Below are 72,089 nucleotides of genomic sequence, written 5' to 3'. Positions count from 1 at the left end.
AACCAGCAAATATAAAGCAACTGTTGTGAAGTTAATAGACTTAACACTAGTACAAAAGAAACCTAACACCTCTTTGTACTGGAAACAAACTGACAAGCAGGTTTATGCCCATCAAACACCAGAAAAAAAACAAACCCTCAGTGACTCAATTTCTCACTGCTCTGTTCACACCAACATTTTAAGCTATCAGCACTGTAATACCTTAAAAATGCTTTCTTATTTAGCAGCCTTATTAAACCCTGGAGACTGATTTAAGCTCCTAGTTTGTTACATTATTAAGCTTGTCATTCATTATGAGATCAATCTGAGTTTATTGTAGCTCTGAGCTGCAGACTATTAAATGCCAAAATCGGCATTTACATAACATTAAGACAGCACAGGCCAACAGAAAGTTGGGGGAGGCAAAGCGTAAGCTGGCAATTCATCATTCATGTCCACTGAAGGGGAAGAAGCTGGCTAACAAGAATTACAGTGACAGAGCCTGGTTCCTCATGGCCTTGCTCCCACAAGGAAGAGCTATAATACAGTATCTACCTCCATGGTGATGGATGAGGTTGTATTTGCAGGCTTGGGGGACTCCAGGTCTTGGAGGAGGTAATGGCCACAGAGCAGCTGGGCTGTCCGACAGGGAGCTGGGGCAGTTTCTGTCCTCTTGGCAGGAGCAGCTTCATCCCATTTTTCTAAGGGAGCTCCCTGTCTGGCTCTCATCTGATGGTGTTTCAGATCCCAGCCTTGTGATACAAAGTAAATTATGTCAGCGGAGCCAAATTACACTTTCAAGGCGAAGCTTAACAAGTCTTTCAATCAGGGTGGTGGTATCTTCTGAGCAGACAGGAGGTGTCCATACCAACAGCCAGCTCTCATTTTGTGCTTTGCAGGGTCTGGTATGCAGATGCTGTGGGTGCAGAGCACCCGTTTGCCCAGGCCCCCATCCAGCTGGATCTGCAGGACTGCACATTGCTTATTGCCTGCGAGGCATCCCCAGCCTGGAAATGAGAGCATCTCTAAAGTGTGTCTGTGAGAGCAGCTCACCCACTAGCAGTGACCAGGTGTGCAAAGTACACAAGCTTTTTTTTCTCAATGGTAGTGAATAAATGGGCTCTCAGGACAAATTCAGATCAACCCTCATGCTCAGCCCACTCCCTGCGGAACTTTGCTCCTGCTGCAGGAAACAAGCCGTGGCATATGCAAGGAGGGGGAGCAAAGCAGACAACCACTGTTGTTGGAGGCATTTAGAAGGAGAGATCTTACATTGCCTCTCTGCTAATGGACTTTACCACATTTTAAATGGTTACTTGATTTGCAGACAAAGAATCGTTCCACATTTGATTTTTTCTTACATATCTTCAAGTTTCTATAAAAGTAAGAGCGATTTCTGGCCATCTCTTGAAATACTGCTTCTCTAGGGTACACCTTCTACTTTTAATTACTAGTTGCTTTACTTCTCCCCCTGCAATTCTAAATTCTCTGATGTATTTTTTAAAAGGACCCTGCAAAAACTGAAATCCCCCTTTTTAAAAGAGATTTATGTAACTGAGTATGGGTCTTCTCTACAGAACACACCTTTGGTCTGCTATCCATTTAATTTCCTTGCCATAACAAGGGTCTTCTATTTGATGCTAATAACAGATATTCTCCAATTCTTTTCCTAAACTGTTCTTCTTTACTGTTTATCAGGATCAAAGAGCAAACATTCCACCTTCTGATCAAACATGGGCTGATTCTGTGGCTCTCAACTTCTCCTTTAATTATCTGGCCATTAAGAGAACATGTCTAATGTGCTCCTGGTGGGGTTATCAGCTGCTTCATCCTCCTGTTCGGTCCCTCTGGTCATGTTATTGTCCTTCTCTTTAATTCCTCTAATGAACTAAGAAAGAGAAAAATTATGTGGATAAATTAATGTGTGAGGGAAGGTTTCGCATAGTGAGTAGGAAGTCAAGGAAGTTCAAAAGTCTGGTAAGCATATACAGCAGTGAATCAGCATCTGAATGAACACATGGGCATCAAAACCACCTTTTGCTCAGCCACTCAGCAGCTCATCCACAGTCACAACAGCTTTTTCTTGCAGAAGTTCCCAACACAGCATCGTGTTGGCTGTAGATGGCATCTAAAGGTCAAGTCCCTGTTTATGAGCACTGCTTCATCTGTATCTCAGGGGATGGGACCTGAGCTTTCACTCATCCTACCCAACCCTACTGTGGTACTGACAGTGATGAAGATTGTGTGGCCACATGTTTATCACTGATAATTTATCAACAGGTGGTATTGGAGGCTCCAGCATTTGTATTCAGAAACTCTCTCATCAGCCTTTGTGCTCAGCATTTTCAGGTTAGCACCGAATTAACCCCCCAGTGTTTTATTTGGTATCTTCTCAGTCTTTATTCCCAGATTGGTCTGAAGAGAGACAAGGCTGTACCAGAAGAAAGAATGAGCCAGGCTCACATCTCCCTTTCACTAGGTACCAGGACTTTTGGACAGGGAGCAAATCCATGATATAAAGTTGAGATACATTTGAGAAGAGTGACTTTAATTACAAAATCAAAGCTGGGCCCATGTGGAGCTTCTCAAGAAACATCCCATGTTTCAACAAGACAGTTGCTAACTAGAAGGGTTTCCAGGTTTAAAGCCGTATCCCAAGGGCACTAGACATTTTGCTAACACCCAAATGACCTACGTTCTCATCCATCATGCATCTCAACATGGATGACAACAATGTTGTTGTAGCTGTCAGCTTTGGAGATTGCTGCTTTATTTCATTGCTGAAGTACAGTCTGTGTACCTGAGAGGTTTTTTGGTTTTCACCATCTTTTTCACTTGGTCTATCTGAAGGGGCCTATAGGGATGCTGGGGAGGGACTCTTCATCTGGAACTGTGGTGACAGGACAAGGGGTAACGGGTTAAAACTTAAACAGGGGAAGTTTAGATTGGATATAAGGAGGAAATTCTTTCCTGTTAGGGTGGTGAGGCACTGGAATCGGTTGCCCAGAGAAGTTGTGAATGCTCCACCCCTGGCGGTGTTCAAGGCCAGGTTGGATGAAGCCTTGGGTGGGATGGTTTAGTGTGAGGTGTCCCTGCCCATGGCAGGGGGGTTGGAACTTGATGATCTTGAGGTCCTTTCCAACCCTAGCTATTCTATGATTCTAACGTGCCTTGTCGTAAAGGTTTGAAAGGCCTTAGATTCATTATGACAGAGAACAGCCCAACCCTGTTGTGAAATGTCATACACCCCTTCCAGCTTTCTCTGTCAAAAACAGGAGTTCTTAAAAACACTCACGAGCAGTTTATTAACATAACTGCAGCTGAGGCAGCTTGCTTGGTAACAAAGACACTCTCCTCCGTGTAATTGTCTGACACAACACACTTTCCTCCTTCAGTGTTTCAGCCCACAGTGGAACTTTCTCAACAAGTAATTCTGGGTATTTAACACTCCTTTGTGTATCTTCTGTTCAGTAGAAAGGAACCACAGAAAAACTGTGATAGACCATCAGGCAAAGAGGAGGGTTCAACAAATACGAGCCCGTTAAATACATCCTGAGTGCTGTCCTTACTTGGAGTAACTTTAATTTTGCTAATGAGCTGTTTAAACCTGAGTGTTTATGAATTCTTACTGTCAGTGCCTCTAGCAACTCCTGCCACTAGAGCCAATTTAAAAATTTAGCATTTGAGGTCTTAGAGCTATGCTTAGAGTTTGAGCATTCAAAATCTCAGTACATAAAACCTAGGAGAATTACAGAAATATTAACTTTCAACGGAAAAATCAGCGTTATTGCTGTGGTAAATTGGTTGTGTGGCAGAAGAACAGCAGGTCCGACCCACGAAAACTTAAATCGTTTCTTTTCTGACTGATATCCGAATAATAAAATCTCCTTTAATTTTATAATATTCTCCGTATTCCCAAGTTGAAGCTGTTTAGGTGAATGGCCATATCCACTTCAGCTTCAAGGTGGGCATCCAATTATTTTTGCCTACTTTACTGATACTTTTCTACTTGGAAATTCTATAGGCAAAAGCATCAAAAATTGAAAGATACCAATAGAAAAGAAAAAAGGCTGAAAATATGTCTCAGATAATTAAACAACGCTATTAATTTATTTTCCCAACTGGCTCTCCACATCACGCTGACACATTGCTCTGGGCATTTTCCCCTTGCCTGTTCCTCTCAAGAGCACGACTTTCAGAATCTTCCTAATTCGAATCACATCCTGTAACAAAGCTCCAAATAGGAAATTAAAAGCACTACAAGAGACATTGTCACTGAACAGTGACAGGCTCAGAAGACCTTGCTCTGAAATTCAGGAGACATAACGGCTGATGTCACCAAGGCAGTGGAGTTCTTTCACATCCAGCTTATGATTGATTATCAGTGAAACTGGACAAGCAACACTTGGCCCCAGATCTTCATGTGCATCCTTATGGACTTCACAGAGGTAAATATTCTCTGAACTACTTCCTAATCCAAGCCGGAGACTGTGGGTACTCGGAGTCTCTCAGGCTGCTCCATGTCACTTCCACAGGACCTCGTGCCACTGCATAAGTGGGCTTCTACCTTGAGTGATTTCAGAGCAGCTGCTTTAGGACCTTCAGTTTCTCCAGTATTCAGCATCAGAGGTGGATGATCCCAAAGAACACATAGGCTGGCAGTGTGGATATGCTCCCAAGAGCCATATAACACTACATGTGTCATGGTTATCTCCACCTTTCCCTTGGGTGACAAGCACTGTACGGCTGCAGTGATGGGTTTCTTCCATGATATCTCTACCCCCCAAAAAAGCAGAAACCCGTACCACCTGCTCCTGCATGATGCAGCAGTCTGAATATGAAATATTAGCATGGTTGTATAACAGAACACATTCTTTGTTGCTGGCTATCTCATGAGGCAAGCAGCGGGAATTATGCACACAGATGTGTAGTGGAAAGATGTCAAGAAGTGTTTCTGGGAGGAGACCTTGACTGTGCTGGGTGAAGGGCTAGAGCCGTGCAGGGCCACCACATCATGAGGCCAGGGGTGGAGGCAAAGAATGGAAACATGAAGCTGGAGCTAGGTTTTTCATTGCTGTTGGTAGGTCCATCACTAGAGGGAGACCAAGATCTACCCTATGGCTGGTGGGCATTCGCCTCACCTCTGACTGAAATACAGGAAAGATAAGTTTTGACTTAGTATTTTCTTTCTTTCCCAAAAAATGTTTGGGGTCCAGTTCAGGGGGATAGGTTGGTGTGATTACTACTACCATGCATCATCATCTGCAGGGATGGTGCATCAAACCCTCAGGATGTCCTCCCAGTTTAATGCTATGGATGTGGTTCAGACTTTCTAAGCACTACCATTTTCCTGAGTTTATTATATGACTTAGAGAAGAGTATTTGGTCTTGGGGGATAAATGTCTACATCTGAAGTATATCCATTAGGCTTCAAATACCAGCTGGAGCTTTGCTATGAGGAAATTATGCTATTGCTATGCTTTAAACAAAGCCTTAAACAGTAGTTTTATATATAAAAGCTTTATACATTGGGCTTGGAGTTTTCCTCTGTTTCACATGATGGTCAAGATGAGATTTGCACTGAAGGTTTATCTTGCTTTTGTGCCAGCAGCATGATGGAACGAACGTTGCTGAAACACGCTAGAGGTGTTGGCCAGGGTGGGGGGGCACAGCCAATGCCCTGCACCTCTGCACCTTCAGCTGGTGCTTTGTGGTGGTCCCAGGGGATACAGGAGAGGGCCTGTGCCAGGGCTGTTCCCCCATCATAACCCTAACCATCACACCCAAAGAAGAGGTGGCCATGCAACCACTAATGTCCATTTTAACCACAATAGGATAACCGCACCTGCACAACAGGTAATGCAAGCTATTTGCTTCATGAGTAACAAGCAAGTGGGAACAGATCTCAGACAAAATCTCATGCCAGCTGGTCAGTTTCCTTTCCTAAGTGAGGTGCTGTTTTTTGTAAGAAGACTGGTAGATGCACTGCCTAGTTTGAAACCTATACGTCTATTCTAACTTCCAAGATATTCTGATGGCTGAAGTTGCTTGTCAAAGTCCTGGAGCACATGTGTGAACTGAAATTTGCTTGCAGCTTGTCTTTGCTGGGTGACAGTGACCTCTCCACCATGTCACTCCTCCAGGAGCAGCTGCTGCAGAAGTATTTGCATTGCAACCTGATGAGGCTCATAAAATGCTATAAGTGTAAACACGATCAGATTCATAAAGCAGTATGTGTCCAGCAGCTACTAGAGGCTGTTATCGAAGGAGACAGTGACAGCCACCATTTGTCATCTGGTAAAAGGGCATAGCTCATGTCTCAGTCCAACCTTCATTCTTATGCAGCCAGTGGGATGTCTGTCCTGCTGGGATGCAGCCAAAGATGCAAGGGACAGAGCCTGCTGGAGAGACGCCATCAAGCTATGCTCATCTTGATGTAGGCAGTAGTAGAGGATGGTGTGGGGCTGGCAGCAGGAAAACACTGCCTTGGCCCTGTCTTCACTCCAGTGTGCCAGCCACTGGTGGAGAAAGTTATTGATTTATTAGCTTTTGCATCAGATTTCATTGCTGCAGCTGGTCTCTGCTCCTGTGCTGCCGAAGGTCCGTCCTCCCATGCACTCAGCTCCCTGGCAGAGAACTGCTGAATGTCTGTGTCCCTCACTTGTTCATACTTTGGCTGTTTTGTCATTTATTTATCTGCTAGATGAGATTTACAGGCCCATGACCCTGCCTGACAGGTAGAGAGTGCTCGAGGACTTCTGTACACACACTGCACCAATGAACTTGTCTCCTGCTTAATGTAAGAGGGAAACCAACCCAATGCTACCCTTTCTATGATCACTGCATAAAAATAAAGTGTTGCGCTGTTAATCAGTTCACTGTGCAGTCCTCAGGAGAGGTTTTCAAGGGAAAGAGTAGAGAATTAAGGGTTTAAAACTGCATTGGGATTCCTGCACATAATTCCTTGCACTGTGTTTGTAAAATGCACCCTTCAAATCACACTCTTTCTGGCTCCTGACAAAATCTAGTCAGTAGTTAATCTTGTCGCAAGATAAATTCATCAGCCAAAGCAACTTGTGATGGATTCATTTAGCCACAGTATTAGTGCATCAAAACGCAGCCTCACTGCCCACTAGTCTCCTCCCTAGCCCCAAGAGGAATCATGCAGGGAATAAGCCACCTCCTTCCTGTCCCAGTGGGGTTTTGGAAATACCTATTGTCCATGAGAGATTAAACTTGACAGCAACCATCAAGTCCAGCCACGTACGTACCTCACCTGTCTGCCCTGGACTGAACATCCCCACTGAGACAACAGCACATAATACTGGGAAGGTTTAAAATAGCTGCCTCATTTAATCTGGTTCTTTCATGTGCGCTGCACCTGAGCACCCCTGAGGGGTTTTGAGTGTTGGCAAATATATTGGTCATGGCTGCTGATCTGGACTTTGCAAGCTAGAGGTGCTCCTGACGCCATCTCTTCCACATCAGTCGTGTCACCCAGCAGGGCTCCTTCCCCTTTGACTGGTCCTGAGGGCCCTGATCTCCGTGGAGATCCTTACAAGCCTTGCAGAAAACTAAGGCCCATCTGGACAAGCCCTGAAGTGACAGCACACTGTAAATGATTGGTTGCTTTTAGGGCTGCAAGGATCTTTTCAGTCCCTCACTTCAGGGCCAGTAACGCCAAAGCCATGTCTATGAATCTGGAGGAAGCACAGGGTTTTTCTTGGTCTCAGCCTGAGACTTATCTGCTGAACCAGGGAGGGGTTTCCTTGCTCTGAAAAGCAAAACCTTCCTAAACCAAAGTATTGGATAGAAGCAGGGAGGTGTGAAAAAGCAGACCTGAAAACTAGAGATATTTTTCAATGAATCATAAGGCTTATGAAAGACCTGAGTGAAGGAAGCAACACCATGAGGAACAAGTCGTGGTGAGATGTGACCAAGCTCACAGGTCAGCTTGTCTGCTGCAGCGCACCAGGCAAAATTCATTTCCTGTCTCCATTTGTATTCAGGTCGGGTAAGTCACATTACAGCCTGGCTTTTCTGGATGTTTAAAGGCGCCCAAGGAGCATCGTGCCACTTGTTTCAGAAGAGCACTTGGTAGTTCAGTGTTAGTCTAGATCAAATCACTGGCATGTGTGGACAAAACTTCCCTGGAAATATAATTCATTGCTTAAATAAATAACAGTTTGTTTTATTATTGCTTAGAGTAGAGAGTCAGAGGGCTCTCCACAGATTTAGATTAGCAATAATTCCCATGGAAGTCCAGCATTGTGCGGCTTCAACTGGGAATAGTCCCTTTAATATAAGCTGGCATGTTGTTAACTGCAGCAAAATTGCAGGACCTGCTGATGGAGCAGTTCTGTACTACTGTCAGACAAAATGAGAGCTCTGTAACAATCGAACTTACCTATCAAAGCTACCCAAATACTGCAGTGCTGCCATAAGAATGGTCCAAAAGAGTACATTTTCCTGTCTGTCTTGAAATAAACATATACTCCACCAACATTACTTGCTGTAATTTTAAATCTACACAGACTGCTACTTTATCTAATAGGCAGGTGAGAACAAAGAACAACGGGCAGAAACCAACATAGCAACAATGCTCTTCACTTGTTTCCCAAGCATGCTTGAGAAGAAGCTGTCAACAGCAGCCAATTGCACTTGAATGTCATGCCAGGGAAATGAAGTCCTTTAACAATGTCTTGTTACCAGAAAGCCATTCTGCAAGGTCTCCTTAGGAACATTTGCTCATATACAGGGTCCACGTCAAGTTCATCTTTAGCCTCGTAAACCACAAGTGCTGTCCTTGCCCTGCTTTCACACCATGGTGCTCACTACAAAACCACCCTTACTGCTGTCAGAGGTGCTGCCAGCACCCATTACAGTACCTTGTTGGCCATGCTAAGTAGAATCCCTCAAGGAATCCCCCTCTGGTGTGATTACCTCTCTCTGTGTGCATCATAGAGAGACAAGAGGGTTTTCAAGGTCAGAGTAGGACTCACACTGCAGAGTAAGCCACTAAAGTTTATGTGTCAGTACTGCTTCAGGTAAGAACAGTTTGTGTGTCAGTACCGCCTTCCACTCTTTGATGACTCTCCTCAACTCAGGAGAGCTTTTCAATACACTCTGGAGCACATAAACACTTACATTTGGTCTAGTGACTTATTCCATGGATGGAAGTGGGAGGTGAGACACTTACCTCTCATGGAAACACCTACATGGTGACACCTCAGTGTAGGTGGTGTGTTTGGGAAGTTAACTCCCTCCCTGGAGGGAGAAGCAGGGATCTGTGGGATTTCAACCCTTGGAATTCCCACCAAGGAAGGAAGGGTCAGTTCACAGCACACCACAGGAGGAGATATGACCTCAGAGCCATGCAGTGATCACTGTCACAACAGGTAGCAGCCAAGAGCACTGAGCATTGACATTTTCAGGACAGACAACTATGGAGTCTGGGCTTGAGGTCGGCATAACCATTTATATGGTCTATTGTGAGGTGTCCCTGCCCATGACAGAGGGTTTGGAACTAGGTGATCTTAAGATCCTTTCCAACCCTAACTATTCCATGATTCTACTGCATAAAGATCAACCCAAAATTTAGCTGGGATGGAAAAGAAAGACAGGAATTTGCTGTAAGTGACCACTAGTGCAACATGCTGTGGAAAAACTCAAGTTTTTCTGGAATCGTGGTTCCAGATCCTTGCCTGGCTGCAGTCTCATGCATCCACCATCCAGTTATAGCCTCAGATCACAGGCAGCAGGGTTTGAAGATTAATGACCAGACAGGTCGGCAAAGGGGAAGGCTGATCCGGCTGGGTACTGCATGGAGGTCAGCAGCTCAATGTCAGAAGCAAACCCATGGCAAACAGGCCATGGCAAACCCCATCGTGCCAAAGTCAGTGCTTTGGGAAGGAGTCAGGGTGGAGTTGGTAGATGATGCCTGTGGGAAGGAATGTGAGGAGTTGCAGTTTGGCTTGGAAAAAGCAGAGGAATTGAAAGGCAACAGGGAAATGGAGGTGGATGTAGAGGAACCCAATGTTTTGTCCTGCCATTTGGGGAAGATGGTAGTGCTGCAGGTGGGAGATGTGGCCATTGAAGCAGCATGGAGGCAGGGGATGAGAAGGCAGAAGTTAGCACATCATCTTCCTGGGTGCCTCTGAGCTGTGGTCTGGCTGGGCTTCATCCAAGCATGGTGAGCTATGCATTGTCCTGGGGGAAATGCTGCACTTCCGTATTTCAGCTATAAAATTGCATGTCAAAGCTATCATCACCTTATGTTGACTTGTTTTGAGCAAGTCATGTGCCGCACCAGAACACTGTCAGTAGGCAACTTCAGCTGGCTTTGTAAGTGAAGTGCCATGGAGGACTCGCCTACAAATGAAAGAGAACAGTACTTGTAAGTAGGCTCTGGTTCTCTGCTTCCACCTCACTGTTTGCTAAAACTGATTATTCATATTTTCTCATCTGCATGTCAAATTTTCCTTACTCTTAAACCACAAGCTGTTGGCAAATTTCACCAACTCTGTGTATTCAGCAGCAAGAAGTACAAAGTCCATGTGTTTGACTGAGGCTCCCAGGTACCTTGATAATTATAAAAGTAAATAACAATAAGATGACTAATTAACCTCTGCATATTTTATATGTGAATGCACAGCTATCTGCCATAGGCTCAAAAGAACAAAACCTGTGAAATTAATGTCTTCTTGCTATCCATTAATTACTTCAACACCTTGTTGGTAAGACCAGGCTGGCTCCTGAGTCATGGTGTCAAAAAAGAGGAATTGCCCTAAATGATGTTTTTAACTCTACCAATATTTATGTCATCATTTCACATTGAAAAATTAACCTTTGATGTAGAAGAGTAACTCATACAAATGCTCCACTTCCCCCCGTTCTGTCCAGAGATGGGAACTGCTCTCTGTTTCTTATTCTGGGAGACAAAAGCCTGTGTATCAAGAGGAGCTCTGAAGAAGTCCTATGGGATATGACATCCTTCTTGCAGCCTTGAGTCTGAATGTGGGAAAGAATCAATTCACCACCAATGAGCAAGAAGCTTGTTGATTTGTCCGCAAGAAATAGGAAAAGCTACAGCCCAAAATCATGAGGTTTAGCAAAACTAACACCTTATAAAATCATTCCAGCACTGCTGAAGGACACGTTCCATGAAGCCAGTGATCTGCATATCAGCCATCTGAAGATCATCAGAAGCACTATATGCGCTTAAGCTACTTAAACTTGCCCACATGGAGGACAATCCCCTTCCCTGACATCCAGCACCTGATGCAAGGCCCACAGGGCTAAACTCAAGTTCCACAGCCTGAGCATCACCCTGAAGGAAAGCATGTTTGGCCTTCAAGAAGCAAGCAAGTTGCCCCTTCTGAGGGGCAAGAAGGTTGTCCCTTCTTATAAAACACAACAGGCTACAGTGAGGCAACACCCTACATAATGTAAATGCTTGGAACACTTTGTCAAAGGGCTGGGATAGGAAGTAAATTAGGCTGCTCCATATTCTGCTCCACTCAGCAAGCAACAAGATGTTGCACAATTTCTGCTGCCTTTTCCCAGCCATATTTCAAAATAAATCAATTACTGCTGATTTTGCACAGAGCCGCATAGAGTTAGATGTTCCCTGAGGGTTAGGGATGCTCAGGGAGCACTGTGTGAGGGAACTCCTTGTGAAGGAACATGTCTGAAGCCCAGCACTGGATTGCAGAAGACATCAGGCAGAAGAGGGAAGGCAGAGGTCTGTATGAGCGGCACATGGAACAAAAGCAATTCTTCCCATGTAAGAACTTGTATGAAACAAGTCACGGCAGGCTACAAGGAGGTTGTTATTTATGCAGCAAGTCATTAAGCTGTGGTTGGACACAGGATGTGGTAGGTACCAGCAGTTTCCAGGGCAAACAGACATAAGCATGACAGGAGAGCCCTGTATACATCAGCAGACACAAAGATACTCCTTCTGGCTTAGGAAGGTTGCAAATCACAGATCACTTCAAAGTGGGAAGTATTGTGGGGAAGTATCACAGGAAGTATCTCTGCTGGAGATGGGATACAGGCCTGCATGATTCTTTGCCTGACACATCATTCTTCTATTTTCAACTTAGGACAGTCATCCTTTGAGTAAAAAAGTAAAGAACTCTAGAAGTTACCAAAATGCTATTTACATAAATGCTGAGGAGGAAAGTTAGAATTGCAGTTTTGGACTTGAGCACCTAAATTCTTTCTGTGTCTCACCTGAAGCATTTACACTGCTTGATTCACTGAGGACTTCACTAATTCTGTTACATTTTTGGGACCTGTCTTTTCCAGGATACAGTCCTTCATCTTCTCACCGTAGTATATACGTTCATTAATCCTAAAATGATGAGTTTACTTTTACTGCCTTAAAAGGTCTTAATTATGTGCATGCTATTGAGTGATTAAGGTCATGCTATATAAATGGTAAGTCTGCCCTATCATTATGCCCACAATCACTGTGTCATCTGGATATTTTTCTCCAATCACATATTTTCCCCTCAATTTATGATAGCTCCACGATCCTATGATAAATACACAGCATACATCTTTGGCAAAGGAATAATGCCTGAAAGGAAAAATTGGCTGATAATTCCTAGCTAAAATATAGTAATTTACTTTTTGAGACTAGCCAGGCAGTTTTTAATCCATTTAATGTGTCATACCACTTTTCATGCAAACTTTTAACAAAGCTAGAGCTTACCATGTGATGATAACACTCAAAAAAGCATAACTACAGTGCATTCAGTTGACCTCTATCAGCTAAGCTCATTAGCTCACCGAAGAACAGTATCAAAGTAATTTAAGAAAGAACTATTCTCCATGAAAGCCTCTTGATTGTTGCCAGTATTTTTCAGTTCATAAATTCAAATGATATTCAGGAAAGACATGAAGGGTGGCTGCTGGTGGAGAGAAATCACAGAGAAATACAACAGCAGCAGCACTCGCAATAGCAGGTAGATGTGTCAGGATTTCTTGGCATCTGTACGTGTGTATATAAAACCTGCTTTATATAAATGCAAATAAACAAAATAAAACTAAATGCATAAAGATTGTACCACAGCTATCTGGGAAAATCTGAAGAATAAGTGACTGCGCATTGTAAAACGGTAACCCTGACAATAATTTATAAGCCGCAATGAAGAAATAGCTCAACATTACATTTTCAACAGCGTGGAAAAAAATACCCACAAACGGGTGGAAAAAGGAGACCAGGGAGGTAATTTTTACCTGATTGGTGGGATTAGGTAAGCAAACTAAAATACTGAATGCAGCTTTCACTGGCAACATTTTTGAATGGATGTTTGACGATGAGAGAGGTTTTAGTAAGAAACCACAGAAAGATCTGAGAAGTGATAAAGTTGCCTAACTAGTACAAGAACCAAGAAGCTCCATCTGTTTGATTTCATCTAAAAGAAGATCAAAAGTTGGTTTGATCACAGATCATAATTACATTTAACAGAAGGAAATCCTTAGAAGAAGGGGACATGAAACCAGAACCGGTGGCTGAAAGTTACAGCCAGAGGATTACCACTGAATTCCAGAACACAGTTTTTTTCATGGTGATTAACCACCAAGGCAAACTAAAGAAGGAAGGGTTCATACCTTGGTTGTTTTCTGAGGAGTGAAAAGCATGGCCACCATTTCCTGCTGCTAATGTGATAACCAGTAAACATGGATCCCAGTCCAGCAACTCGTTTCTTCTACCCCTGATCTATTCTGGATCAAAGACCCATCTGCGCCTTCTCTCTAGAAAGTGATGAAGAAACATCTTGACTTCCTGGCCACAGCTGACACTGCTAAAGGAAATCTGCCTCCCCTGGCACCCTCTTATAAAGGAGATGGAGTTTGCAGCCATTGACCACAGAGCAATGCCAGCGCTGGGCTGCTGCAGAAGGGGCTCATCAGCAAGTGAGGCTCTAGAAGACACTTATCAGGAACCCAGGCAGGACCCTGCCTGCAGTCTGCAGTAAGACTCTGCAAAAACGTCTCCACAGATAAAAACGGAACACTTCAGGCTCAACAAACCAGTGTTGCCTTTTGTAACATTATTTTGGATCTCGCCAAGCAGCCGTAGCAAGCAGTGCAAGTGACAGGTCACTGGACCTGCGCACAACGTGATAAATGATTGATGCACCTGCAAGTGAGAGGCACCACTGATGGCTTTTATTAGTTCCACTGAGCCATAATCCCTCATCACACTCTTTCCCTTGTACCTGGGAATTCACATCTCACCCTGCCCTTTTTCCGTAACAACAACTGTTATTATTTGGGGTACAAAGCAAAAATATACTGTGCTTCTGGAGATGCCTACGCTATGACTTCGCAGCTGTCAAATCCACTGTCTGCAAAGCAGGTGTTATTTTTACCACATGCGCTCAAGGAAACAGCTTACTCTGGCTGTGGTTTTCAAGAACGCAGCCATAATATTTCAGCTATGTGTACTATCATCATGACAAGTCTGTCAGTCAGTCTGTCTTGGGAGCAGCTTTATTTTCCCTGCATTAGCTGTACTGTGATCAGACCCATGAGCCTCAACGTGGCAGACACTGCATAAAAAAAGCAGCGAAAACCCAGTTCCTGCCAAGGCTCTTTGCATTCATTGCAGATCCTTTGGAAAGGCTGCTGGAGAAGAGAAGCTCTCACAAGAAGTCTGTTGTGGTGGTTAGAGAAGCTTCATTGCTGTGGTACCTGTGGCCTAAGATCTTCAATGGGTAAACAAGTGAATAAAAGGCTTTTTGCATGGATGGGATGAGACGTGCATACAGGGCCAGGAAACGTATGGGGATAAAACATCAGCCTGCCTGGTGAAGTTGTCTATGTCCATGCCAAGAAAATACAAGCTGCTCCTGAATGAAAGTGCTGATATTTTACACCTGTTTATGCCTGTGGCAATTCAAAGCCTGGTATGGGGGACAGCAAGACCCATTTCCCACTGTAGTGTGACCTGGGAGCCTGCAGCAGTCAGGGCTTTCCTCCCCTCTGCTATGCCATGAGGGAAAGTATCCAGCCTGCAAACTGATGGGAAACCAGCAAGAAAGTTTTTACCTACCTTCCAGCCTGCCCCCCCCTATTCATCAGGAGCCCCTATCACACAGCAAGAGCTAAAACCTAGCAGAGATCAATAGATTTCTTTTCCATGCTGGCACGTTTAATGAAAGATTCTGCTTGAAAATGCCTAAAAAATAGTTTATAACTTCAGATTCTGGGAAATTGGCACAGACGCTGTTCAGAACTGAAATGCACTGAATAAGCCTGTTGCTGTTCCCACCTCTCCCCTGATAAATGTAGAATGCAGTACTCCATTAATTCCACTCATCTCCAGTGTTTGTATCCAAAATTAATAATCCTTGCCATTCTCTGTCCAGCATCACCCCAGTATAACTCAAATAGAGCCATTCATCATTTACAGCATTGTAACCACTCGGGCAAGGATGCAGAAGTGATATAGCTTTAGTTCATAGCACAAACACATTCACATTGACATGAGAAAAAGCTATGTTCCTGCTACACAGTCTCCACATGGAGAGGGATGGGTGGGCAGGGAGTATCTTTGCTGCTTGCATATAGAGCACGTGCTATGTTACACAGTGTACAGTCAGTCAGTCACAAATTATGACGCTCACTGGTACAGACCGTGTGGCTGACAAAACTGGCATCGTCAAAGCCTGGTGCATTAAAAACCAGAATGATGACCCAGCTTGCCTTTGTTTTTGGGACACACAGCCAAGCCAAAGGCATGGGGACCAAACACCGAGCCACCCAATTTGGTTCCCACCAAGGGTTCATTTCTCTTGATTCCAAGGTTGCCTGCCTCTGCTTCTTGCCCAGGTCTCTCTGGCTGGCGGCAAAATTACATTATGTTTTTTGACTCCATGCAAGACTGGCCACAAGCAGTAAACAAAGACAAAATACAAACTATGACGCTAGGCTGTAAAAGACACACAATTCTAGACAAAGACCATCAAGCAGAATACGACAATGCGGTACTGGAAAAAATGAAGAGCTAAAGAGCCCTTGCAAATGAGAGTTGGTGAGGACAGAGGGAGGAGGTTGTAAAGAGTAATCACGTTTTTATTCCTTCTGCGGAGATACAGTTTGTCACATAATAATACAGTCAATAGCTTTATCTACCTTCTGCAGCTGGCAGGCAGTGTATGTGTAGCAACATTACCCCCTACAGTTCAACACTAGGTTCCCACTTTCTTTGAGCTTTCAGTACAGCTCTGGATTTTGCTCATCTTTAAACCACTAAGGAAACTTCTTATTTTAGTTTAAATCTACCAAACTGACGTGTGTGTGTAAAACACTCGGAGGAGGCAAAAGGAACAGGCAAGTTGGCAGCCTGCAAAGACTAATCACTGCAAATGACTGAAAAAACCCCAACACTCTAAGGTACCCTAAGTAACTTTCCATTAGCACTTTCTCCTTATTTACAGCTTTTTGGTCACAAGTTTTCATTTGACTGAGAAAAATGGTGATTTTTCCACTTTCCCTAACATTTTCATTTACTATTTGAGAAGAACATAGAACATTTTACAAGATGGAAAAAATTACCTGACATTTCAGATTTGGGAAATTTATTTGGGGAAAAAAGGTACATTTTTAAACAAAAAGGTGTCTTACACATTTTTTTTTCCTTAGGTGCAATGTTTAAAAGATAAAACAGTTACCACAGTATTGCTGGCTGCTTGAGGGGATGTCCCATGGGCTCCTCCAGCTCTCAGGGATCCCATCCCTGTGGCACCCACAGGGCTTGAGGTATTTCAGTCCAGCCTCAGCGGCTGTTACCTTTCTCTATTTTCTTTTTCTCCATTCTCTTAAACATGGAAATGAAAAGGGGAAACACAATAAAGCTTGCTCTAAAATAACGTAAGCCTTGTGAAAGACAAAGCACCTTTGAAAGGGGATGAAAATATCTTTAGGGGTTAAATGTCCATGGGTATTAAATTTAAGGCAACACTTCAGGGAGCAGCACCTTAAAATGCAGCTGGTGCAGCACAGACACCCGACTGTAAAAGCTGAAATTGGCTTTTTGGAGCTCATTTGCACTTCTGGTAGAGTCACAGTGAGCACTGATGGCCAGGACACACACAGTTACCTTTGCATTTATCACAGGTTATCGCTTACGGCTGTAAAATGCCTGAGCTTGTTTAGTATCTAAGAAATATTACAGGGGATTTTCTAAGGCTCAGTGCTCTGCCACAAGTGCAGGAGCGACACAAAGATGCACAGCAGGAGGAAGATGCTGAGCCACCAGCCACTGCTCCCAAAGCCCACCGCTGTACTCCAGTGGTGTGCAGCATGGTGCAATCCTGCCCACATAGAAACCTGCATCAGCAAAGCCGCCTTCCTTCTTATCCCGAGCAGGCAAGCGATTTCATCTCCTCACCCATGGTGATGGAGAGGAGAAGCCACCTCTGTATGAATACCCCTACTGTGTTGTAGCATCATCAGAGAGGAGCCAGTATTGCATTTTGCAGCGTATCATGCAAATTACAGCTCATACAAATAGCAGGCGAAAGACTTCCTCAGCCAAGTGTGACAACTTCATATATACCTCAGATAAGAACAGCAGTATGGAGAATGATTAAAACAGAAACCCTAACACTGCAATCACAAATCTGAATGGATTCTGGGTTAAGAGTAATAAATTTAGCACTGATCAGTCTGTGGCTTTGCCTTCGCTACTATTAAAAGAGCATGAAGAATCCAGAAAAAAACAGTTTCCAGAATAATTCCTTGTGTCCTGCCCCCATTATCATACTTAGATTTTATCAGTACAGACCAGACATGTGTGAGTATTTCCTTGCTGGGAGTGGAAAGCTACAGGCAAAGCCTCTGCAGACAGAGCTTTTAATGGATCTTGTTAGATCACTGCAACCCTCTGCTCGGGGCTATCTGGATTTTGGTTTGAAAGCACCTTATCTTGACTTAGCAGTGAGGAATCAATTCTGACTGCAGGTTGTTTTCAGCCAAGGGGTCAAACTCTGTGGTATTTGGTTTGGAAAGAAGGATATACTTGTCCAAAATAGGAACCTGTTTTCTACAGGATGCTGCATTTGGGAGCTTAAAGGGCAGATAATAGCAGTCCCGCCTGCACTGTGCAAAAAGCATTCTATAAGCCAAGTGCCGCTTTTCCCCAGCAAATTTAGGGAATAGATCGGAATTCAAGAAGTTGTACAAACTCATCTCGGTTTCTCTTCCTTTAGAGAATGCCTGAGAGCAATGCCCAGTTGCAATTAACCTGAACATATGGTTGCAAGGATCCCTCAGTTCTCCATCACACCTCTAACTTCCTCGGAGAGCGGAGCTTGAAGGAGAAGCACAGAGTTAAGAACTCTGTAACCACATCTGTGCATTCATAGATTAATCCTTTAAGAAAATCTCAAGGCCAAGTAAGCCAAACGCTGCATCAGAAACAGGGATTTCCAGCCCCAGCACTGGCTCTGTGACTCAGGCTGCAGCTGTCCCACTGCCTGACTTCGGACAAGCTTCAAGATACGCAGATCTCAGGAACAGCAGAAGAAACCTGGGAACACTTTTAAATTGAGCTGTTTGGTTTTTTCCCCTGGGTTTGATGTTACTATTGCTGTTATCCTGTTTACATCTCCTTTTCCATCTAACTTGCCATTATTCTGATTTTTGCCAAATGAAGGTTGAAACGGCAGCATCCCCCAGCGCTGACACTGAGATTTTCAAGCAGCTGGATACCCGCACAGGGCTCTTCTGGCACAGTACTAAGGACCAGCATTCAGAAAAATCTGGCTGTAGCCCTGGGTGGCTTCATACCCTCCCAACACATCAGTGGGAAGTGCGCAGCTGGTCCTCAAGTTACTCCAGTCACCAATCTACTTTCTTCCCTGTGTGAAGCATGCAGAGCAATAGAGCAATGATTTCCAAGCAGTGCTAAAGCATCCCAAACATCGAAGATGCATGCTATATATCAACACTAAAATTAAGGCTAAAAAAATGAGGTCTCCAGACAGCAATGACAGTGAGAAATGTGTCCTGCCACAAACCCTCACCAAAGGAATTTGAAACTCCACTTTTTGAAGAAAGCAAAACCTCAAAGCCCTGAACTCCTGTGCAGCTTCGCAACAAGACCTGCATCAAAAGAGCAATCAGAGCTCTCATCAAAACCAATTTCATATGCTAAAGTGAAGCCAAGTAATTATTGTAAGACACTGTGGTACAGCTGCCTCAAGTTCCTGTGTGATCAGCATATTTTAAGGAGAGTTTTGCAGTGCTGCTCCTGGATGTTGCAATCACACAAGTGCCTTGGGGAGCCACAGCACACAGCCTGCCATGGTTGGGCTCCACCTCCTTCTGGAGGTGGGAGTCCACCATTAGCAGCAGCCTCTGGGATCCTTCAGGATCTGTTCCATGCCTATTCCCACTCTACCTGACACTGAGGACCCCACTGTGGGGGTTATTCTGTGAGATATGGGCAAATAGGATCATATCCTTCTCCTGTTTGTGCTGCAGTTTACTCAGCCAAGTGGCTGCCCAAATGCAATGCTGCTGTCATGTGAATCAACTGCTTTGCTACAACCAGCTTCAGTGGAGCCTGAAGGCATCTGCTCAGAAGCACAGCACAGAAGTCAGCTGTCAAAGAGTGAGGACGTAGACCCCTTTGAGAGGACCTAGGGTTTCCAAGACATTTTCCTAGGGCTTTTTCATGGGACTCTACAGGAGACCTACAACTTTCTGGAAGCTGGGCAAGATACCTGTCATCGTTTAATCCCAGCCAGCAACTAAGCACCACACAGTCACTCACTCACTCCCCCCCTGCCGTGGTATGGGGGGAGAATCAGAAAAGTAACAGTGAGAAAACTCATGGGATAAGATAAAGAGAATTTAATAGGTAAAACTAAAGCTGCTCTCACAAGCAAAGCAGAACAAGGAATTTGTTCACCATTTCCCATGGGCAGGCAGGTGTTCAGCCATCTCCAGGACAGCTGGGCTCCATCAGGTGTAACAGCCACTTGGGAAGACAAATGCCATCACTGCCAACATCCCCCCTTCCTCCTTCTTCCCCCAACTTTACATGCTGACCATATTATCACATAGTATGGAATATCCCTTTAGTCAGTTGGGGTCAGCTGTGTCTCGTCCCAACTCTTCATGCACCCCCAGCCTGCTCCCTGGTGGGGTGGGATAAGAAAAGGCCTTGGCTCTGTGTAAGCACTGCTCACCAGTAACAAAAACATCCCTGTGTTATCAACACTGTTTTCAGCTCAAATCCAAAACAGAGCCCATACTAGCTACTGTGAGGAAAATTAACTCTATTCCAGAAAAAAACACATTCTCCACCCCTTATTCCACACCATTTATGTCATGTTCAGGTTCCACACTATCTAATACGTCCTCATCCTTTGATATAATACACAGATATCATTCCCTTAGTCCACGGACCACTGCTGTAAAATGTTCATAAGATGTTCAGAAATGTCCACAGATATGCACACTGAGTTAATTTAGTCCCTGACTTTGAGCCCCATCTCCTATGGTGGTCATTCAGAACAGGAGAAGTGATGCGTTGTGTGGAGTTACTAGGCGTCAAAGCCAGCTCAGGTCAGGACACTGCTGTACTTGCACTGCTTCTTGTATGGCTTGTATTCCACTGGTTCAGGTGGTTCTTGTTATAGTAATTCCTATAACAATCAACTCAAATCCCAGGTTGTAACAGTTTAAAGGTAATTCCATTACCATCCCCACTTCTGGTCCCTTTGGGCTAGGTTATAGGGTTTAACATTGCCATGAACTCCACCCCTGTACTGCAGCGGCTTGTACTTATCCACAGGTTGCAGTCCCTTAGGGGTGTACCTGTTCTAGGAGAGCTTTATCTGTGAGCCACAGTCTCTTCAAGGGTATATCAGGTGTGGCACAGACTTATCCACAGCCACAGTAACTCTGAAGCGCACCTGCTTCAGCATGGCTTTACCCATGGGCCACAGTGCCTTTAGAAATACACCTGCTGCAGCACGGCCTTATCCACAGCCACAGTCCCTTCAGAGTAAATGTGCTCCAACATGTCTTTGCCCATCGCTATAGCCCCTCCAGGGGTATACCTGCTCTGTGAGCTTATCCATGGCCCATGCTTTGAGGTGCTCCGGCATGACCTCATGAACAGCTTCAAATCCTTAAAGATGTACCTTCATGGTACAGACACATATTCATGGCCACAGACACTCTGGGTGTCCTGCTCTCATGTGGACTCAAACACAGGTCACAGTGTCTTTGACCCAGTTCACACTGGAGTTCCGGCCTGTCCAGTGCAGCAGTGCAGAAACAGCTGTGATGCCCCAGCCATGTGCCAACCCAGGCACATCGCCATTGCTGTTATCAGAATGTTCAGGCACAGCAGAGTCAGATGATAAGCTGTACAGCACTACAGCAAGCAGCAAAAGCAAAAAGCAGCCACTAACAAGCAGTAGACTCTAACATTCAGTAAGTCAAGCAAGCCCCATGGCAGCACAGGAACCTGCCAACTAATAGCTGAACAGCAATAACAGCTACAAATTCAATCTGGCACATCCCAGTCAAACCTGTCATTATCTCAAACCCCTCAAGCACCATGTTGGGCACCAAAAAGGACAGTTGTGGTTTAACTCCAGCCGACAACTAAGTACCACACAGCTGCTCACTCCCACACACTGCATCCCCAGTGGGATGGGGACAAGAATCAGAAAAAAACCCCATAAAACTCACAGAATAAGAACAGCTTCATTATTGAAACAAAAATTATTAATAATAAAAATAATAGTAATAATAATAGACATACATAAAACCAAAGGGGAAAAAAAGAAGTGATGCACAATACAATTGCTCACCACCTGCCGGCTGATACCCAGCCCGACCCGAGCAGTGATCTGGGCCTTTAGGGTAACTGCCCCCGGTTTATATACTGGGCACGACGTGCTGTGGTACGGAATAGCCCTTTGGCTAGTTTGGGCCAGGTGTCCTGTCTCTGCTTCCTCCTGGCTTCCCGTGCCCCTCCTCGCTGGTACAACATGAGACTGAAAAGTCTTTGATTTAGAGTAAACATGACTGAGCAACAACTAAAACATTGGTGTGTTATCCGTGTCGTTCCTGTACTAAATCCAAAACACAGCACTGTATCAAGAAGAAAACAAACCCTCTATTCCAGCTGAAACCTGGACAGTAACTTAAGGCCTCTCAGGTGAATATCCAAGTTTAGCTGACTGAATGAAGAATCCTTCCTGCATCCTTTCTGCATGAAGGATGAGATTCAACTTGAAAACTAAGACACCTATGTCAGGGGCTTGATCCAATTGCCCAAATGCAGGGATCTGGTATACTCTGTAATGCTGCAAGGTATCTCTTCTGGACTACAGCTGACACTCCAGAAGCTCATGGCTTTCACATGGAATTACAGAATCATAGAATAATAGATTCATAGAAACATAGAATGGTTTGGGTTGGAAGAGACCTTAAAGATCATCTAGTTCCAACCCCCTGCCACAGGCAGGGACACCTTCCACTAGAGCAGGTTGCTTGCACAGATTATATGCGGATGTCTCAGATATCCTATGATATATTAGATGGCAAGAGATGGAGACGCCAAATTGAACCCTGGATCCTCATCGTCTGTAATAGCAACTCAGCATTTTCCTCATAGGCATATACATAACCACACATAAACATAATTAAACATAATTAATTTGTGAGACACATCCTGTCTGTAGCTTGTTTGATGTTCTGTAGATCACAAGAAATACACCTTCACTGCTCATGTTACTGCTTGTGATATTATTTCCGCATACTTACAAGCATACAACAGGCTGGATCCCAGCCTGGTGGAGATTCCACACTGACGTTAATAGGATCAGACACATGGTCTACACAAAGATCAAATATAAGCCTCTCACCTCAGCTTCTAGAGGCAAAATAGCATTAGGCACTTCAGAAATGCAGATAAATTCTATACTGATACAAGTACGTCAAGAAAACAACAGACACAGAGATAGTTTTGTTGCCTGTTGTTTTGAATTTATAGATGTCGCACAGACCATCAGAAAACATTAACAATTGATCACATCTAAAATATGTGCTGATAATTTTTTCAGAATCTACCTAAATACAAGAACAAAAGGCTTTTCTTCCTCAAAACAAACAGAAAATGCTATCTAGTGTTGGCTCTTTGCTACTGCACTCTCACATAACTTTTTGAATTAAGCAAAATGAGCTGTGAAGCATCAAAGTGCAGAGGGCAGCGTGCCCAGCAGCACTGCACACTCAGGATTCGGGAGCCTTGTCCTACTTCAAAGTTTATTCTGAATTTCAAAGTTGATATAATGCTGGATTCCTACCCTGCAGAGGAAAACTGGAATGGGGAAGAAAGGCTGGGAAGAGAAGATGTGGCATAAAAGGTTTAACCAGCTGCTGACCCAGGCACCAGCACTGGCTTAGCTGTAGTCTCTCCCTTGGCTTAACGCAGCACAGGATCCTCTCTAGCTAGAAAATATATATAATTTTAATATATATATATTAAAGATTATATGTGCGTGCTGTAACATTGAATTATGTAAACTGCTAATGTTAAAAAATTTAATATTGACCAATAAGCGTATGGATTTAGAGCTCAAGGGGAGGAATGGCAACGGACTGAAGATCCTCAGGGTTTCAGATCAATCCTTACTATTTATTTTGCGTGTTAGTTAAAAAATACCCCAAACTCTTACAAGTAAGCATTTGTGGCTCCCATTCTGATGGCTGGGTTAGTTAAAGGTCAGATCCTGCCTCCACAGCCACTCTTGCAGGAGAACTATAAAACGCTGCTCTTCCACCAGCAGTTCTGTCCGTCAGCCAGGCACTGTGACATCTCAGCACGTACAAAAACATCTTCTTTAAATTGCCATCAGCCTTGCCTGAGATGGATCAAAACATCTCAGCTTCCCTGTGCGACGTGTCTCAGAGATGTCACTTTCATCCTCGGCAGGTGACGCCACAACTAACAGTTTTCATGTCCTTCCCATAGGAGGGAGCGGAGGGAGGGAAGGGGGAGAGGAGCTGGCAGCAGCCATTACCATGCTTGCTCATATGCTGATTTTGCCTTCCAAGGCCAAATTTGCCATTGCTGACTGTATGAGACACATCATATACCTCTGCTTGTGGCACACAGAGCTGGCACTGCTCTGCCTGTGAGGAGTCCGCACAAGATTTCAGGTTCTTGGAACAGAGGTCATCAGCTCAAGCTTTGGCCATAGCATTTTTTTCTATATGTTTTTAATGTGCCCCATGGAAGCATATCTATTTTTAGTTGGTCCACTGCAGGTAAAGCCTCAGAAACACTTGCGGTCTGAAATCCAGTTTTAATCCTGGTGTAAAGGCAGAATGAACTGTGCACACCAGACATTGGTCATATTACTATTGTCAGACAGGAAAATTAGTTCATATTTGGAAAACAATACAACATCTGGAAAATTATTATCACAATAACGTGATCAATTAATCAAAAAGGGTTCTCATAGGAGTCTAATTCGAGTCTTGTATAAGCTTACTATGCCAGGCCTGTCCTGTTTTCAGCACTACACAGCCCTCAATCAGGCAGAATGCTGCTGACATCCCTGGAAGTTTTGTGTGGGCTAATCCCTGTGCTCATAGAGGAAACCTAAAGCTTTTCCCTTCCCTGCACCCCTCCAAGGCTGGTCACAGGGTCTGCAAGCACAGGACACCCTTTTTGCCCAGGCTCCCAGTTACCATCAGAGATGCTGATCCTGCTGATGGGGCTGCACACTACACAGTTATGTTTCCTACACGCTATTTCCAAAGGTTCCCAAAAATCAATTCACAAGATAGAAACTAATTCCCCCATAACTCACACAGTAGAGGACAATCCATCACATGTCAGTAGTGCAGCAGCACAGCACTGCCATTTGCCAAGTGACAGAAGCACAGGCTATTGGGGAGCCCCAGAACATCATGTCACTTAGGTGCCATTCAGTAGCTTTCACACTTCTCACCAGCCACAGATTTTAGGTGCACAAAAATGCTTCATTCCTCAGAAATGTGCTGAGAAGGGAAAAGATGAGAATTCCGGGTCCAGGACCCATCTCCTATTCAACAAATGGATAGGGGAAAGACAACCGGTTGATCCCAGCAGAGAAAATGTCCCATTCGGCAACTGCAGGGGAGAAATCTTCAGTATTTCTGGAGAAGGGTTTGGGAAAAGTCCCTGTCCAACAAGAGAGGACACAGAACCAAGTGGCAGTAGCTTGCCAAGGCACACGACAGCCAGCCTTGGCACGCCAGCAGCAAATGGAGTCCAACATCTCACACTGCAGAGAATTAATTCTTTGCCAGCACTTGGTATCTTGTGAGCGTTGAGCACTGACACCACACCATGCACAGCAGGCAAGGACAACCTACAGACCAGGCTGCCATTGTGGTACTGGCACAGGAGAATAAAGGAGCATCTCCTTTCATTTGTGCCTGAAAGAAGGAAGATTTAACTGGGACAACCAGTTTATTCCTGTGTCTGACCGGTAAAGATGCAGTCACCAGTTCCCATAATGTGATTTCACTGCTAATTGTCCCAGCTCCTGGGGTCATGAGGATATGGACAAATGTCAGCTACCACTGCAGAAATGAGCTCCAAGACTTCGTCCCTGCGGGGAGCAATCTTTTATAATGTAACTCCAAGAGGCTGGAAAACCAAAGGCAAATAAACGTTGTCATGCGCGCCATAGCACTCATCCTCCTTCTTTTTTCATCTCAGTCTCCGAAGGTGAGATCCATTACAGTTTAACAACAGGGGCTGGCACTACAAGACAAGAAGCCCTGGGGGTTGTGAGGGCTGCCTGGGAAAGAACATTAGAAACCTTCATGCTGAGGCCCCATTTTATGGCTCTGGTTGAAGGCACGCTCCTGCGTCAGATAAAAAGACGCGTCATACCAAATGGTTATTATCTAATAAAAATACATATGATAATCATCCCTGAATGAAGAACCAGAAAGGTATAGCAACACTTCAAAGGGTCTTTCACTGCAACTGCAATATGCCAGGCTTTTGGAAGTTGAAGCAAAGGCAACAAACTGTCTTGTCACTCACGAGGGATGTGATCTCCTACTGAGATACAAGGGTGAATATGGGAAACATCCTGAGCAGTAATAATGCAGGCTTCACACCCCGGATGCAGGCATCACTTCACTATATGTGAACTGATCCCCTCACCTGTGATTCTAAGCCTTTTTAGTATGGGAAGGCATCACCGAAGAAGTCTTTCTGCAGCCTTGCACATTTTCTAAAAGGAAGGAGATAGTGAAAACAAATGCCTGAATTACAAGGTCTTTCAGGCTTTTTCCTTTCACTAAAAGCATCTGCCAGAAGAAAGATTAACAATCTAATCTATGGAAATGTGGACTAACCTGAACACATCAGGCTGCAGAGGCATGATGAGCCACGAAGCTGGCAGGCGCTCAAGGGGGCAAAAGTGCCATGCTATGTGACATGTGTACAGCCAAGGCATGTTCCTCCTCTTCCAGCCTCTCCTCATTCCTGACACCTCATGGCCAGCCCCTCCCCTGGCTGGCCACCTCAGACTTGCTCTCAGTGCCCAGCATTGTTCCCCAGATCTCAGTCTCACTTCCTAATGGTCTTTGCCAGCCCGTGCTTCTTTCTCCATGACCCAGTAACCCTTGAGCTCCAGGCCCTTCTCCCAGTCTCCTCCCATCAGGGTGGTCCCAGTGTCTGCAGGGTCAGTGCAGCACACGGACACTCATTCTGGTCCCCAGGGACAGAGATGTTTTGCCAATAAAAGCACCTGGGGCATGCCCAGTGTGGGCAAGCACTGATTTTTTTAATTCCACTGAGTTTTTCCTGAGCTTGTACCATGCACAGTGACTGCTGCTGGGGCAGAGAGAGATTTTACCTGTTCGATGCAGCTCCAATACTCTACCTACACCAGGACTTCTCCAGCCTAGATAGGTCAGGTAAATATATCACGCCCTTAATCCGTGTAGGTATGGTGGCAATCATGGGCCAAAGTGACATGACAAATTGCTTCTGAATTGCACACCAACAAGCTGAACCTCTCCTGCCAATATCCTCTAGTCCTTTCCTTGCTTTTGTGCTTTTCCTCCCTTCATTTGCTGTTCTCCTCCTCCTCTTTCACTCCTGATAAATCCCCAAGGTCTGGCAGCAAACCTGCTGTTCCTGAGAGCTTTGCTCTCAGATGCTGAGCTTTGCTTTTCCTGCGTTCCTGCCACCAGGGAAATTCCCGTTTGGGTAAAAATGAAAGGCTGAGGCTGACATTATTGACACGTGAAATATTTTACAGGAACAACCTCAAGTGCCTGTGGGAAGCACCCTGAGCTCAAGAGCAAATGCCCTATTCTGAGACATGTTTTCAAACACTTAAACCCTCCCTTGATCACAAGGTTAAAAACCCAACGCTAGAACACCTTTCCTCAGAGGTAGCACAGCCTGAAGGTGGTTCATATCACCTTGAGACCAGAGTGCTGTTCCCAATCCCCTTCACTCTGGGGGACTGAGGTCATCTTTACCTGAGCTTTGGCCACCTCATTCACAGCATTGCAAAGAACAAGTAAAGAAGGCTTTGGGTCTGAAACAGCTAATTTCTCCCCGCAGGCTGACACTGCACGATGGTGCTGAGCAACCTGACACCTCAGTTTCACAAGTCACTCGCTTTCTGCTAATTTCAGAGCATTTTAGCACCCTTCCCCCTTAGGAAGCCCTTTCTTCTGACTGTTTTTTGGCTATGTAACTCATTTTTTAAGCTTGTCATTGATGCACTGCATTGGGGAAGAACTGAAAAATTAAGCGTGTTGCGGAAGAACCTGTGCTACAAGGGTATGGTCCTGCCCAGGTGTTTCAGTTCCTTATTGCCTACCAAATCTGTAATAGTCCAGAGGCAGAACCAGCCTGGTGGCTGCTCATAGATCGTATCCTGCTGCTCCTTGGGTGCAGAATATTAATGGAAAAATCCTGCGAATAACAAAACCTTGGGAAGGCAGCTATTTACCAAAGGAGAATGAGTCACTGTGTTTACTCTGCAGCCTGCAATGTGAAAGACAAGAAGCCACAAAAGGTCACAGAGGAGTTGTCTCCTTGCCACTTATTCTGTCTGTTCCTCTGACAAAGGCAAAGCCATCTGCAGTACAAGCAATGAAGCAGTGATGACCAAAGATTTCAAAAGGACACACGAAGAGTGCCAAATGCTCTTGATAAAAAAGCGAGTGAACAAGAGGAGTCACATAGCTCTTTGTGTAACCTTTACTCCGCCGTTAAGTGCACCAGTTTATAGTAATTATGGAAAAGCCACTGATTGTATTATAAATATAATGACATTAACAGGACTGTCACTGTGTCTGTAGCAACAGTTGTGAAATTAATTTTTTTCTTCATTAAGGAGATCCTTATTTGCATGATTAAAATGTCAGCCCAGATAAATGCATGTGCCGGAGAATGAATCACTGAGCAAAAATGCCACCTGCCAAGCCCAGAGAATAGGACAAATAAACAAGCAGTGAGGAGCAGCTCAAAACTTGATCCAGCTCCCACTGGGAGCCGTTCCATCATCCTCAGGAGCAGCAACACGCTCCAAGTGAGTGCCAAGATGAGGAGGCTCAGCCAAGCGACAGCCCGGATGCTTGGGATTTTTGCTTTGGCCACACTCAACCATTTTGGAAGGGAAAACTACAGCCTAATAAAAAAGGAGTCCCTCCGTTGCGGTTTAGAGGGTACAAAAACATACTCCCATTAAGAAGGGCAAAATACATGTGATCCAAACTTACTCCTTTGCTCCTATTTGGCAAATGACAAGCCCAGCCATGACCCCCTTAACATTGCTGAAGCTCATCAACTCTGCATGCTACTACAAATCAACAATATTTCCTGTTCACTTTCAAGCTCCACTCAAATACTTCCAAAAGCAGATGAATCCACACCAAGAACCCATGCCCTTCTATGAAGTTTCAGCTCAGTATCACACCATCACCCCTATCTCAAGCCGCAGACCTGCCCTCCTGTGTGTCAGGTCGCCACACAGAGTGACTCAGTGGCAGGACGGACAGGCAGGACAGGCAGCTGCCAGCTCAAGACAAGCTGCCAGTTTATCACAGCTGAACTGAAGAGTCACAAGCCTGCTGGAAAGCTGCAGTATTTCCCCCTCTGGCCTCCTCATCTTCTGGAGCAGGTCAACACATAAAATCTTTCTTCTGATCTTCATCGAAGCAGAATATTCTCATCAGTACACCTGTATTATGTTTGTCTTAAAAGAGAATATGCTCCAAAGGTATTTTAGCAAAGATCTTTTCTATTACTCCAGTGAACCAAGTCTCTGCATGTTAGAAAATGTTAAAAAAGTTTCTAATGTAGCTACACTCAGTCTAGTATGAACTATACCAGGTAAGTTATCTGAATCAGGTATTTCTTAAGATTTCAAAACTAAATTGGCTATTTTTTTGTAAAAGTTAGGAAAGAATTGGCAATTTCAGCTCCTGAATGCTAATTTGAATGTACCATTTTGTTTATAAAAAGGTATGCTTCAGTCCACCACCATGAAGCACCACTGCTGGAGAGCAGTAAATAATACAGAAGGCTAGGGGACATGGACCACAATATACAGCTCAGATCTTCCAGGCAGTGTTTTAATGGAGTTGTGGCCAGAACACTAAAGGATTTTGTCACTGAACTGATCATGAAACCCCATTTTCGAAGGGGATTGTTTATAGCTCTTGCCCAGGTGCACATGATGCTTTTCCATTCCATCCTATCTTCTGACCATGGGGTGCTATGTCCTTCTGCACTGTGGGAGCCTGGCTACCAGAAAGCCATATATAAACCTTCCAGAAAGGATGATCTAGGAGAAAATGAAGAAGACACAGCAGAACTGCTGCAAATGGCATAGTGGCACAGCAAGATTGTGCCAGGATGCAGCGCCAGCCTGTACCACACAAAGTCCGGGCTGCAGGAGGGGCATGCTGCAGGGATTGAGATCAAACCACACGCAAAGATGATGCCTATGTGCAGGTTGTCATAAGGATGACAAACAACAGCTGAACTGGGAGGAGTCAAGAGTTTTGCCAGCCACAAAGCTCAGTCTTGCAGGCAACAAAATGATTCAGGGTCAGAACCAAGATCCTCATTTCCAAGATAATGGAGACACTCCTGTTGGCTTCATAAGGCTTTTATGAACCTTGGCTTGCAAAGAGAGGAGTGAACAGAAAACACGAAGTGATTGTAAACCAAGATTAACACAGCTTTATCAAACACAGGACTTCTGCTATCACCCTTGCTTTTCATGAGAAGTGGGTCAAAAAGGCCCAGCTTCCATAAACATTGGCTTGTTGCCCAGGAGCTGTATAAATCAAGCATGGCCCAGTTCAGCACCTTTGTGGGTCATGGAAAGTCTTTCCTGCTATTTCAAGAGCTTTTAGATGGGACCTTGCACTTAGTCCATGTGCAGCAGAGGCAGAGCAAGGTAAGAAAGTGCTTAGAAAAGTATCAATTCTTTTCACCAGACCTTAGGGGTTTCAGATTGAACTGCACATAGGTGCAACTGATGGTGTACCCTGCAGCCCTACTCTCCTGACATTCAGATAAGGGTCCAGGCTGCACTGCAGCAGAGCTCCCAGCCACTGCACAAAGGACTTGTCCCGTGGGACCCAGGGCATGGAGTCATCATGGGGAGGGAAAGCACATGGGACAGGAGGTGCATGTCCAGTACATGTGGTGACTGATGGAGTCACCACAACACCAAAGAGCCTCTTTGGCCTAAGTTGCATATAGAAAAAATCACTGCCTCACACAAGGGCAAAGCAGAGAGGCTTTTGCTCTGGATCCCTTCCTTACATACAGGCAAGGTCTTGGCTGTGGAGCTAAACAGCCTCTTTCACAAAGCCTTCAGGGATTTAGGGGAGCTGATGCCTCACCAGGAACATTAACTTATATTGCCCCCACGAGGCAGTGGCTTTCACTGAGGTTTTGCTGGGGTTTTGACTGAAGCTCTGCAGCAGTGCTGTCAGGAGCTAAAGTCAAAAATGCAAGAAACAGCCCATCTTGCCACATGGCCTGAAGTGCTGAGCAGCAGGGCTTTGCCACCTTTGCTATCATCTTCTGCAGTACCATGGCTTCACACTGAAATCCTTCTGGGGTCAGAAATCAGACTCCGCTGAAGACAGCTGCAGCTGGGATCTGATAAAGAGATGCTTTCTTCCTCTGCAGGAAATAAAAACAGCTCTGGATGTGGACTTCAGCAGTGTTAGATTTGGTGTTACGCAACATCAGGGCCTCTGGAAGAGTCTACCCTTGACATACCAAAGTGAGTTTCTCTCAGCAAAATCTGATTGCAAAACTCACCATGGAGTACAAGAGAAAAAGACCCCAGAACTGAGGAGAACTTACTGACAACACAAGCTCCACAGAAGGCTTGCTCTCAGCCTTTCCCAGCAGAGTTTGATTCCTGGTCTCAGATCCTGACTCTGGTGTGCCCTGCCAATGATAACATCTGACTCATCTGACGCATGCCCTGTGGCTCCACTTGGCACTCCAGATCACCAGCATGCCTGCTGGAGACAGACATGAGCTCATCCTCCTCTTCTGCATGCACAGTGAGCTTCTAATAGCCACAGACCAGACTGCCTCATGTTCCACCAAGATGACTCTCACTGACATCCAGGTAACTGCTCTGCACTAGCCGGGGTCTGGAGCCCAGACCAAAGTCTGCAGGATCCTGGATGTTCCTTAAACCACCACCAGCTACATTTGCTCTGAATGTTATTTTCCACAGAGTTCTTCAGTTTGTGAGTTTTGATCCTATCTTCTACTGCTGTCAGACAAGGAGGTAGGAAAGCCTACAAATCCTTATTACTTATTGGTTTTCAGCTAGGTCCAAATCAATTTGTATTAAGGTACGCAGGACGTATATTTAATTCTTGCATTCTGCCTGACACCAAGGAGATGGAAGGTTTTTTATTGTTATCATGGCATTTATGTTGAAAAGTATCGTGGCACCTGTGCAGAGGAAAGCAGAATAGCAATGGGCAGAGAGTTAGATGATGCAAAACAGAGCAAGAGTGCAGAATAAAAACCAACTGTTTGAGCTGCACAACATAAGATACCATGCAGGAGAAAGGCATAATTAAAACACTCTTAATTTGTAAGCTATTACCACTTCCAGCGCTAGGTCCCTGGGAGATGGGCCCAAACTGTGAGATTATCTGCAAAACCCCAGTGAGGTTAGTAAGAATTCGTAAGGCAGTAGCAGCACCTCTCCCAGGTATGTCTGCTTCCTGGGCTCCCTGGAAGCCCCTAGTTCATCTGCATTCCCTACTTCTCTGGGTTCCCAGTGAATGCCTTTTCTGCATTTTGAACTGTGAGCTCTGCAGTCAGAGACATCTTCCTCCACTGTTGCCATAATACGAGGCATATGACCATGTTCTCTAAAACTAGTTGTGTTAGGGGAAAAAGCCTGTAAAAGCTTTCCTTGACCTTGTTGTATAGTTGGATCACAACCTAATTGCTAAATGTTGCATTCTTCCCTAAAGACAAAACAAATATGAAGAAAAGCCACTGGATTGTGAAGGCTGGCAAAGCTATCTACCATCTGCAGAAATTCAGCTGGGCCTCCAGCAGATAACAACAGCAGACAATACCTTTATTTTCCTTGTTTTTCTCTCCTGTTACACAATGGAATATCTTTTCCACTTAGAACTTGGGGCCCCAATCACCTGACTCTGGGACCCTGCTATTGTGAAATGCTGGAACTAATCTTTTCTCTGTGTTCGTGGTAAAAGTCAATATCATCTTGAAATTCCAGAGCAGAATAATTGCCTCTGGTCCTAAACATGATCCTCCTGCTACTCCAACTAGAAAAAGTTCTTGCAAAGCTTGCACTGTAAGCACACGCAGTTGTAGCAGTTAGGCCTGGCTTGGCTGCCTGGTTTTGGTAAAGTCTCTTGATTTTGGACTCTTTAAATGCACTGATCTCAGAGAGCAATGCAAGGCCATCTGTCACCTGGTCCGTGCATAAGGGTTGCAAGGTACAGGAGGAAGGATGTCTCTACAGGAATGACCTTTTGCATTTTAAGAACAAGCTGGGAGCGCTTTGTGTGCCTCATGTTCAGGCACTTCTGCTCTGGAAATAAATGTCAGAGCTAGAAGCATGTCCATGTGCCCCAGGGACCTTGGCAGGGATTCAGCACAGTGCTGTGCTGTCTGCCTCTCATGGGCAGAGCCATCTCTCCTCTTTCCCTCAATTTTCTTGTTTACTGTGAATTTTTGGGGTTTTAGGCCACTTACAACTTTCTGCTTAGGTACAAAAGAAATCCTCTGCTGAAAGATTACACTGGCCCTTTTGTTCCTAGGTTGGTGCCTTCTCCATAAGTAGATGAAAAGCCTCATCTCATCCACATAGACCATGTTGCTATATATGATGCTCATTTAGCTGATTGCAGTGCCCACCATCCCCAGTCGCAGAGCAGAACTCACTGATGTTCGCTGTATTACACCATGGGTAGCTGCTTTTAAAGTGACTTGCTTTTCTTGTTTAATTTATGCCTCTAATTTGCTATCCAAATGGATGCTTCTCCCATGAGCATTTCTTTTCTACAGTCAAAGGCCAATATTTGAGGGCAATTGCTTCCAAACCAAGTGGCTAAAGTCACGCTGACACTGTTATAATTACATGAGTTTGTATTATGCAGACTTGATTCCCTTTGTGTCCTCCTCTAGACTGTGGCAGATGATGGTAATGGAGAATATGCTGCTGTATTATATCCTAAAATTTCAGTTTCCTGTTTTGGAAACTCACATGTCTCATATATTCCCTTTTGGTAAACGTCCATGCTCTGGGGAACTACTCCCTTGCCCATGTGTTAATGAGTACTTCCTATCATTAGACCCAGGAATCATTACTGTCTAATCATAACTGGTTACAAAGCAATTAACAGTGGAAAAAAGCTCTTAAAGAATGCTGATGGTGTTCTGAAGCAGGTCTTGCTTTCCAGCTGCCATTTGACATGGGACTTATGGCGGAAAACATACAAAGCCTGCCCTGCTCCCATGTCTGTCTCCCATCCTGAGCAAGGCACAGGAACCCACATTAGCCCCCATGCACATATGATGGCCAGCGCATAACCCAGGCCAGCTCATCACACTGACTAGCCACATGCTGGGCAGAAATGCCCATGCTCATCCTGTTATTTCCCTGTCTCTGTTTCCCCTGCTTAGAGACATATGATCATACTTAGGATGTTTTCTCCTTTTGAAGGAACTATGGCTGGAGAACTGCGATAAGATACCTTCAGGTCCTTCTGCAAGCCCATCCATATGGGACCCACATGTCATAGAATCAGAATCATAGAATAGTTAGGGTTGGAAAGGACCTCAAGATCATCTAGTTCCAACCCCGCTGCCATGGACAGGGACACCTCACACTAAACCATCCCACACAAGGCTTCATCCAACCTGGCCTTGAACACCGCTAGGGATGGAGCACTCACAACCTCCCTCAAAGGCAGCCACCAACACCAGAGGCACTTATCCCATATTCCTGTAAACCAAAGGAGCTCAGCAATACAGTGAGGGGATGAAATGGCACAGTTCAGCTTCCTCCAAAGTAAAACCTAAATCTGGACAGCTGTGCTCAAAAGAGAGCCTAAGGTGGGTGGCCCAGTGCTAGGTCTCTATTGCAGACAGAAAATGTTAGCTAAGATTTTATCCTCACTTTTGGGTTTCAAAGATGTTTGGAGGATAATGCAGAACTGAGGATTTCAGTGGTAAAGGTTTTAGTGGTAAAGCTGCCACTACACCCAGGAAAGAAAATCAATACACGAGTTAGCTAAACTCTGCATTCCAGATATAAAGGGAACAAAGGATCCCTGTGAGGACTCACTGTACTATTAAGTACTTTATACCAGCCATTTATTCTTGCAAAAATTCCCTCAAATTAATGTGTTTGTTTACGCACATATGACTGATAAAGCACAGAGACAACCAGAATGATACTTGGTTTAGTGTCCCAGTTCACTGCTAATCTGCACAAGCATCACTGGGAGCAGGCTGTGGTTCAGTTCAGATCAGGACAGTGGTCAGGTCTTCTCTGGACAGAAATCAGCAGATGTGGGTTAAGTACAGCCAGGGAAACAGGATTTCAAGTGACTTGCTCTAGGGCAGAAAAAAGAAATTATAAGAAAATTGGGACTGAAACCTGGACTAGCTCAGTTCTGCATGCACACCTCCACCATGTAACCATCTTTCTGCTCCCTTGACCAGGGTGAATGCAGGAAACCAGATCTGAATTCAAGCTACCCTGTGGTTAAAGCAAGTTCTGTGCATTTAGCTGGAAACCATCTCCGAGGCCCAGCCCTGGTAACTCTCACCAGGAAACGGCATGTGCCTCTGTACAAAGAATGTGGGTTTAATATGTACAGGACACATGGCATAATTCATCCTGTCTCACTGACCTATATAGTCAATTTTACCACAGTGTGATGGAAACAAAGCACTTTTGATCCTAATTTGGGAGCACAGTGCTGCCTCTTGTCCAGCTCTAACCAACGTTACATGCCATGAGGCAGGGCAAGGCCAGATACACATGGGTATACAGATGCGCTGTCCTTCCCCACATCTGCTGACTCAAACTGCAGTAGAATTTTCCTGGATTTGAAGTCGAAACACTGGTGGTTTAGAAGAAAACCAAGGGAGCAGTTTAAAGCCATAAAATAATACATCACAAAAGAAGGACTAGCAAAGGACCTGGTGCTAGAAGAATAGCAGTGCTGGAGGGCAGGACTGAAAGCCATTATCAGAGCTTTGTGAGGACACTGACACATGTAGTCAGTCACATCCATACAACATTATCAAAGCTTTCAGCCTGTCTGTTTAATGAAGGTTATATTTCTCCCATAGGCTATGTCTACATGGAGGATTTTCCAAAATCTCACTAGCCTCAGTGAAGGGAAGCCCCATCAGCACCAGCGATACTGGTACTTTGTTATTAACCCTGCTTGAGAAAGGTTATACAAAACTATGGTAGAAATGCCAGCTGTAGCAACATTCATGCTGCCATGAGGCTACAATGATCAGAGGAGCCCACACTTGTAGGAAGATATAATGTCTTTTATTAAACCAGTGCTTTTTATTAGTTATTGCTGGAAAAACCAAGCAAGGATAAAAGCTGTAGGAGACAAAAAGTTGGCAGTGAAACCTGTCAGACTAATGAGTCCATACTCAGCCTCTCTGTAAACAGGCTGAAGTGAAGAGTATCATTCTCTGTCTACACTAAAGCACTCAACTAGAAGGAAAAACCTTTGGAAAGAGGTAGGAGAAGGTGAGAACTCTGTTGAAGAAAGCAGTCACTATGCCAGAGAGTAGTGTGGGGTGACACTGTGAATGGAGAAGCTGCTCCCACGAAGTGCTGAACATCCCTCAAGTCCTGCTCTAATGAGCTCACAGTCAGATCCTGAGAAACTAGTGGAAAGCTTCCTGATTTATTGATACGCTGGAAGACAGGGCACAGAGCCAACTGACTGAAAGCAGACTGTCCTGCAGCAATTGTGAAGACGCTAAATCACCAAACAGGGTAGAGTGGAGATGTATCATTGCCAATATTTGACAGCCTTGTTTATTGATCCAGTCCTCTGAAAGTATTACATGCTGCCACATTGCACAAGTGGAATACTGATAGAGCAACACATCGCTCTGGTGCTGCCGCTGTTGCAGGGGTGAGGCAGCTCTGCAAAGCGTAACATGCTCTACAGAGAGCATGGCAGCAGTTCCTAGCACAGAGGCCACAGGAAAGCCTCACAGGTTGGCACGTTGCTCTCATTGAAAACTGAAAGGGTGAAAGATTAGGGGGTAAGAGCTCTCTGGCCAGCAGGTTATGTGTAAGGTGATAGTTTAACTTACTCTCGGCCTTTCTAGATGCCTGATGGGTTTTTTTTCAAATGTACTGAGAATACGTGCCCCATCCAGTCTGCAGCTATTCCCCAAATTGAAAAGTGCTCTCTAAAATCCTTGCTCTGAATATGTCTTAAAATGAGTAAACAGTTGTAGTTTTACTAAAGGAGTAAAATTCATACTTCTTGGCAATGTTGAATGTGCTGCAGCACTAGCAGCGCTACTCTGCTGAAGCATGGCACAGGGCTATGAGAATGGCTATGCTGGAGTACAAGTTATCTCTACACTAAAATGAGATAAAAATTAATCTTTAGTCTTTTGACTGGTTTAAAAAGCCTTAAGCAATGCAGACAACAATTACAGCATGTGCTAGCAAATGTCACGCCAAGCAATTTGATGTTGGGAAATATGCTGTAGGTGATATCCCTTCTCTCTACATCTGAGATACCCTTTCTAACATATTATTCACCTAAGTTAAACAGAGGCAGAGATCACCTGTCCCTGGGGTGAGCAGCACCCTGTCTCTTGTTGCAAACCCTACTCCAGATACAGGATTGCTTTCCCCATACATGATGGAAAGAGGAGGAAGTTTAGCGGGATTTTGCTGAAACCATCAGATTTCCTTTCAAAAGATCCACTTCCTCAGTGATTTGCACTTCTTCTCAACTCTTGCATAACTTGCTTTTTCTGAAGCTGGCAAAGAAGCTTGCCCTGCACGTTAACTCTTTCCCCCCCTCCCCAACCCAAATCTGTAAGCTCAAGGTTTATGATTTAACATCAGTCCAAATCCAAGGACATTAATGTTGCTTCAGCAGCTGAGCTGCAATGGAATCTAAAAAATAACCTAGGATTCTTTATTTTAAGGGCTTAGAGCTAACAAAACAGCAAATAATTGAAACTATACCAGTTCTCAATCTGCATATGCAGACACCAGCAACTTTTGCCTACATCCATGTGACTGAAAGAAGCTGTGTCACTGACTTCAGGGTTTTGCACTTTTAAATGCCTTTGATAAATGGAGCCAGGGTGCCAAGGAAAACACCAGTGCAAAGAACTGTGGTGAACTTTGTGATATATCAGGAGTCCAGGCATGCCTTTAGTCTTCTGACTAGCTTAAAAAAGCTTAAGCAACACAGACAACAATTACAGCTGTGCTAGAAACTTGACTGATCCCAGCAGAAATCTGCGGTACCAATAACATTTTTGAACGCTTGTCAAAGCCTTTTCTTAGTTTTTAATTAGCTTCTGCAAGAGGTAATGGCTTACAGCTCGGAACAGAGAGCTAAAGGCATCCAGGGTGCATTCCTAGCCAGGGAAGTGACAAGGCAGGTGGCTTTGGGATACTGGCTGCAGCCCCTCTGCCCAGCTTCTGTAACTGCAAACTGGGTAAAACAACACTTGCAGCCCAAGGATGATATGAGACCTAATTAGATGTTTTTGAGGAGCTCGCTGCCCCTCCGATGAATTGTGCAAGAGAAATGAATAGTATTATCATATGGGTAATGAGCTCTCACAAGACAGGGACTCCTTTGTTCAAAGAGAGAGGCTTTTTCAGCAGCAGCCAGGATCCAGCAGAAGTTTATTAGAGAAAAGTGAGCATTGCTCATCTCTGTGTAACTGAGAATACATTGCTTTATATTAGGAGGATTTATCTGCAATGTATTGCATTCCTCAGAGTCTTTACCTTTAGGGAAAGCTGTAGGAATAACTTCTCAAAACGTAGTTTTGTTATGAAAATGAACTTTAGCTATCTTATGAATTGTTTATCTTAAGGCTGCACAATCACTTTGATTATAAAAGTCTAGTGTTATTCAAAAGACTGCAGAATCTCAGGTGAGCAGATGAATATTGAAAAGATATGAGGGATACTCTGCTTTCCTGATTCTGTTCCACTCATGTGCCTATTTCTCAGATGAAGAATGAGAGTGTAGTTTTATTGCAACCCATTATTGTGATACAGGAGAAGCAATTACTATGTGTGCACAAAAGATCATTAAATATTTCCACCAGTAGCCACAAATCATGCCAGAAACTTACTACTATCATACCATATTTTCATTACATTCCCCACAAGAAACTTCCTTAACAATTAATTCCAGCAACAGCATAAGGAAACCAAAGCAGAAGATAATTTTTCAGCCACCCGTATAAGCAGATTGAAGTGAAAAATGGGGTGACAAAAAGTAGCTGAAACTTTGTAAGTTCTTAGCTAGTGCAATATTATGCACAGACTTGAGTGACTATAGGTTTTGCCGCCACACAAGTGAGAGGTGGAGCTGTGTCCATGCAGCAATGACTCCCTGCACGCTGCAGAGGTGAAGCAATCGGCCCAACCCTCTGTTTTTCACTGCTGAGAAACAAAAAATAAGCACTGACATCCCTTCTCCCAGCCACACACTGCCACCTGCACTGGCAGGGCAAAATCCCAACAGCTCCAGCACCTCAGGTTAGTCCCATATACTCACAGGCCAGGCCCTGAGACAGCTGCCCTTCAGACATTTGTGTGTGGTGGCAAACGGTTCAGTCACTCACTGCTCTGCTTTTCTCCTTTATAGTGCATTTTCCCTTTTTTGCTGCCTTTACCAAGGATGGCAGGAAACACCAATGGGTTTTCTGTTGCTATATCATGTTTCCACATATAAACTAACACAAGGCTACATGCAGCATCCCTACAGTATCACAGCCTAAGTGTAAAAGGCACGCAGTCCTAATGTATGACATTTATGAATTATGAAGGATGGACTTTGTATTGCTACAGTGCCATGGAATCCACCAGACCAGCAATATCAGTCTCATGCCTTTCCTGTTCCACCTTTCCTCACTGTGCTGCACTGAACTGCCCCGTCAATCCCAGTCCCTCCCAGCTGTTGGTTGCTGCCCACACAGCTCCACTGCTGTGGCCATGGAGCAGAGGAGGGCTGGAAAGCAGCCACGCTCTGTCTCACCTCCTTTCCCAGATGGGCAGAGTGCCTCTGTCTCCCCTGAAAAGTCCCCGTTCAGAGCAGAGTGTCCATGGGGTCAGCAGCTGCACTCTGTGAGAGTAAGTGGAAGGCAGTCCCCAGCTCCAAGGTGGGTAGTAGATGCAAAGGCTTTCCCAAGAGAAAAGAATAGTGCTAGAGGAGAAAATCCTGAGCCTCAGGAGGGGATGGGGATCAGGAGCGGACCCATAACAACATCTCGTGCTGCAGCATCCAAAAGGCAGCCAAGTCTCCCAGGCACAGGTACCAGCCTGCCAACAAGGTCTGCTGCAGCTCAGTGAGAGGCAGAGGGAAGGAGAGGCACTCATGTTTAAAAGAGATGTTGTGGGTATCAGTGGACATTTTTAATTCTCACACCATGTGACAATGCCCAACAAACAGGTAGGGTGTGTGTGAGACGTACATCTCTGCCACTGTTATAGGGCAGAATGGAAAAATTATATATTCTGTCTCCTCTGAAATGTTAAGAGAAGCAGAATAGTTTTCTAACTGCTCACAGCAATACTACTTAACAAGAAACTGCAGGCAGTTACGAAATAGGTATAAACAGTGTTCCAGGGCTCCTGAGGTTCCATATGCATTAATCAAAGATAAGTCAGAATGACAATAGCACCAGAGCCATCAGGTTAGCTTCTCTTGCAGTTGAAGACAGACATAGCAACAAAGTGCTTCTCTTTCCACTGTTTATCTCCAGCTGTTTTGCAATTTGTTGTAACTGTAGTGCTTATGAACTTTCTCAGGTCTTCCAAGCTATGTAATCACTCCAGCAACATGTTTAACAGAAGACCAGTTTTGCATTAGCATCTTAGCACATTTCAGCTGTGATCTTCCTTACTTTTTGTCTGTATATGACTAAATTCAGCACCTGTAGTGTGACTGCAGTCCTCCATCCACATAATACATACACCAGATAGAGGGAAAGCTTGCCTGTATTGCTTCTTTAGTTTTCTTCTGGAAGACATCACCAACTGGAAGGAGAAGTACCACAGAATCATAGAATACCAGGCTGGAAGGGACCTCAAGTACCATTTGGTCCAACCTTTCTTGGCAAACCATGACCTATATTAGATGTCCCAGCACCCTGCCTTGCCAAATCTTAAAAGTGCCCAAGGTTGCGTAATTCTCTACTTCCTGAGGGAGATTATTCCAATGGCTGATTGTTCTCATTGTGAAAATACTCCTCTTCTGTCCAGCCGGAATCTCCCCAGGAGAAACTTGTACCCATTACCACTCATCAGCGTGATGCCACCATGGTGGTAAAAGCTGACACTTCAATGTGGGTAATGCTTCTCACTGGCAAGTCAATAGAACACTTTTCTTGGTGAGTTTTGTTACTTTGAGGTGAAAAACTCTGGATCCAGCTCCTATTTCCCTACCTTCATCCACTGGAAAGTGTTCTGATACTGCCAAATTAAGCTAGTAATATCCATTTATTATAGCAGAGAATACAGCACAACTCTAGTACAGCCAATACTTAAATTTAAGGTAAACTTCTTTAAAATTAGACCAATGTCATGGGACCTACTGCAGATTGACATAGGTGTAAGCACAGAACTGGAGCACAAGATGAAGGCCTCAGGGTCCTTCTTTCTGGATCTCTATAGCTGTTCTACACCTCTATTGCTACTCTGAATCCAGTGTGATGAAAGTAGACTACATAGCCAGAAAAGGCGTTTCCCCTTTGCCAGCAGTTACTGTGAACACTTACATAGGCAAATATTGGGTAATCCCTGTGACTCTGATGATGTTCTGGTATATCTCTGCTTGAAAAACAAAGTGTCTGAGAAGAATGATTTCTGCTGTAACAAAAAAAAACATCACCCAATAAGTTATTTGCAAAGTAGTTCTTGTAACAGATGTTGTAAAGAAAAGGTTAGTAGGTCAACAGATGAAAACGTGACAGTACTTCTCTTACAGCATTTTCCAAACTCCTACTTAGACTACTTTTGAAACTAAACAGCATTCATCCCTGGGGATCTTGCTTACTACATTCTAGATCTTGGGAAATACACACTTTCTATTACAAATCATTTTTGCCTTTCCTTGAATTTCCACCCTCTGCTCTTCTTTCACTAGTCATGTCCTCATACAATGTCTACCTGGCGCTTTTTCAATTAAACATTCTTGGGACACTCTGGGACACCCACTGTCTATACTTCTAATCTGATGCAACTGCTTGTGGTGTCCAGAGAAGATAAGCAACAGACTCAGTGCAGAAGACAGCCATCCTAGATCACATCAAAACTCTATCTAGCTCAGTATCTGACAATGGCCAGTGAGTTAAGGACAGCACAAGCTTGCATGGTTTGCCCTCCAGAATATTTTCCCAGCTTCTAGCAACTTCTGGTTTTGCAACTTTATTAATTATAAAGACAATCTTAATGGTGTATTTATATTTAGTATAGTTATTTTATATATGCATTTCTTCTAGTTATTTGTTTTATCACTTTCTCAGTCCTTACAAACAACATACTGTTGTAGGTTGCAGATTTCAGAGTCTGCGGCAGCAAACTAAAACAAGCCTTTTTTTTACTGTTATGTAAGTGGAGTCTCATCATCTGGGGTTATTTCACACCTAATGAAAAGACTATCCTTAATTGTATTCAGATTTCCAAAAAACAATTAAGTTCTTCAGGTTTGGATATCAGTGATTCAGTAGACACGTTCTTTCCTGAGTCATTAAAAACATTGCCTCAGCACGTGGATATTGCTGGAGGTATCAGCCTTAATACTGAATAAAATCACAAAGCATCTTCAGCTGCCACATATACTTGCTGTATTTGATGGTTGCCCTGTCCTATCCAAGAGGAAGCTGTATATGAGGAAGCTGTATGGAGCTGTACTTGGAGCCAAAGCACGTGGTTCATTAAGACCTCACTCCATTTTATGACTATGGTGCTGGCTCTAATTACTGAATAGATTAAACAAGCCAAGCGCTCTAGAAACCTATTATTAAGATTACCTGAAAACACAGCTGAGTCTAGCTATTAGAGATGCAACCAACTCTATTTTGGAAAAAAAGACATCTAAATGAGAGCAACTCCTCCCCTTCCATCCAGTCTCACCTGACTTCTGCTGATCCGTCACACCCTTAACATTTTTAGCTGAGTAAGATGAAACTACAGAGGAAACCATGAGTTACATGTGATTCAGCAGCAGGTTAATAGGACAAAAGGAAGGTGTCCTTGTTCCTTTACTAATGTGCTCTGCACAGCAACTCCTCTCTTCCACCACAACACTGGCTATGCTCGCTAGTTAGCCCTGGAATCAGTTCTGTTAATAGAAAACATGCCTGTATGAGCCCATCCTCTCGAGTACATGCTGCTACCAAGTGCTTGATATGGGAGCTTCTGCAGAGTTGGCAGGAAGTGAGTTTGCTTAGCCAGGATTGCACTGCCATCGACCGTAAGCACTCTCACTGCAATAGTGTCAGCACACCAGCCCAGCAAAGGCAAATAAAACCTTCCTGCTGTCACAAGCATTTGATTCTTGCAAAAATAGGTCATCCAGGAAAACAGACTGCCAGAAGCACACAGACAAATAAACGGCTTTTGGACATATGTGGCAGAATGGGGAAATACCTTAAAAAAACAGGACCAGTAAGTCAGTGGGAGAAATAATCTTGCTATCCCAGCATTCTAACTGCCACATTGAAGCCAATGTGAATATGGCCAACAACTTCAGCGTGCACAGGATCAAACTTCTGGGACTTAGTTCTGCAAGGCATTAGGCACTCCTGTCCAGTGCTGAAAGCACTGGCTTTCCTGTAGAAGCTCAGGACTTTTTAGTGCTGATACCTCCTGAAAGTTAAACAAATGCATGGGTGCAATACAGGAGTTAATGACTTCTCACCTGCTTTCAACAGAAACATAAATTGCTGGTTTGACTGATTACAAGAGTGCAAGAGCACAGTTATAGGTGAGATAGCACCTCTAATCTCAATCTGTTCACAATAATAAAAAATAAAGATAACAAGGTAAATAGAAATCTATATTAAACAACCTAGATACTTTTTGTTGATACCATCTTAATGTGTTATTACTTATGAGCCTATGAGTTTATTATTTAAATACCCAAACATTTAAAATTGAACCAATGACCCGCATTAAGGCTTAAAGTCACCACATTCTATTAATTTCAAGTAATACAAATTATGGTCAAGCAGTCCATGTTTGCTGCTGAAGGTGAAAAGTAAAACCATTCTGCTGGAGCCACCAGCAGCCCTACCTACAAACACAGTGTATTCAGTCTATTCCAATTTAGTACTAAATAAATTAAACTAATTAGTAACTAACTAGTTTATTTAAAGTTGGAAATCTCTCCTGATCTGGTTGTTTAAGGAGCCAGGAAGATTGTTTTCCCGGCCTCAGACAGCCGAGGGGCTGCCACCGTAGGTCTCAGAGAATACATATGCCCAGCTTGATTCAAGGTAGGAGTACACAGAAGTGTTATACCTCTGCCTTGCTCTCTCCAGTGCTCCTTTAGGAGCCCAATCACAACAGCCGATTCTGCACACCACTGCCAGAGCCTTCAGAGGCTGTTGGAGAGGCCTCCACACAGCCGTGACGCAGATAACCTGATGCTGAAATGGAGGGAGACGTGGATTTGACAGATGTTCATGCAACACTTTGCTTGAATCAATACAGTCTACTGGTCCAAAGTCAACTTTCCACATGGTAAATAAACTGAGGTCAGTGCATCCCCAGCCTTGTTAATCCGCAATCCAGACAAGCCACGCGTAGATAACTGAGAATTGATTTCCACACAGAAATGGTAGACAAATGACTACAAACTGTCGATTCAGTTTTTGATCCATAAGAAAAAAAATACATGTTTTAACTATTATCAGTGATAAACAATTTATTGTTTTGGGATTTTTTAGGAAAAAAAACAAAATATCCAAAACAAAAGATAATGAAGTGGCTTATTTAAGGCATGGCTTCTTTTTTGCTGATTTGAAAAGCAAAACAGTGCTACTAAGACAGATCAAGAAGCCTGAACTGTCTCCTAGAATAGAATTATCCACCATAACTGGACATGGATTAAAAAGCAAGTAGAGAAAAGTGAATTTAAACTGGCTGTGGATACTCCCCCTTTCAGTCTTCTCAGGAGACCATGTCTGGTGGCATTATCAGATGGACTAAATGAGGAAATAGGAAATGAGTTTGAAACAACTATGGCTCAGACAGCTTGGGAGGGAAAAAAGGAAAAATATTGGTTATCAGCAGAAGATGTCACTAGTAGCTACTGCAGTCATAAATATTGAGGTTTGCTGTATTTTCTCTTGTTCTTTAGTTCTGCATTGATACCTACTCCATGGGACTGTGGGCCTAAGAAGGAGGGAAGTTTCATGTACATTAGTTTGGAATAAAGAACAAAAATTTGGCTTTTCTCCTCTTGAGCAGTCGAGTCAGTGGATGTGCTCCTAACAGCTGCACAGTGTTGATGTACATCACCGTCCCACACGACAAACTTGTCTCTAAATTGGAGAGACATCAATTTGATAGGTGGACCACTTAGTGGATAAAGAACTGGCTGGGTGGCCGCACGCAAAGAGTTGTGGTCAATGGCTCAATGTCCAGCTGGAGACCAGTAACGAGTGGTGTCCCTCAGGGATCGGTGTTGGGACTCGTCTTGTTCAACATCTTTGTTGGAGACATGGACAGTGGGATTGAGTGCGCCCTCAGCAAGTTTGCCGATGACACCAAGCTGTGTAGTTCGGTTGATATGCTGGAGGGAAGGGATGCCATCCAGAGGGACCTCGACACGTTTGTGAAATGGGCTGATGCCGACCTTATGAAGTTTAACTATGACAAGTGCAAGGTCCTACACCTGGGTCGGAGCAATTCCAGGCACAGCTACAGGTTAGGCAGAGAAGAGATTCAGAGCAGCCCTGTGGAGAAGGACTTGGGGGTGTTGGTTGATGAGAAAATGAACATGAGTCGGCTTCAGTGTGCGCTCACAGCCCAGAAAGCCAACTGTATCCTGGGCTGCATCAAAAGAAGCGTGACCAGCAGGTCGAAGGAGGTGATCCTGCCCCTCTACTCTGCTCTCGTGAGACCTCACCTGGAGTATTGTGTGCAGTTCTGGTGTCCTCAACATAAAAAGGACATGGAACTGTTGGAACAAGTCCAGAGGAGGGCCACGAGGATGATCAGGGGACTGGAGCACCTCCTGTATGAAGACAGGCTGAGAAAGCTGGGGCTGTTCAGCGTGGAGAAGAGAAGGCTGCGTGAAGACCTCATAGCAGCCTTCCAGTATCCGAAGGATGCCTATAAGGATGCTGGAGAGGGATTCTTCATTAGGGACTGTAGTGACAGGACAAGCGATAACGGATTAAATCTTAAACAGGGGAAGTTTAGATTGGATATAAGGAAGAAGTTCTTTACTGTAAGGGTGGTGAGGCACTGGAATGAGTTGCCCAAGGAAGTTGTGAATGCTCCACCTCTGGCGGTGTTCAGGGCTGGGTTGGATAGAGCCTTGGGTGAGATGGTTTAGTGTGAGGTGTCCCTGCCTACGGCAGGGGGGTTGGAACTTGATGATTTTAAGGTCCTTTCCAACCCTGACTATTCTGTGATTCTGTGACACAATAAACTGTAAAGGAACTGCAAGAGAACAATCAAAATTATTTTTTTAGCTATTGGGAACAAATCTTTGTAAAAGACCTGGAATAAAAATTTCATACCTCTGTACAAATTCATTTTTTCCCAAAAGGTAAGACTGATCACCTATGCAGCTGCAGGTTGGTACACAACAGATTCCTAGAGAGTTCGTACAGTTCAGCACCACTCTGAACAATAAAAAAGCCTTTGTAGCAGTTTTGCTAAACATTATCATCTTACACGTAGTTCTGAATTATATTTACTAATGCTTGGTTTAAGTTGAAGATCAAACCAGTTCTCTAGGGCAAAAGGGCAACTGTGCATCCACTGGTCATAAATCCCCTCTGTTCTCCTTGCATTTCTGCCGGTCTCTTTTTCACGCTGAAGAGCAGCCATTCAAAGAGACTGAGTGAAGTCATTTTCATGCACAGTATTACATAAAGTTATGGTTTTAATTGTTTTTCAGCTGGTTTGCATCTAACTCTGAAGAACAGTTTATTGCAAAAGCAATGACACACTCCACTCCTTGGGAAGAGTTAAAGATAAGCTATAATTCAAGTTAGCTCCTCATGCAGAGTATGTTTGCCAAACCACTTTCACCCAGTCCTCGTTCTCTCTATACCCCTAAGAAAGATACTGATGGACATAATTGATCTTCAACATGAAGTAGCAGCAGACTTTATTTCTACAGAGAATCCAGATATATTATGCAGACAGGAACATTAAAGACATGCCAATAATTCTTACAGCATTTATTATACTGTTATCTCAAATACGAGTTGAATTAATAGTTCTCTGTAAAATATACACTAGTCTAGACTAAAACACTCATACCAGATACAGTAGGTAAACTTCCTTTTTCATTCAATAGAATTTTTCATGAATTAATCTTTTGGAACAAACACGCATTTTTGCTTTCCCCATTGATATTTATTAGTAAAGGCTATTTCCTTATATGAAGCAAAATGTTAATGACCTCCCTCAGCAAATTAGGTCGTGGACTTTAAACATGCTTAAATATTTCAAGTGCAAATTTCACTTTTGTTTGTGGGGAAAGTCACTAAAAGTCATTGGGCAGTTAGGCATTTCTGACTGGCTGCCAACTGAAATACCAAATATTCATGGCAAAATCTCTCCTGTGAATGGACAAGACTTGGCTTTAGCAGATCCAAGTAGGTGTAGAGAAGCATAAAGGAACACATTCCTTCCCCAACCGCATGAAAGCTTCTCTGCTACTTAAACGAGTCTTCAGTAATATTCCAAGACCAAATAACAGGGCAAATTCTGCTTGCCCAACTCAGATAAACTTTTACAGTAAAGTCAATGAAATACATCTATAAACCAGGTTAGAAAGCTTTGTCCAAATCCTTGGGCAAAACCAGATGGAAGTATTCAGAAAATGGAGGGTTACTGGGATAAAGGTCTGATGGAGAGTGAGAAATGTCCTAGGCTACTCATACCCATATCATCGGTGTCACTAAACACAGCACCCAGAGAAAAGGCATGACTTGAAGAAGGAACTAATTTTCATGGATGGCTGCCAGAAAACGAGGATTAGGTGCCGCTATACTATTACTAGTGGTTGTTTACATACAAGAAGCAGGAAAAAAATGCAGAGAAATAGGATTAGTAATACTAACCTCAAAATCACAAGGAATACTGTCAGTACCTATTTAGTATGTTAACAAATATCGAGCTGGGGAAGTGAAGTGGTACCATTTTTAGCCTGCTTTCTTAATGGAAAAAGATTTATTCAGCCTTGCTGCCTTTTTAGCATTCACTTTTCTACTTATCCTCTGCCTTTAAAGCCACTGAACAATTTTAACCAGATTTTTTTACAGCTGGTTAAAGATCACTCTGAAATAAAGTTCAAGAGGTTTTCGGAATGAAGGTAGCAAAGAAAAACACAGAATCATACATGCTTTTTCATAAATTCCAGTTACATGGGGAAATACTTGACATGAGCTTACAAGAATCTACAAAGGAGTTTACGAAGACTCCAGCAAGAAAAGTTACAGTCAGCGTGCCATCAGTTGATAGGTGTGAGCTCATAGGAGACTTCAGCACAACCCTTATTAAATGGCTTGGTGGTGAACTGAAGTGAGACAGACTTTCCAAGCAGGGAAGGCAAAACAGGCAGTGGTACAACTGAGTTCAGTAGCTCCGTCCCTCTGCAGCTGCTCATTCTCCACGCCATTTGTAGAGATGGACGACAAGTGCATTACATCAGAGAAGGGATACAGCTGAAAACAGCAAAGCGATCTGTGTTACCTGGTTCATGCCCCCATTCTGCTTACACAGGGAGAGCCACAAGTACACTGTAGGGACTGGCAACAGGGATTACTATGCAGGAGCAGAGATAGTGCGGACTACCGGGATAATGAATGCTTGCTCAGAGACAATCTGAGTTTCAATACACACACTGTAAATGCACACAAAAATCTGGGACCTGCAGTAAAGGATGAAGAGGAGTGGAGGAGTGGATGACTGCACTGCGGTAATAAAAGGCTTAAAACAGACTGTGAAGTTTTACTCAGTCTGAGGGATACTATGCACCACAATTAGTAGCAATGAACCCAGTGGAACTAATGATAAAGTAAGATACTAGATAGTGTAAGAGCATCAGAGTTTTGTCCCTGTGGAAGCAAAACTCTAAATTATTCTTATTTTTTGAAGACAAGAATAAATAGTGAAACCTTGAAGAAATACATCGAGAATTTCGAACAAGACAAATAGCTGTTAATAAAATAAAACTCTCATATATTAAGGGTGTTTTTTTTTCTTGACCTACAGACAGACACTTGTTCTACTAAGACATGTGAAGCAATGGCACTATGCGACTATGCAATTCTTTTCAAGACTACTCAGGATAAATCAGTTCATTATAAGCTCCAGGCTGCAGCTACACAGAAGCTGAACTAGAGTCAGGTCTACATAACATCTAAACTGTGGAGTTCAGTTTTCACTTTTCCTTATGTCACAACCATTTTCATTAACCTTTGTACAAAGAAAGGCTGAATTACCTATTAATAGCCTCCTCAGTGATAAGTCTTCATTACAGTCTGTTCATATATGTGTAGATCTTTATAGCGTACTTTGTAGCTTAGCTGATAATACACGCAACAGTCACCTAGTAAGGTTTAGACGAGGTATATATTAGATGTACAAACACACGTTCCATGAACACCACAATCTTGTGACCTTCAAAACAGCTTCAGGCATTTAGATCTATTAATGTTCACTTAGGAAGTTTCTACATCTGCGGAAAACTCACCCTTGGCATCCAAAGACAGGCTGGTAAATAAATGCCTTGTTTTTCAACAGGGCTAAGTCCCAGTGGAAGTCAAGCACTTTGGAGCATGAAGTCAGTGAACAGGGCAACTTCCCCCTTCACACTTGTAATCACAGAACCTCCCAGCTGGAAAATATAGTTCATCTGTAATTAGAAACAAATACAGACATGACAGTTATTTATACTAAACCCACTTTATACGGTCTGAGCAGAAGTGGGGTTGTATTTATCAATTTTATGTAAGCCTTTACCTTGCTGGGCCACTATGTCCATCTTTGTCTTATGTGCATGCAAGTATAACATTGCTCATGTTTACCCAATTAGACAGCTAGCTCCACCCGACTATGAACAAACAAAAAACAACTGCTCATAGCATTCCAGAGAAACAACACAGTGCAAGAACAAAGATTTCCACATGCAAACACAGGCAAGCAGCTAACCACAAAGCAGCAAAACCAGCAGATACTTATATGTCAAAAAATAAGGACAAGTTCTCTTTGGTATCCACAAATATCTGTGTTGGTGATTCAGATGTAAGGGATAGATGCCTGCCTGATTTTTCCAGCTGAGATTCCTCCAGTGAATGGGAGAAAATTAAATACATATTCAGTTGAATAGATGCCAAGGCTACTGATGAGGAGACCAACAGCTTCTCAGAGAGGCAGAGACTTTTTGGTTTCTCAGATGGGACCCAAGGCTATTCTATCTTGAGGCATTTTGTATTTGTCTGTTCTGCCTTCTCTGACAGGGTTATTGTTCTTTATTCTGTGTGTTTCTTTCTCACTTGCTGGATGTGGAACCCAAGAGGTTAATGCACACTTGCCATAAGGTCTTTTTGCAACCACAGTTTCTGAGCCACTGAAACAGACGTGAAGGCATCAATCTTATCTTTACAAATGTCACGAACACCTGACCTTGTGAGGCAACACACAAACAAACCTGACCAAACAGTGAAGCGAGAGCAAGTTCTGGACCTATACACCATTCTGTGTGGTAACAGGATAAAAACATGCATGTTTCTATCATGTATCTAACATATATGCCCTCAAAGCTTGAATCTAGTCTACTTCACTTATTTCTGATAGAAGAAAGCAGGAGCTTCTGCTGCAGTCAGAGGACAGAAACAGGCACCTCCCAAGGCCAGTCCATCCAATATGGAGCCTTCTGGAGGTACTATTTCCCCCTGCCTTCTCAAAGGGCAACCCAAAGCAACAACTACTAACTTTGGCACTTTCATTTCATGCATTAATCTGAGCAAAGTGAGTGGGAGCAGTACATGTTCCTAAACCTTGCAACTTGTTCTCCTATGTGTTTTGAACTCTTTCAGCAATTTGCATAAGCAAAATGTCCCAAAATAAGCCTGAATATGTAAGTGAAGCTGGCAGTGTGCAGCTCAGATCATCGACAAGACAAAATTTACAGAGTCCCAACCAAGGGACTTATTTGATTTATTAGTCTTATTTAAGACTAACCTGTTAGCAGGATCTGTAAAATCAGTAAAATTTACTGTGGCATATTTGAAGCCATTGAAAAAGGTCCAATCCTGCATTACAGTGATAGGGAGATTCACATCAGCATATAACTAGCACAATTTACCACATAATTACACCCTTGGAGTTTGCAGGCAAGTGGCTGATCTCATTCTTACAAGTAAAGTGTGTCCCTTCTATGAGTAAAAGCTGAAGGGTTTGACTTTAAATACATTTTTCAGCATAACCTAGCTTCAGCAGTACCTAAAGTATAGCTCTGGGCACAGCTTTAGGCTTTCCGTATGCTGCACTCTTTTAACTTAAAAGTTCAGGTTGGCAATCTGAAAAAATACCTTGCAGCGATTCTTGCCACCTCAGTATAGTGAACTGCATTTAAGAGTACTGATGTAATCACTAAAGTGGGAATCTTTAGATTTTGCCTGAAAAGTGGTGATGTTTACAGCACCTCCTCTGAGCTCTTTCATGCCATCACAACGTTGTCCTGGAAGATGAGCTGCAGAAGTCTTAAAGGACTCTTCTCTTAAAAAAAAACAATGTGCATTGGGCAGAATCATGCTATGTGAAAAGCTCTGGAAGAAAGTGTTTCCCATGTGACAGCAACAGCTCTAAGCTCTTGGTCACTGCGCTCCAGAGTTCAAGGGACATGAAGACATACAGATAAAACCAGAGTGTGTTACTGAGTCTATTCTTGGTAGCCACAGCTCTGCTATTTATAGTTATTACCAAGGTCAGGACAGTGAAGGAAGGGGCAGAGCAGAGAACTGCTCATCCTGTTCAGGCCTGGGCTGTCTATCAGACTTGGAGACTGCATCCAGCCCTCCTAGATGGAAGCAGTTCTTCTCCTGATACGTTCAGAAGAGTTTGAAAATTAGGATGCTGTATGACTGCCTCTTCTCCTCTGCAACTACTCATTCCAAGCTGAATGGCTACAGGAGAATGACACTACATGTCTCCCCCACTGCAGCATGATGAGTTCTCAAGCTTTAAAGCATGTAATGGGGCAGTAACTCCTTTGTGGCAGCTTCACGGCTTCCATGAGCTAGCAGATGAATTCCAGAAGCATCTTCCTCAGCCACCTGTCAAGAATATGTGGGAAGGCTGCCACTGTGAGAAGAGAAAGAGTGCTGGAACTGTGTGCTACAAGCAGAGGGCTGTAAGGGCAAAGTACGCTTCAGTCCTTGAGGAAATTTCCCTTTTATCTTAGATGGGAATGACAGAGTCCCAAGTCACCAAATAAGTGAAAACCATTTGCGTTTACAATCAACCATGGCCATGCTTGCACACACACCATGGAGGAGCCCTTTTGCCAGACCCGATGTTGTAGGAAGACTGGTGATAGAGATTTACTTAGCTTTCTTCTGCAAGTAATGCTTCCACCAAGAAATAAATGCATACAAAAGACAACATTCCTTCTGTTTGGGTTTTTTTTTAATCACAATATCTCTATTTACTGATATGATGATGCCTGTTTATTCCACCTGTTCTTTAGACTACCATCACTTGGACTATATTGTAAGAAACAGGCCATCCTGTCAGATGACAGTTGACTAAATACTCAATTACAAAGGCATTATAGCAGCAATTTTACTTACAAGGAAATCTGCTCCTTACAGTGCCCCACTTCTTACATCACAGCTAATGTAAACATAAAAATAAAAAAAGGATGGAAACACCACTTTTAACGAGTATCTTTAAAGATCCAGAGGCAGTATAAATAAATGCATAAATGTAAATCTGATGAGACCAGAACTCCCAACAATTTTTAACCACACCTGAACAGAATAGCTTGCCTCAGTAATACTGCTCATGCCAGCCTCACAGACCCGCTATCATCATCAAAGCAGTAACTGTTTTCAACAACAATATAGCCATCAAATACTGCTTTTTCGTAATGAAGTTCAGATTACATCAGTGTCTTGAATATCAAGTATGAGCTCATTTAACTTACTGCTCCATAAATATGCAGAACAATGGCAATGAATGAAGCCGAAACTGAGGCAGAGACGCTGCCTTTGTGTCAGGACAGAGGTTCACTGACAGTGAGTCAGTGCCCACAGCTGCATGTGGGATGTTGATTAGCTAATTATACGATAGTTGTTACATGAATTTATAGACACTGGAAGACTGCATCTACATATAATTGTTCTTTCTGTTTCGTTCTGGTAAAAAAAAAGCAGCTAGAGCAATGTCGGCAACTAAACAAAAAAACTTCAATTACATCTGTCATATGGCCACTACAATATTATTAACTGCACAAAGACAGAGCTTTTTTAGGACAGCTTAGGGTGTAATTGCCATGCTCAGGCTCCAAGTATAGCTTCGCACCCTCAGATTATGTAAAAGCAGCCGTGTTTTCAAGTTCTGCTCACTGTGGATGACTCACATTATTATGTACTAACAACCAACACATTCTGTTTTACCCCTTTGTTTTACATGCCTGGAGTGTTCTGGCTGGGGTTTGTCTTGTTCAGAATCTGTATGTGCTGCACACCGCTTATTGTACCATGTAATCACTCCTTGTCCTTCTCCTTTTTAGCTTTTAATGAGCTCCTGCACTGGCACTTGGGCAATTTCCCAAAACTACCCTTCAGAACTCCGAGAAGGCACCATGAGATCTGCAGGCAACACTGCAGATTCCTAAGAACTGGCACAGCTACACTGGAGACCTCTGATAAAGCAAAGACCTCTGATAAATTGCTGCTCGTGTCACAAGACTTTTTGAACTCTTGCACATGCGGCTGGCATCAGGAATCAAACAATGCATGTCACCAAATCTTTTTACGGAGACACAGGAGATTAAGGCTTATCTTATGACTGGGAAGGTTTCTATTCTCTGTATCAATAGGAGAAAGTCCTGAAGGTGAACAAACTCCAAAGTCTCCAATGAAGCAAACGGAGAGCAGCTTTACACATAATACAGGTCTTGCTCTGTGATTCTCTGCCACTGCCTTCTGTGACTGCATCAGCAGCCAGCTCATTTTTTATCTACTTTAAGTAAGGAGAAACATAAAATGTCCAAATATCCTCACCTTGCTATGTAAGAGGCCCATTAAAGACTGTCTGTGAGACAAGCATGTTGTCAGATTCCGGAACATCACAGAGTTTAATACAGAAAGCATGAAAGAACAGGTGAAATTATTTATTTACGTAACGAGTAGTGATGCCGAGTACTTCCAGATCCTGCTGTCTTTGCTAAGGAACAAGATAGAAATAATGACATCATTACTCTCACAAAGACACGTGAGCACTTCTTTCCAGAAATAACTGTTAAGCATAAAATTTCAGTCATTAATCAAAGCGCACAGGGGCCTAACCCTTTTTAGGATTCTAAAAGGAAACGTGAAGCAATATGACTGTAAAGCAACACAAATGTAAGGGGCACATAACCTTTATTCTAAGCAGGTAACTTCAAGAAAAGCACGCCTGGGGCCAGTTTCTCTGTACTAGTGTAGATTTGTATTGATTCTGCAAAGACACAGCAAGTTTTACCATTTCAGAGGTTGGTCTCTGCCGAGAAGAAAGAAGAGCACCACCACACGATATCATGAATATGAAGAAAAGAAAGTAATAAAATATGCTGCAGGAAGGAGCAGAAGACACATACCCACAAGGAAAGAAAAACACAGGATAAACAAAATGCTTAAGAGGCTCTTTCAGGAAAGAGAACTAGCAGACGCAGCACAAGGGAATGTGAACTCTGCAGAGACACTGAGAATACAGATAAGACTCAGGGAAAAAAATATTAATACAGATGGCTTTTTTTTTTTTCTTTCCAAATAGAGTAGACATATAGCACAAGCCAGGATGAATTATCTTTGTTTCCCACAGGTCAACTCCAGAAAGAGATTGCTTACAAAGATGAGTCGTTTCATCTCAGATCCACAGTCCAGTTGATAAATCTCAGAGTGATTCAACAAGAAGGAAAATTTCACATGGAATGAGTTCCACCCCTTATTTGGAGCAGCAGAAGGTATTGCTTAGCGGTCTGGGGGGACAAATAAACTGCCCGGGCCAATTCAAAACTTGCACATAGTTGCCATGAAAGGAAACGTTATGTCTGCATGTGATTTCCTGGAACAAATCAAATGTTTCTGCAGAGGAACCCATGAAATGCTGGCAATATATTAAGACTGTTTTCTCCCAAAACGGTTATCTCAAACTTGTACTACAGGTCCACTGGGTCAGGGGAAAAAAACAAAGAAAGGAAAATTGTGTCTTAAGAATCTGACAGAAGAAACCCAACAATTTTAGTGTACAAGACCAAAACCAAAAGCTGTTTCAGTACACTACTGAGATAAAACAGCAATAGAAACTGAGAATATGCAATTCCACGTACAGCAGACACATATACAGCAGCCCAGCAGTAAAGTCTGCAAGAGGGAAAGGGCTGGGCAGATCCCAAGCTAGGCAGGGTATTAAGAGAAAGGTACTGTGCTTTTCTGTCACTTCCAACAGCGGCACTAACAATTTGTCCATCCCCAACACATTGACTACGTTGTCCAAAGGCACATGGTTCAGCTGTCCTGACTCAGCATCCCAGCTAGAACTGAGCAGCAATCAGAAGGGATAGTCATATCCCAAAAGAATTCTACACTTCATGATATACAGAGGAACTACCTCTTTCTGTATGTTGAATTGATTCTGTATTTTTTATTTGTCACATGTATCACATTGATGAAAGACAACTGGAACCAGCACTGGACCAGCATTGAACACTGATGGTCCAAGAACTTTGGCCATCATTCTGCCCATCACAAGCGAGCAACCATTCTTAAATCTCTTCGGGAACCACTGGGTCCTGTATTATTTCCAGATGTAATGAGGGCATACCTCACATGAAAGAGAACATCTGCTGGCTCCGGTGAGGCCAGCTAAACAAGAAACCTAGTCATTGCTGCTGCATCAACACACTAGCCCCCAGAGTGTCCTGGGGAAACAGCATCTTAAAAAAGATGCCTAGCAGCTGAGTCCTGCTGTATGGACAACTTTCAGTGCTAAAGTCTAACACGATGCACAGCACATAGGGTTAACCACCTCTGCAGAGGGTGAGCTTGTATTTAACCGTGTTTTCATGGCTACACTAGGCCAGGAGCGCGACGACCCAGGCTCTGAAGGTGCTGGCAGAGGAGCTGCTCAGGTTGGCAGCACAGACAACAGGATGCTGGGACCTGCCAGGCACCCCATGGCTGGTGTTGATGCAGTGTCTGGGTTTGGCACCATCTTCTTAACACAGCCACGGGTCTGACAGGATCTCTTTACACCCCCATTTCAGAATCACAACAGTCCGGATCACCAACCCCTTCATCTCCCAGAGACGCCACAGCAGACGCTTTCACCCTTCCTCATGACTAACTGCCATCTCCCTAGGGGACAAGCCACCACGGCGGGCCGCCGAGGCCACCACCACCACCGTCCCTGTTGCCACCGCCACACCCGGGCGCAGCAGGACCCGGCCACTCCTCGGGGCTCCCCCTCACGGAGCGCTTACAACCGGGGAGCCCCGAGGGCGCCCCGCGCACTCCCGCCCCGCCCGCCATTGGCCGCGGTCCGGGGCGGGGAGGACCGGCGGGGGGGGGGGGGGGGTGGTACGAGGACCCGGCCCGGCCCGGCCCGGCGGCGCCGCGCGGTCCTGCCGCCGCCAGCCGCGGTGCGGGGGGGAGCGGCGGGGGGAGGCGGGTGGTGTGTCCCGCACGTCATATCAGCCGCCCGGCCGCGATTGGCTGCGCCGTCTCACCCGACCGGCCGCGGGCGCCCGGGCTGGCGCGGCGGCTCCCGCGCTCGGCGCTCGCGCCCGGCCCCGCCCCGCCCGGCGCGGCCCGGCCCAGGGGAGGGGTGGCGGAGCGCAGCGGCGGGCCCGGCGCTGCCTGCGGCCGCGGGTAGGTCGGCGGCGGGTAACGTGACACGCGCGGCTGGGGGCTTATAAACCTTACACGGGCCGCGGGTCGGCGAGCCGGGAAGGAGGCAGGAGAGCGGCGGCCTTTCGCCGTCCCCACACGGGCTGAGGCGGCGGGCGGCGCTGCCCCTGAGGTGAGAAGGCGGGGAGGTCCGCGCCCGCCGTGCCGGGTGTACGCCGGGATGCGAGCCCTGTCCCCGGGGGAGAGGGGACAGCGCGGGTCTGACGGGAGCAGCGGGTCCTTGCTGGGGCTCCGCGGCTGACAGGCCGAGGCAGCGCGGCCCGTGGCCCCCGAGTCACCCCGTTCGTGCCGGGCTCCCGGCCCGCCGGCTCCAAGCCGTTTGCCCGGTGCCTTCGGAGCCGTGGCGGAGAGGGTGGTGCGTGTGAGGGGGTCGGGCCGTCCCGCGCTTGGTGTTTGACAGCGCGTCCCTGCGCGTGTGTTTCAGGACTGCGGTGAAGCCGATGCCCAGGTTGGAGAACGGCGGCTGGAGCTGTTCCTGCGCGGCCCGGGGGAGGCACAGAGCCCAGCCGGGGGACGCGGCAGCGGGACTGGCCGCCAAGGCGGGCGGGATGCTGAGCTCCTCCGGCTCAAGCCCCTCGCTGACGCTGGTGGGTACCGGAGCGCGCAGCCCCAGCACCGCCACCAGCAGCACCTTGAACTGGAGTAAGCACCTGGTGCAGAGGAGCGTGGTCCTCTTCGTTGTCGGTGCTTTCATGGCCCTGGTGCTGAACTTGCTGCAGATACAGCGAAATGTGACGCTCTTCCCCGACGAAGTGATTTCTACTCTCTTCTCCTCCGCCTGGTGGGTGCCGCCGTGCTGCGGAACAGCAGCAGGTGAGTCCCTGACCTCCACGCGTGATTTAGCTTGGTTTCCTCCCCCCCATCCTCCCGTGGTGAGGAGAGGCGGTGGGGCTCGGTGCGTGACCTTCGTGAGCCCTTCCATCGCACAGCGCCTGATGCAGACTGTGCCTTTGGGAAGGACGTGTGCCCACGCCAGCTTTGTCCACCCGCGTGGATAGCAGGTGGCGTTTCCCGCGTGCCTGAAGGCTCTTTCCGAGGCGGTGCACTGTGTGTGTGTGTGTGTGTGTGTGTGTGTGTAAAGTGGCGTTTCCCCGCAGCGTGACCCGCTCCCCACGCACCTAACACCTTGCTCCCGCAGGCACAGCGGGCTTTACCCGCTCTTCCCCCCCCCCATCCCTTTGGCCTCACGGCGGGCACGGGTGGGCGCGGCGAGGCCGCGTGTCTCCGCCCCTCGCCGGCCATTGGCTGATGGAGAACTGGTGAGTGGCGGGAGGCGCTCGCCATTGGCTGGCGGCGGGAACTGGCCACGGGCTGGGCCGAAAACAAGGAAGTCACGTGCGGCGGCGTTGCTCCCCTCGCCAGCAGCGCCCGTGTCAATGCAGCGGTACGGCATGTGTTCATTGAACCTCATTATAAGGAAGCGTGAATGGTAAACCATAACCTCGAATGTTAAACTGCATAGCAGAGAGGTTGCCGTGGTTTATGCTCCAAAGTTCTTGTAGTGCTGTCGCAGTTGGATTGAACTTTGGCATTTAGCTGTCACCTTAAGGTGAAAGTTCTTTAATCGGAAGGATTAAACTGTTCCAAAATCAAATCACATGTCTGTCTTGGAACAGTTCTTCTTGTAGCCTTCTGAGAATAAAAGTTCTTAGATGTTTAAGGGGGATGGAGGGAAGAGGGTAGGAAAGGAGACACACACAGACACACACACATATGTTACAGATAGTTAAAGCAGCATGTCTAACGTTGGAGTTGGTGACAACACATGGAGTCACAAGGCTTAAAAAAGTGAAACTCATCTAGTGTTTGTGCTAGCAACTGAGCTAACACTAGCCTGTGTTTTTCTTCTGCAACCAATCTGCAGACTGATAAGGCTAAGAAAATGCTATATGAGGATAAAAACATTGTGTGGTTAATAGCATGAGTAGTTATTTTTTTCTCTGACATAAGTAAGACTGATGGCAGGTGTTTCTCCAAGTTCAGCTCTGCTTGTTTGGTATCTAAATTAGCGTCTGAGTTGGCTGGGAGCACAGGCTGACTTACAGCCCAGTAGAAGGAGAGGAAGCAGTGCTGCCAAGAGACTTCTGCGTCCAGGCAAATATTTAATTCTGAGCCTGATTCACAGCTAATGAGTCAAGTTCATAAAACTGTCTGCCCTGCAAGTGAGCAATAAACACATATTCCATTCCTAGCTGTAATTAAGCTTTTGTTACATCTTCTTATTTATTGGTACGAGCATCTCCTTGGGATGTCAAATGATACATGCTTATGGGAGAAAAGGAGCTTGAAGTCAGATACCTGACATTGCATTATATATCTCTGCATTAGAAGTTCTAACAGAATATTGCTTGTTAGAGTAGATTTCTTTCCTAAAGTAAGGGGGTAATGATTGTCTCCTCTTCATCAGACTTACAGTAATGTGATAAGCACCTCACTACTTTGTCAGGCACTTATTTGCCAAACTAATGTTTAATAATAATGAAGTAATCATTGTATAAGAGTTAGTACAAGTAGTGTTAACTTCTCTTGCAGCTGTTGTTGGCCTGCTGTATCCCTGCATTGACAGCCACCTCGGGGAACCACACAAGTTCAAGAGAGAGTGGGCCAGCGTAATGCGATGTATAGCAGTTTTCGTTGGCATTAACCATGCAAGTGCTGTATCCTTGAACTAGTTTATGTTGTTGCTCCATGTGCTTAGTTTGTTGTTGTGGAAACAGTCTTTCCCATTCACATCTGGGAGAATTACAAAGGTAAGGATGGTGCTACTGGCAGAGAGGTAAATTCTGAGAGACCTGCAGCACACTGCAGTAGTTACTGTAAGATGGATAACACAGTTCACTTAAAAGTATATGGAACAGGGGAGGGATAGACATCATAGTATGTCTGATTTAACTGCAAGTATAATGGTATAAGTTGTGTTATTTTAATCAATATGTTGTCTACGTCTGATAGTTAACACAATTAACTGGCGACATACACTGAACTTCTCAGTAAGAGTGTTCTTTGTGTAAGATAATGATGGTTTGAGCAGAAAACCTAAATCAGCACAGATAACTGGGTCACTTGAGGTAAAAGTCCATGAAAGTTAGATATATTGGAATATATCTAACTATATCTAATCTATTCTTTAGATTCTCAATGTGATTAAAAAATGCTGGTTTTGCACTCACTCTCCAGTCAAAGTCAACAAGTGCTGTGATTGCTCTGGAGGTCTAACAACCAGGTCCTTACCATATCGTATTTAGAGACGTAGAACCATGCTCACTTTCAGCTTGAATTCTCCCTTGTTCAGTTTCAGCAGCAGTGTGTCTGCAGACTTAAAAGGATTATCCTTAACATCCTTCTCCAGAAACTAGATTTTGCAAACAACGTCCAGCTGTCCCTGACTCTAGCAGCCTTATCTCTGGGTCTTTGGTGGACATTTGATCGTTCAAGAAGTGGACTCGGGCTTGGAATTACAATAGCCTTTGTAGCAACTCTGATAACCCAGTTTCTTGTATATAATGGTGTTTATCAGTAAGTTATGCTTTTAAAATACTATTTCAGCTATCATGTAATGTCTGAAAACAGGGGTGCACAGGCACTGGATGTTAGTGATTAACACATACAGCATGTTCTTATTAGACATTTTATTTGTCCAGGCAGCTAATTGTCCAGCTGTTCCAGATGATGAGATTGAGAACTGGTGGTAGAAGGTGGGGAGCAAACAAATTGGGATGTATGTTGAAATGGTAACAGCTCAGCAAATTGAACTTCTGCTGGCTTGGTGTATCATAGAATCATGTCATAGAATGGTTTAGGTTGGAAGGGACCTTAAAGACCATCTAATTCCAACCCCCTTGCCATGGGCAGGGACACCTTCCACTACACCAGGTTGCTCAAAGCCTCATCCAGCCTGCCCTTGAACACTTGATCTCATTAACTGGCTCTAAGGACAGAGAATTTCCAAACTTTGCTGGCTGTAATATTGGGGTTTAGAAACTTAGTAAGTTAACAGACTTAATTTGGTCTCCCTATTCCTTCTCCTATGATACTGTTGTTTGGGTTGTTTGTTTTTTTTTTTTGTCTGGGCCCGGGGAGAGAATTCTCTGTTATCTTCTTAATAATATGTAAACTGATGATAATAACTTGTTTATAACTTATTTCCTTTTCTTAACTAGGTATACATCCCCAGATTTTCTTTACATCCGTTCTTGGCTTCCATGTATATTTTTCTCAGGAGGTGTGACTGTAGGAAACATAGGACGCCAACTGGCTATGGTAATTACTCTATAATTAGCATTTCCTTTAACAATCCAAATACCTTCTATTGTTGTTAGTCCAAGAAGAAACTATGGCTTTAAGGGTATGACTCAATGAATTGGCAGAGATAAATAGATCTTCCCAAGAGTTGAATTGTAAGTGTCCAACCTGTGTTGCCAGTAGAGTGTGAAATGTCTTAGTGTTAGGGTATCTTCTGTACTGTACTTTTTCCAGCAACAGTCTAAATAAGACTAGAATGAGTACACCACTTCTGCTGAGAATCTCTATCACTCTTTCTCATCAGTATACATCAGTATTTCGAATTAACATCTAAGGTAGGTAGAAAACCGAGGCACAGATGGGCTTTCTGTAATTACTTATGCAGTAAAGCATTTTTGTTATGTAGATGAAAGGAAATGTCCCTATATGGCATTAAATTCCATGACTCTATCAATTATGCTCTTTCTGGTCATTCAAGATGTAGTTCAAGTATCAGTCAATATATGCGATAATATAGTATAAAATCCTGTCTCATTTGCTAGGTTCTTAAGTAATTTTTTCTTTATAGTACACTTAAAGGTAAACCTGGGTGTATGCTTGCACTTCAGCCTAAGGCTTGGTTGGGAAAAGCGTTCTGACACTAATGCATAGTAATAATACTGTATTGATCTAACATCTGTCTTCTTTGCTACATAAGTCCTTTATCCTGGAAAACATTCTTTAAGTAATTAACTTCTCTAAGGCTGCTGTGATTTAGGTGCCTTTAATTTTTGCAGAAGGAAGAGCATTTGTAGACTTTGAGTTGCTGAAATACTAGTCTCTGAACTGTTCAGTAAGGGGGGAGCTCCTTTTTGGGACTGAACAACAGATGAACAAAAAGCTAAGTCTAAAGCTAGCAGTATTTCCTGGAACAGGCTTTCTGTCTCTTCTGCCTAGCCTTGCAAACCCAGTGGATGGATGCTGACGTACTTCTAATGTGGACAGTCTTAACTTGATGCTGCAGATGGACAGGCTTACTTACAAGCTGGGCAAGAGAGCCATGTTGCTTGACCACCACTGGCTAACACTGAAGATCAATTTCTTTCATATTGATTCTCAGTTACACTAAATTAAGAGTAACCTCTTGTAGAAAAGGCTGTTTATAAAAAAAGAACAAGAGCATGGGCAAATCTGCTCTTGTTTTTGAGGATTTTCTTTGGTGCTGACTTGATACCAAGTTACAAATTTCCTGGTGCCATGCTCACAATCTTAACTTCACAGTCAATTTGGTTTGCTCTGAGGTTCTTTAAGACACAAGCTCACTACTCCCCTTTCAATTCCCAGTGGTGCGTAATCTCTGTATGTCTTTTTTCACAGGACTACATGTATGGGGGTAAAAGAGGGTGTAATTTCTCTTTTTAAACACGCCACTCACATCAAGTAAAAAAGATATATTAATATACAGTCTTATTTAAGCTTTGTTACTGCAAACAGGGTTTCAGAATAAAAAGTTACTTATATGCTAGGGTTCTGTATTTCGCATTGGCATAAACAGTACTTCAGTACTGCTCTGCTTCTTATGTTAGACAGCAAAGGAAGTGATCCTTAAAGAGCTAAAATAAACTTAGGTACCTAAGATTCTTTTTTTTCTTTGACTTCTTTTCACCTGGTATCTCACCTGAACATAATTAAAATCAGACTGACTCCTGCCTGCAACTTCCTTGTCAATCTTGTCATCTTCCTTATAAAGAGGGAAGTTGCCAAGGCAAAGTATTCAATTCTGGTTATCTAGAAATATCTCCTCAAGTGGTTTTCATTACCATTACTTAGTCTGGAAAAACTGGGAGAAGCCAAATATTTTCATAGGAATGCTTCTGCAAATCTCTATTAAGCATTCAGTGCTGAAGGTCAAAGAATTCCACTTCTAAAATAGAATGGTAGCATCCAGTCAACTAGATCTTTCCTCTATAGAGATAACCCAAAAGCATCTGTCTGTTAGCCATTGTGAATGTGGCAAGAAGATGAAATGTTGCACTTTTTAAACTAAGCCTGAATAAACCTGTGGGTTTTTTGTTTTTTTTTTTTTTATCTCCTGCAGTTCCTGAGCTCTTTGGCTGCATGTGACAATTGCAGGTGAAACAGTAGATAATTTCTGGGCAGGTCGAGAGTAGGACACAGCACCTGTGGAAGTTCCTGTAGTAAAGTTGCCTCACTTCCTCCTCAGCTGCTGTCTAGCTTTTGCAGTTAAAAAAGGAATTAGAAGAAGCAGAATGAGAAGTGTCCCTGTGATATCCGTATCCTGAGAAATGTTAGCTGGGAGATGCTTGCTACTTTTCAATCACTGAATTTCAAGTGATCATACATACAGTAACTGCCATCAGCTCTCACTGCTCATTCTGACACCTGAAGTTGTCAGTCAGTGCTGGGTTAAATGGATGGCAACAGTTCATTTTGAGTTGTAACCCTTACTTTCAGTATCTGGCAAGCTAGGGTGCTGTTCAAAACTCAGACCTCAGAAATACTTAGTTTGATACTGCTAGGAGCTGTATGTGCACACATTCAGTACTTGCAAATGTATTTGCATTTTGACTCTAGAATGAGAACATACAATAAGCTTTGTTTTAAAGAAAAGTTGGTTAAATTTCTTACACTGGCATACTGTAGGGTTTCGTATTAGAAAAGGGACTCGGGAGGAAATTAGTAAGCCTGTCTGATAACAGACTTGGATTGGAAAATAAAGCAACATATGCTTGAAGACAGTTTGAAAGAGGGCTGAATTAGTGTCCATTTTCAGCCTAACTGAAGTTAGTTGACTATTTAATCTTTGAAAATAATGCATAATGTAGTCACTTATCAGAAGGCATTAATATATATCATGTTTGATTTCTTTTTTTTATCCATAGGGTATTCCAGAGAAACCACACAATGACTAAGTCTTTGAAGAAGAGAGCATGGTGCCAGTGTGAAAGCAACATTGCGAAGATGTGTTCCTGTTTTAAATTGAAGATTATTTAGAAAAAATAATCTCTTTATGGGCTCACTGCACAAATGACTTGTGGAAAAAATATTAATCCACTCTTAGAATAGCCAAGTGAAATTAACTGCTTATCTTGAAATCTTACCCTGATTTACCACATAAGCGTTTGCATATGGCTGTTCTCTGGAAGAGTTTAACACCAAGTTGCATACAACTGCTCAGGCTAAGTGGCAGTTTTCCAAGTATTAGATTCCAATGTAAGTTATTGAATCAGCTGCCGTATTTTAAAGCCTTGAAACTGAAATTTAATTACAAGCTCTTGTATCAGTGCCCAAAGGAAGTAGATCGATGGTGCTTAACAATGATGAAGTATGGTTTAATAGGAATAGTATTTATCAAAATCTTTAAAAAATAGGGTTATTTAAAAATAAGAGTGATCAAAACAGATTAAAGGCATTGCACTAATGCTTTTAGGAGTCTTATGAAGGAATCATGCCCTAACTTGTAATGCTGCATTAAGCTTCTGTCTTTGATGGTGGAGAGGGTTGGAGGGACAAAAAGAAGTCACTTCAGTTTGGAATTTCTAAGCTACTTCAGTACGGTAGGTGAACAGTAGACAATCTTGTTCAAACACGAACTATACAAGACATTCTGGCTGGAAATCCTATTACTTCTCAAGCTTGCAAGTTAGATTTGCAAGAATCGAGTTCTGGCCCCAATTCAGTAAAAAATTTCAGTGTGTGTGAGTATTCTTGCTTAATATTAGACATATGCTTCACTGAGGTCTTGGATATCTTCAATGCCTGGTGTCACTACAAAATGAGCATTGCAGGTCATTGGTTGGCCACTGAGTACCTGTCCCCAAGTCCTTAGATTCATAGTTTCCTCCTAGAGGTGTCCTTGTTCCCCTTTCTGAGTCAGGGTTTTGACTGGAATGATTAGAAATGGAAGCGGGCCTAAAATGTGAGTTAAACTGTATGTGAAAAATAGCGAACAGCTTGTTTTCTCAGTTCAGTTTCTGAAGGAGATCATTACTTGTTTTTTCACAACCCTATTGAACTTGCAATCTGTGATTGCCTTCTTAAAAAAAAAAAAAAGAAAAGAAAAAAGTGCTTATGTCACTACATAAAACATTTGGTGTTTCTTAATACTTAGTTCTGGTGAGCACAACATATTCATTTGATAGCTTAGACCACAGGAGACCTAAGTAGCAAGTATTAGGTCTTAAAGTTGAAGTGCAATGTACAGTAAATCTGAGCCTCATGTTCTCTTCAATATCGATCATTTCTGATGAGAGATAAAAGAGAAGAGGGTTCTGAGTTCATTTCAATGCTGCATGGAGTCAAATGGAGCAATAATTTATTTAACTAGTAAAGCTAGTTTCGTTGTATCATTCATCGAACCCAAATTTTTAGAAATACTCCAATTTTGTGGTTATGGTTTACTTGTAAATTTTTATGTATTTGCCTTTTTGTATTATGCTTTTTGTGTGTGTGTGTGTGCGCGTGCATTTCCAATCTTACATGGCTTCAGATAAAGTTACAGGCATCAGTCAAAGACTGACCCATCAAAAAGACATTGAGGCCAGGTAGCAGTGTTCTGGCTGCTTTCACTTTTCTAAGGGAATGCTATAACTGCTGCTTGTGCTTTTGGTGGTTTTTTTTTTCTGTAGCAGGAAAAGTTTAGCATAAAGTCGATATTACAGAGCAGACCCCAATTCTAATCTTGCTTTGGTGTAAATCAAGAGTAATTTCATTGGTATAAGATCCTTCCTCAACTGTTTAAAACATAAATAAACACATTTTATAGGACTACTTGAAGAAATCAGATCCTTGGATCAGGACTGGATCAGCTCAGCTGTTTTAAGGAGTATGCTACCTTCTGGGGAAGACAGTTTTGTAACCATCTTGAAACCAATTTCAAAACGTTATAAAACCAGATGTAAGTAAAGATGACAGTGTTCTCTATGAATATTTGATTGATAGAGAAGTATTTAAGATTTATTTGTAAAGACTGAAACTAAATCTGTACGTGTTAGACATAATGCAGCCAAAAATGTTCAGTCAAAGTTCAGTTTTTGCCAATACTTCTGAGTATCTTAACCAAAGTGATTTAAGTTTGCGAGAGGTGGGGAGGGGAGTGAAGAAAATTTGCACTATTCTGAATTTGAACGCGTAAATTCTCATTCTTACTGATAAGTTTTCAGCGGTGTGTTTGGTTTTACACTTTTTTTACTATTAAAGTTTTAAGATCAAGTTGTGTTTGCCTTGGGTTCTCTGTGTTCACATTATGCAGGAATCTTTGTTGAAAAGGACAGTTGTTATGGTTGCATAACAAATACTCAGTCATGCATACTCAGTGGTTTAAAACAAATTCTAAACTGAACTTGGAGAGATGAGGTTTTAGAGAGCCTTCCAGCCTGTGTTATACAGTTGAAGAAAATCAGTCTTGCTGTTGTACCAAGAAAGTGGTGTAACCTTATGACTTAAGGTACTGAATCTTACTACTATTATCTTCCAGCATTCTGAAATCCATAATTTGAAACGAAATATGGAGACACCAGAGTAAATGTGCAAATTCCTGTTGTGCCTTGGTTACTCAACAGTAATGATTACTAAAGTCCAAAGCATCATAAACAGTACAAACAGTGAGAATGGGTAAGCACAGCTGATGAGGCTAAGCAGTTCTAAAACTGTTGCATCATCTGATTTAGGGTAGATAGCATTTTGCAAATTTAGACAAAAAGTCCTCACTTTTACTGCACTAAAATATGTCAGACTTCTAGAAGCTACTATGTTCGTGGTGGAACGATGTTCATATTAGTGCAGAGCCTGCTGGCTTAGCTGAAGAAGGTTTCATTAGGAAGTTCTTAACTATTTTATCTTAAATAGCCTGTGTTTGCTTAACTTCAGTGCATGCTCCATGGCAGCTGAGGAGGTAGCTTTTAACAGCTCCAATCTGAGCATGGCTCACCTCCTTCAGGTATGATGCTTGCCTTGAAACTCTGCTCAGATTTTCTTGAAGTAAATACATATATATTTCATTTGTATATATATATAATACATATAAAAAAAAAATGAATATTACATGCATAAAGAGTGTGTGTATATATAGAGACATACACTCTTTTACACACACACACACACACACACACTTGTGGGATACATCCTGGCCTTTGAGAGCTAGGGCACAGTGGTCTGCTCTTGTGACAGGACAAGTGTGTACAGTTTATACAGAAAAAAAGAGAAGTCTTCCCAGCAAGTCTGATGATTTGACCTGTGTGTTACTACTGCAGATTCCTTCAGTAGGTTATTCAGCCTTTGGCTTGAAGCATGGGGATTTGCAGGTGCTAAATTAGCCACAGGAGGGCCCATAGTCTGTTCTCTGAATACAGCTGAACCGTATTGAGATGAATAATGAAATTAAGTCTCAACTGCCTTCCTGCACATCAGAGTAGCTCCAAAATTCATGAGAACAAAGCATTACACGCCAGACTAATTGAACAAAGCATACTTTATACTGGAGATCACTGAGGTCCCTATCTTGGAAACCAGTGGGTTTCCAAGTTTCCAGTGGGTGGGGTTGTTGGAATCCAAGGTTCCAATAAAGGAAACTATAGATGGTGATTTCTCTGAGATAGTGAAATACTACATAAGTTGCCTCATGCATAGTTCGGAGTCACCTCCCTGCATCTAACTAAATCTTCCTGTTGTGCAGTGACAATGCTCTGTCTTCATGGGGTACCGATAAGTCACATACGCCATAAAATCACAATCGTCATGCCTGTGTAGTAATAAAGTCTCTCTGCTTACCTTTCGAAGGCAGAATTCAAAGTACAGATGATACATTCTACAAACAATGTATTACTGCACAAAAAGTCATAAAGGGGTTTTTTTCAGAAAATTCCTGGTCACTTTTAGTAATTATCTCTGTGCTCACTCACTATAGAATCATAGAATAGTCAGGGCTGGAAAGGACCTTAAGATCGCCTAGTTCCAACCCCCCTGCCATGGGCAGGGACACCTCACGCTAAACCATGTCACCCAAGGCTCTGTCCAACCCAGCCCTGAACACCGCCAGAGGTGGAGCATTCACAACTTCCTTGGGCAACCCATTCCAGTGCCTCACCACCCTTACAGTAAAGAACTTCTTCCTTATATCCAATCTAAACTTCCCCTGTTTGGGTTTGAACCCATTATGCCTTGTCCTGTCACTACAGTCCCTAATGAACAGTCCATCCCCACCATCCCTATAGGCCCCCTTCAGATACTGGAAGGCTGCTATGAGGTCCCCACACAGCCTTCTCTTCTCCAGGCTGAACAGCCCCAACTTCCTCAGCCTGTCTTCATACGGGAGGTGCTCCAGTCCCCTGATCATCCTCAGGGCCCTCCTCTGGACTTGTTCCAACAGTTCCATATCCTTTTTATGTTGAGGACACCAGAACTGCACACAATACTCCAAGTGAGGTCTCATGAGAGCAGAGTAGAGGGGCAGGATCACCTCCTTCACCCTGCTGGTCACGCTCCTTTTGATGCAGCCCAGGATACAGTTGGCTTTCTGGGATGCAAGCACACACTGAAGCTGGCTCATGTTCATTTTCTCATCGACCAGCACCCCCAAGTCCTTCTCCACAGGGCTGCTCTGAATCTCTTCTCTGCCCAACCTGTAGCTGTGCCTGGGATTGCTCCGACCCAGGTGCAGGACCTTGCACTTGGCATGGTTGAACTTCATAAGGTTGGCATCAGCCCACCTCACAAGCGTGTCAAGGTCCCTCTGGATGGCATCCCTTCCCTCCAGCATATCAACCGGACCACACAGCTTGGTGTCATCAGCAAACTTGCTGAGGGCGCACTCAATCCCACTGTCCACGTCACCAACAGAGATGTTGAACAAGACCAGTCCCAACACCGATCCCTGAGGGACACCACTCATTACTGGTCTCCAGCCGGACATCGAGCCATTGACCACAACTCTTTGCGTGCAGCCACCCAGCCAGTTCTTTATCCACCGAGTGGTCCATCCATCAAATTGATGTCTCTCCAATTTAGAGGCAAGGATGTTGTGTGGGACAGTGTCGAACGCTTTGCACAAGTCCCGGTAGATGACATCAGCTGCTCTACCCCTGTCCATCACGTAGCCCTGTCATAGAAGGCCACCAAATTGGTCAGGCAGGATTTCCCCTTAGTGAAGCCATGCTGGCTGTCACCAAGCACCTTGTTGTTTTTCATGTGCCTTAGCATGCCTTCCAGGAGAATGTGCTCCAAGATTTTGCCAGGCACAGAGGTGAGACTGACTGGTCTGTAGTTCCCTGGGTCATCCATTTTCCCCTTCTTGAAAATGGGGGTTATATTACCCTTGTTCCAGTCATCGGGAGCTTCACCTGACTGCCATGACTACCCTCATCTATCTTTTATTTCCCAACCCAGTGTCATCATTTTCTTCTTCCTTCATTCCCCTTCAGCTAAACAGCCTCCTGCAGTCTCAACACTGGCTTCATCACCCTTTGGACCGTTGCTACCCCAAAGGTGGCTTGAAGGGCAGCAAAAACCCATGCTGGATCTGTAGTCTGCATGCTACATTGTCTGGACCTTTTCATTCTCAGCCTCTACTCTCAGGATAATTTTTTTCCTGTTTTTCTGTGCGTTTCTGAACTTCTTTCCACAATGAAAAAGCCAGCTTGCTGGAAGGACCCACTTTGGTGCCTGGAGGAGCAAGCAGGGAGCCGACTTGTTCTGCAGGATCTCTGCCTTGTTCTGACAGTTGCATTTCAGAAGATGAACTGAATGTTTTTGTTAAAAAAAACAACCAAAATATCCCAAACTTGTCTCCCTTGAAAGATCAGTTTTGCAGTGCCAGCTACATAGCTGTCATGTTGTACTGGAGACTGCTGTGGTTTCAAACAGCAGCTCTTGGAGATGGGATACCTCAGGCTGTGCGTTAACTCTGAAACCTACAAGCCATCATTCAGTTTTTAATACCTATTGCACTATTGCTGCTTTCTAAGAAACAAGGTACTGTTGAATTTAATGCTAGGTATAATTCAAACCTGGTGTCACCCAAAAGCAAGAAAACTTGCCTGTTATTGCTGATAGCTATGGTGTGCAGCTGGCAGACCAGGGGTGGAGGGTCCTTCCATTGGCTTCTGTGCTGCTGAGCTCTTGCACCAGGACCCTGCAGTGTAGGAGCCTGGGCACTGCATGGAGCCATGCTGATGGGCTGAGCAATGGGCTCTGATTTCTAAAGGAAATTTGCTGCTGGTGGAAGAGGTGGAGTGATCTGGTGTAGGAAGGAGGTGCAACAGCATCATGCAAGCCCACTCCAGATTTTGACTGGCACGGATCAGACAGTGGAGTGTGGAAGTCCCTGTGAAGCTAAGGGAGGTGCAGAGCTGTAGCTAAGGAAGAATCACCAGGGATACATACCATGCTGACTTACCCAGCATTAGCAAAGTGAACAGGGCAGAAATCGAAACTTCAAGGGCTCTCTTGTGCAGCAGAGACCTTGTCCAGACAAGCAGAGCTTGTTCACTTCTGTACAGAGCTCTGCAGCAGTGAACTTAATTGCAACCTCTGGTTTTAAACATTTGTCCTTTCTCTACTGAAGCACACAGACAATGCAGTCACTGACTAACCCTGATCCCAGAAAGGATTCAAACAGGGTCGTAAAGTGTATCACAGGTGAAGTCAGTGGGACTGGAGATGCACTGAGCATCACAACCAGCTCCAGGTCTGGAGTTCTGCTCTCAGAAGTGAGCAACAGCCATAGCAGAGCTACAGTGACTGTCATGGCTAAGGGCTGGAGGTCATCCTCCTACCAAGGTTCCCTTAGGTCACCTCCTAAGCCCTTTGCTTAAGGATATGTTGGAAAAGATTGAATAAAAACATCAGGAAAAGAGCCACACAGTTGTAAGCAGCTGAGTTATCAGCTGAAAGTGGGAGAATATAGTTAAAGTATCTAATAGGATAACCACTCCTGATGCTCTTACTCAGAATTTTATCAAATTTCTTCTTTTCATGCAAAGAAAGCGCTCGGTATCACCAGAGTAGGTCCTGGTGCCATTGTTTAGTTTTTACTTAATCTTTACTCAAACAGCTTGCAGTGCTTCTGGAATGAGAGTCTGACCACAGTATGAATAAGACTTGAAGATACAACTTAGGGACTAGTGATTCTCTTAGTGGAACTCGGTTGCAAAACACAGACATGACCACGACTTTAGACACCACAGGGGATTCAAGGCAACCCTATGGAGCTGATTGCTTTGGCACAGGAAACATAGCCTCTAAGAGCAGCAACTGAAGGCTGCACAGACAGGATGTGGATTGTCTCAGAATAATTTAAACTGGAAAAGATCATTGAGTCCAACCATAAGCGTAACATTGCCAAGTCCACCACTAAATCATGTTCCTAAGTGACGCATCTTTTAAACATCTCCAAGAATGGTGACTCAACCACTGCCCTGGGCAGCCTGTTCCAGTGCTTGACAGCCCTTTCTGTGAAGAAATATCTCCTATTATCCAATCTAAACCTCCCCTACACAACTTGAGGACATTTCCTCTCATCCTAAAACAAGATTACACTGGTTTTGAACCTCACCCTCAATGTCCACTAATGCGTGAACCAAAGACGGTCAATAGCATTTAAGCTGAGAAACATCAGGCTTTCGGGATTTTGCCCAATAATCAACATTGGAAGTAGACTCTGAAGCTAACAGTGCATGGATATCTCAGC

The 72,089-nt window shown here is 43.9% G+C and overlaps 1 protein-coding gene and 3 long non-coding RNA genes across 5 annotated transcripts; 2 read left to right on the top strand and 2 right to left on the bottom strand.

The window, feature by feature from the left end:
• Nucleotides 1-31,531: 31,531 nt before the first annotated feature.
• LOC136008061 (uncharacterized) lies at nt 31,532-45,762 on the top strand. Its single transcript, XR_010609962.1, has 4 exons — nt 31,532-31,664; nt 31,776-31,829; nt 44,339-44,554; nt 45,160-45,762. It is a non-coding gene; the product is annotated as an uncharacterized LOC136008061 (long non-coding RNA).
• On the bottom strand, nt 34,949-43,160 carry LOC136008060 (uncharacterized). Its single transcript, XR_010609961.1, has 3 exons — nt 42,930-43,160; nt 41,573-41,663; nt 34,949-35,152 (listed from the first exon to the last, which is right to left on the bottom strand). It is a non-coding gene; the product is annotated as an uncharacterized LOC136008060 (long non-coding RNA).
• Nucleotides 45,763-47,181: 1,419 nt separating the features above from the next.
• Nucleotides 47,182-50,040, bottom strand: LOC136008062 (uncharacterized). 2 transcript variants are annotated; one of them, XR_010609964.1, is made up of 3 exons: nt 50,010-50,040; nt 49,741-49,902; nt 47,182-48,709 (listed from the first exon to the last, which is right to left on the bottom strand). It is a non-coding gene; the product is annotated as an uncharacterized LOC136008062 (long non-coding RNA). The 2 variants fall into 2 exon arrangements; XR_010609963.1 differs by lacking the exon at nt 47,182-48,709 and adding an exon at nt 49,510-49,596.
• Nucleotides 50,041-57,128: 7,088 nt separating this feature from the next.
• Nucleotides 57,129-66,616, top strand: INSIG1 (insulin induced gene 1). The gene is made up of 6 exons (XM_065666812.1): nt 57,129-57,275; nt 57,588-57,976; nt 59,696-59,820; nt 60,513-60,679; nt 61,324-61,423; nt 64,288-66,616. Exons 2-6 carry the CDS (start codon nt 57,604-57,606, stop codon nt 64,315-64,317), a joined length of 795 nt encoding a protein of 264 aa, XP_065522884.1. The 5' UTR covers nt 57,129-57,275; nt 57,588-57,603; the 3' UTR covers nt 64,318-66,616.
• Nucleotides 66,617-72,089: the final 5,473 nt, after the last annotated feature.

The sequence above is a fragment of the Lathamus discolor genome, chromosome 2 (genome assembly GCF_037157495.1).
Source record: "Lathamus discolor isolate bLatDis1 chromosome 2, bLatDis1.hap1, whole genome shotgun sequence".
Classification (NCBI taxonomy): domain Eukaryota; kingdom Metazoa; phylum Chordata; class Aves; order Psittaciformes; family Psittacidae; genus Lathamus; species Lathamus discolor.
This window is presented reverse-complemented; position numbering and strand designations above follow the sequence as displayed.

Bases quoted from the DNA above. Each gene is read 5' to 3' on its own strand.
- INSIG1 (XM_065666812.1), top strand. From the start codon at position 57,604: ATGCCCAGGTTGGAGAACGGCGGCTGGAGCTGTTCCTGCGCGGCCCGG. The intron at 59,821-60,512 runs GTATCCTTGAAC...ATCCTTCTCCAG, and splicing joins GCATTAACCATGCAAGTGCT to AAACTAGATTTTGCAAACAA. The intron at 60,680-61,323 runs GTAAGTTATGCT...TTTCTTAACTAG, and splicing joins GTATATAATGGTGTTTATCA to GTATACATCCCCAGATTTTC.